At 42.4% G+C, this 71,335-nt stretch overlaps 4 protein-coding genes across 6 annotated transcripts; 3 read left to right on the forward strand and 1 right to left on the reverse strand.

Moving 5' to 3' along the window:
- The first annotated feature begins 9,212 nt into the window (after positions 1-9,212).
- LOC120027481 lies at positions 9,213-14,835 on the forward strand. 3 transcript variants are annotated; one of them, XM_038972428.1, is made up of 9 exons: positions 9,213-9,344; positions 9,424-9,552; positions 9,839-9,991; positions 10,120-10,299; positions 13,005-13,112; positions 13,254-13,403; positions 13,509-13,676; positions 13,799-13,960; positions 14,162-14,835. In XM_038972428.1, the coding sequence occupies exons 1-9, from the start codon at positions 9,326-9,328 to the stop codon at positions 14,245-14,247; spliced, it is 1,155 nt and encodes a 384-aa protein (XP_038828356.1). In that variant the 5' UTR covers positions 9,213-9,325; the 3' UTR covers positions 14,248-14,835. The 3 variants fall into 3 exon arrangements, with proteins under 3 accessions (XP_038828356.1, XP_038828357.1, XP_038828358.1); XM_038972429.1 differs by having other exon boundaries at positions 14,111-14,225; XM_038972430.1 differs by lacking the exon at positions 13,005-13,112.
- Positions 14,836-18,641: 3,806 nt separating this feature from the next.
- ccdc127b (coiled-coil domain containing 127b) lies at positions 18,642-20,633 on the reverse strand. Its single transcript, XM_038971702.1, has 3 exons — positions 20,533-20,633; positions 19,958-20,089; positions 18,642-19,603 (listed from the first exon to the last, which is right to left on the reverse strand). The coding sequence occupies exons 2-3, from the start codon at positions 20,082-20,084 to the stop codon at positions 18,918-18,920; spliced, it is 813 nt and encodes a 270-aa protein (XP_038827630.1). The 5' UTR covers positions 20,085-20,089; positions 20,533-20,633; the 3' UTR covers positions 18,642-18,917.
- Positions 20,634-20,799: 166 nt separating this feature from the next.
- Positions 20,800-31,551, forward strand: LOC120026929 (succinate dehydrogenase [ubiquinone] flavoprotein subunit, mitochondrial-like). The gene is made up of 15 exons (XM_038971701.1): positions 20,800-20,909; positions 23,575-23,652; positions 23,850-24,011; positions 25,666-25,809; positions 27,004-27,168; positions 27,358-27,506; positions 27,712-27,836; positions 28,219-28,387; positions 28,939-29,134; positions 29,382-29,556; positions 29,700-29,818; positions 29,984-30,095; positions 30,255-30,385; positions 30,675-30,788; positions 30,991-31,551. Exons 1-15 carry the CDS (start codon positions 20,850-20,852, stop codon positions 31,075-31,077), a joined length of 1,986 nt encoding a protein of 661 aa, XP_038827629.1. The 5' UTR covers positions 20,800-20,849; the 3' UTR covers positions 31,078-31,551.
- Positions 31,552-34,204: 2,653 nt separating this feature from the next.
- On the forward strand, positions 34,205-42,169 carry LOC120026997 (proteasome subunit alpha type-2-like). Its single transcript, XM_038971831.1, has 8 exons — positions 34,205-34,319; positions 34,871-34,947; positions 35,242-35,374; positions 35,613-35,735; positions 41,327-41,408; positions 41,506-41,579; positions 41,688-41,745; positions 41,887-42,169. The coding sequence occupies exons 1-8, from the start codon at positions 34,219-34,221 to the stop codon at positions 42,001-42,003; spliced, it is 765 nt and encodes a 254-aa protein (XP_038827759.1). The 5' UTR covers positions 34,205-34,218; the 3' UTR covers positions 42,004-42,169.
- The last annotated feature ends 29,166 nt before the right edge of the window (positions 42,170-71,335 follow it).

Below are 71,335 nucleotides of genomic sequence, written 5' to 3' on the forward strand. Positions count from 1 at the left end.
GCCGCCAACCAGACAGGATCTGCCAGAGCCGTCAGCTAGCCATGAGCGTCCAGAGCCGTCAGCGAGCCATGAGCGTCCAGAGCCGTCAGCGAGCCATGAGCGTCCAGAGCCGTCAGCGAGCCATGAGCGTCCAGAGCCGTCAGCGAGCCATGAGCGTCCAGAGCCGTCAGCCAGCCATGAGCGTCCAGAGCCGTCAGCCAGCCATGAGCGTCCAGAGCTGCCATTAATCCTGAACTGCCCCTCAGTCCAGAGCTGTCTCTCTGTCCGGAGCTGCCCTTCAGCCCGGAGTTGCCCCTCTATCCTGAGCTACCTCTCTATCCTGAGCTACCTTATCCCGGTGTTGCCCCTTGTCCCGGTGCTGCCCCTTATTTTGATGTTATCCTGTAAATTAAGTGGGTGTAATAGGAGGGTGGTCAGTCGGAGGGGGAGACGTAAGCTGGGATTGACTATGGTGGGGTGGGGACCTCGCCCAGAGCCTGAGCCACCACCGTGGTCAGATGCCCACCCAGACCCTCCCCTAGACTTTGTGCTGGTGCGCCCGGAGTTCGCACCTTAAGGGGGGGGGTTATGTCACGTTCCTGACCTGTTTTCTGTTAGTTTTGTATGTGTTAGTTGGTCAGGACGTGAGTTTGGGTGGGCAGTCTATGTTTTGTGTTTCTATGTTGGTTTAATGGGTACCTGATATGGTTCTCAATTAGAGGCAGGTGGTTTTCATCTCCTCTGATTGAGAATCATATTAAGGTAGGTGGTGTCACATTGTTTGTTTGTGGGTGGTTGTCTCCTGTGTCAGTGTCTGTATGTTACGCCACACGGGACTGTTTCGGTATCGTTCGTTCGTTCGTTTTGTATGTAGTCTGTTTCCTGTTCATGCGTTCTTCACGTTATATGTAAGTTCGTGTCCAGGTCTGTCTACATCGTTTATTTGTTTTGTAGTTTATCAAGTGTATTTCGTTTCGTCTTCGTCTTGTTTAATAAATCATTATGTCACAACCACGCTGCATTTTGGTCGAATCACTACTCCTCCTCTTCGTATGAAGAGGAGGAGGAATTCCGTTACACACTGTAATAAGAAATTAAATGATTGGCAGCGCAAGTATGCTTCTAAACAATTAATTTTGATGTACAAATGGACATACAGTATTTCTATTATATATGGATTGTTTGTCAATAACTATTTAGTGAGGTGCATGCCAATGTTGTGCACACATCATCAATGGCTTTCAAAGTTCCAATGTGTTGGTACAATGAGCGCTTAACTGTTGAAGTAATAAAAGTTGATAACTTAAATGGATAAATTAGTAGTTTTTGCATTAGCACTTTTGTGTTTTATAATGATGAATTAATTAATTATAATTTCTGTTTTCAGAACAAAACTGGGCCTGAAAATACTTTAAATTACCAAGATAGAACTGCCAAAGGGGGATGAGTTGCAATCTACTGCAGAGTTCTGTCATACTTCCAGGTCTATGCCCAAACAGTTCGAGCTTCTAATTTAAAAAATGAATCTCTCCAGAAATAAGTCTCTCACTGTTGCCGCCTGTTATAGACCCCCCTCAGCTCCCAGCTGTGCCCTGGACACCTGTGGGGGATGAATCAGAATTAGTTGGGTAACATAGATAAATAAGATGTTTTATTGACATAATATGCTTATGTGAGATACTTGTCATTAGAATGTCTCCCTTTGGACTATACTGTTGGCAGTTGCACTTTTCCCTTCTCATCTAGGGAAAAGTCACTTGGGGCCCAGAGAGGGGAGAGGTCAGGCTTGTCTTTTACATGTCTCTGGTAATATGCAGAATATCAGAGAGGTGAGAGGTCAGAATGGAACATTGTCTTCATATGTGAATGTATCTGTTAAACCATGTGAAGGGATGGCGTGATTAAGGGGGAACCAATTATCTCTTGGCTCCATAATGTCTGTCCGCAAGTCACTCCCCTCAGTGAACGTCAAATATCACAACTTCTATATATAAGTGAGATCTAATGTGATCGCATTAGATCTCACTTATATATAGAAGTTGTGATATTTGACGTTCACTGAGGGGAGTGACTTTAGATCTCACTTATATATAGAAGTTGTGATATTTGACGTTCACTGAGGGGAGTGACTTTCTCCCCAGGAGTGGGGAGAAGAGGGGATGTACTTGAGATGGGAGTATCTAGAGTTGACAATTGATATATGCCATTGGATGAGTTGGTGTTTTTGTACTATGAAGTACCAGGAACGAGATTAGAACCTCCTCTTAGAGACCAAACTGAACGATAATTTATAGCTAATGCTATCTGGCTATGGGATACTCCTTTCTCAAGTAAAAGGCCCTTCGTGAAGTTTTACTAAGATCTGTGGTTCGTCATGTATGTTGAGAGAGGTGTATCTTGGCTATAAAAGATCTTGGTATTCTTTTGTACGGACTCTCAGAATTCATTATAGACACTGAATTGATCTGAGAGTCAAAGGGCTATGGTGAAGCTCATATAATTAAAGATGAGGTTTAAGTATAACGCTGACTGGTGTGTAGTTTGTAACTCTCCTCATTTGGTAATACAAGAAATTGCCACGACACACCATATGTGAATTGATTGCCCCCCATCTATCTTCAGAGTTCGTTCTATTGGGTGACCTAAACTGGGATATGCTTAACACCCCGGCCGTCCTACAATCTAAACTAGATGCCCTCAATCTCAAACAAATTATCAAGGAACCCACCAGGTACAACTCTAAATCCGTAAACATAGGCAACCTCATAGATATTATCCTGACCAACTTGCCCTCCAAATACACCTCTGCTGTTTTCTACCAGGATCTCAGCGAACACTGCCTCATTGCATGCATCCGTTATGGGTCCGCGGTCAAACGACCACCCCTCATCACTGTCAAACACTCCCTAAAACACTTCTGCGAGCAAGCCTTTCTAATCGACCCAGCCCGGGCATCCTGGAAGGATATTGACCTCATCCTGTCAGTAGAGGAAGCCTGGTTGTTCTTTAAAAGTAATTTCCTCAACATCTTAAATAAGCATGCCCCTTTCAAAAAATGTAGAACTAAGAACAGATATAGCACTTGGTTCACTCCAGACCTGACTGCCCTTGACCAGCACAAAAACAACCTGTGGCGTGCTGCACTAGCATCAAATACAGTGGGGCAAAAAAGTATTTAGTCAGCCACCAATTGTGCAAGTTCTCCCACTTAAAAAGATGAGAGAGGCCTGTAATTGTCATCATAGGTACACTTCAACTATGACAGACAAAATGAGAAAAAAAAATCCAGAAAATCACATTGTAGGATTTTTAATGAATTTATTTGCAAATTATGGTGGAAAATAAGTATTTGGTCACCTACAAACAAGCAAGATTTCTGGCTCTCACAGACCTGTAACTTCTTCTTTAAGAGGCTCCTCTGTCCTCCACTCGTTACCTGTATTAATGGCACCTGTTTGAACTTGTTATCAGTATAAAAGACACCTGTCCACAACCTCAAACAGTCACACTCCAAACTCCACTATGGCCAAGACCAAAGAGCTGTCAAAGGACACCAGAAACAAAATTGTAGACCTGCACCAGGCTGGGAAGACTGAATCTGCAATAGGTAAGCAGCTTGGTTTGAAGAAATCAACTGTGGGAGCAATTATTAGGAAATGGAAGACATACAAGACCACTGGTAATCTCCCTCGATCTGGGGCTCCACGCAAGATCTCACCCCGTGGGGTCAACATGATCACAAGAACGGTGAGCAAAAATCCCAGAACCACACGGGGGGACCTAGTGAATGACCTGCAGAGAGCTGGGATCAAAGTAACAAAGCCTACCATCAGTAACACACTACGCCGCCAGGGACTCAAATCCTGCAGTGCCAGACGTGTCCCCCTGCTAAAGCCAGTACATGTCCAGGCCCGTCTGAAGTTTGCTAGAGAGCATTTGGATGATCCAGAAGAAGATTGGGAGAATGTCATATGATCAGATGAAACCAAAATAGAACTTTTTGGTAAAAACTCAACTCGTCGTGTTTGGAGGACAAAGAATGCTGAGTTGCATCCAAAGAACACCATACCTACTGTGAAGCATGGGGGTGGAAACATCATGCTTTGGGGCTGTTTTTCTGCAAAGGGACCAGGACAACTGATCCGTGTAAAGGAAAGAATGAATGGGGCCATGTATCGTGAGATTTTGAGTGAAAACCTCCTTCCATCAGCAAGGGCATTGAAGATGAAATGTGGCTGGGTCTTTCAGCATGACAATCATCCCAAACACACCGCCCGGGCAACGGAGTGGCTTCGTAAGAAGCATTTCAAGGTCCTGGAGTGGCCTAGCCAGTCTCCAGATCTCAACCCCATAGAAAATCTTTGGAGGGAGTTGAAAGTCCATGTTGCCCAGCAACAGCCCCAAAACATCACTGCTCTAGAGGAGATCTGCATGGAGGAATGGGCCAAAATACCAGCAACAGTGTGTGAAAACCTTGTGAAGACTTACAGAAAACGTTTGACCTCTGTCATTGCCAACAAAGGGTATATAACAAAGTATTGAGAAACTTTTGTTATTGACCAAATACTTATTTTCCACCATAATTTGCAAATAAATTCATTAAAAATCCTACAATGTGATTTTCTGGATTTTTTTTCTCATTTTGTCTGTCATAGTTGAAGTGTACCTATGATGACAATTACAGGCCTCTCTCATCTTTTTAAGTGGGAGAACTTGCACAATTGGTGGCTGACTAAATACTTTTTTGCCCCACTGTAGTCCCCGCGATATGCAACTTTTCAGGGAAGTCAGGAACCAATACACACACTCAGTTAGGAAAGCAAAGGCTAGCTTTTTCAAACAGAAATTTGCAACCTGTAGCTCTAACTCCAAAAGGTTTGGGACACTGTAAAGTCCATGGAGAATAAGAGCACCTCCTCCCTTCTGCCCACTGCACTGAGGCTAGGAAACACTGTCACCACCAAGTCCACGATAATCGAGAATTTCAATAACCATTTCTCTACGGCTGGCCATGCTTTCCTCCTGGCTACCCCAACCCCGGCCAACAGCTCTGCACCCCCCGCAGCTACTTGCCCAAGCCTCCCCTGCTTCTCCTTCACCCAAATCCAGATAGCAGATGTTCTGAAAGAGCTGCAAAACCTAGACCTGTACAAATCAGCTGGGCTAGACAATCTGGACCCTCTCTTTCTAAAATTATCCGCCACCATTGTCGCAACCCCTATTACTAGTCTGTTCAACCTCTCTTTCGTATCGTCCGAGATTCCTAAAGATTGGAAAGCTGCCGCGGTCATCCCCCTCTTCAAAGGGGGTGACACTCTTGACCCAAACTGTTACAGACCTATATCCATCCTGCCCTGTCTTTCTAAAGTCTTCGAAAGCCAAGTTAACAAACAGATCACTGACCATTTCGAATCCCACCGTACCCTTTCCACTGTGCACTCCGGTTTCCGAGCTGGTCACGGGTGCACCTCAGCCACGCTCAAGATACTAAACGATATTATAACTGCTGTCGATAAAAGACAGTACTGTGCAGCCATCTTCATCAACCTGGCAAAGGCTTTCAACTCTGTCAATCACCGTAATTCTTATTGGCAGACTCAACAGCCTTGGTTTCTCAAATGACGGCCTCGCCAGGTTCTCCAACTACTTCTCAGATAGAGTTCAGTGTGTCAAATCGGAGGGCCTGTTGTCCGGACCTCTGGCAGTCTCTATGGGGGTACCACAGGGTTCAATTCTCGGACCGACTCTTTTCTCTGTATATATCAATGATGTCGCTCTTGCTGCGGGTGATTCCTTGATCCACCTCTATGCAGACGACACCATTCTGCATACATCTGGCCCTTCTTTGGACACTGTGTTAACAAACCTCCAAACGAGCAATGCCATACAACACTCCTTCCGTGGCCTCCAACTGCTTTTAAATGCTGGTAAAACTAAGTGCATGCTCTTCAACCAATTGCTGACTAGCATCATTACTCTGGACGGTTCTGATTTAGAATATGTGGACAACTACAAATACCTAGGTGTCTGGTTAGACTGTAAACTCTCCTTCCAGACTCACATTAAGCATCTTCAATACAAAATTAAATCTAGAATCGGCTTCCTACTTCGCAACAAAGCCTTCTTCACTAACGCTGCCAAACATACCCTCGTAAAACGGACTATTCTACCGATCCTCGACTTCGGCGATGTCATTTACAAAATAGCCTCCAACACTCTACTCAGCAAATTGGATGCAGTCTATCACAGTGCCATCCGTTTTGTCACCAAAGCCCCATATACCATCCACCACTGCGACCTGTATGCTCTCGTCGGCTGGCCCTCGCTACATATTCGTCGCCAGACCCACTGGCTCCAGGTCATCTATAAGTCTATGCTAAGTAAAGCTCCGCCTTATCTCTGCTCACTGGTCACCATAGCAGCACCCACCCATAGCACGCGCTTCAGCAGGTATATTTCACTGGTCATCCCCAAAGCCAACACCTTCTTTGGTCACCTTTCCTTCCAGTTCTCTGCTGCCAATGACTGGAACGAATTGCAAAAATCGCTGAAGTTGGAGACTTATATCTCCATCACTAACTTTAAGCATCAGCTATCTGAGCAGTTTACTGATCGCTGCAGCTGTACACAGCCCATCTGTAAATGGCCCATCCAACTACCTACCTACCTCATCTCCATATTGTTTTTATTTACTTTTTTTTGCTCTTTTGCACACCAGTATTTCTACTTGCATATCATCATCTGCACATCTATCACTCCAGTGTTACTTTGCTAAATTGTAATTACTTCGCTACTATGGCCTATTTATTGCCTTACATCTTTACTCCATTCGCACACACTGTATATAGATTTTTCTATTGTGTTATTCACTGTACTTTTGTTTATCCCATGTGTAACTGTGTTGTTGTTTATTGTCGCACTGCTTTACTTTATCTTGGCCAGGTCGCAGTTGTAAATGAGAACTTGTTCTCAACTGGCATACCTGGTTAAATAAAGGTGAAATAAAAAATACATTTAAAAATGTTAAAAATAAGGATGGTCCATTTGGTTTTAATCAGTGACTGGTTCGTGTAAAGACAGTTGTGTATTGGTTGTACTTGCATTGTTTTAGCAAGTAAGTTGGACTAATGTCTCTGTATGAAAGGGATTTAATATCCTTTTCATACACAGACCAGATTCCCACAAATTTACCATGGCTGCTTTTTTTATGTGTGTTTTTTCGTATATCTGATACCAGTACCCATTTCAGACAGAATACGTGGTATATTACCTTTCAAAAATATAAGGCAATGTTTATATGACCCCCTTTCAAACAGCCCCTTATTTACCACTTTCTTGCAGGTATATCTCTTTTAGGGTTGTTAAACCATAGGGCTGTTTACATTTCAAATTAGGGAGATGTTTTTTTAGCAACAAAACCGACAAGGTTCTCTCAGATTGTTGACAACATATAAAGTATACATATAAAAAACACCCAGTTTAAACATTCCTACATTTGCACAATGAGCACTTGTCTCTCAAATACATCGTTACAGTTGTTGGTTTGCTAGCTAAAGAATTGTTGCCATATTAGCATATACGTCAAAACAAGACATGGTATCAAGAACAAGATAAAACGAGCCACCTACGATTCTCCACATTGCAGCTCCTTGTCACTAGGCGGGTAGCCTAGTGGATAGAGAGTTGGGCCAGTAACCCGAATGGTTGGTGGAACGAATCCCCGAGTTGACTAGGTAAAATCTGTTGTGCTACCCCTGAACAACGTTCCCCGGTAGGCCGTCATTGTAAATAAGAATTTGTTCATAACTGACTTGCCTAGTAAAATAAAGAATGTGAGAACGTTTACATGCACCGTAATAATTCGATATTAAACTGATTATGGAAGTAGGGAGATTATGCAGTGGACACTTCACTCTGCTGATCTTAATCAAAGTAAACATGCACTTATTAAAACACCTGGTTTTCTGAGCAATCTTTCAAATTATTAGAACATGTAAACCCCTTAATCGGCGTTCCAGCAGTGTATTTGATCTGTGCGAGTGAAGTGATTTGGGAACAACTGAATGTATGCGTTCTAGTAGTTTTATATGTCCGAACTCGGAATCAAATATGCTTAACAAAAATAACATGCTTGCTGTGGTATAACGTTTATTTTGATTGTCTGCATTTATTAGAGTAGCCAGATTTCAGATGTGTCCATGTAAACAGGATTATTAGCGATATCGTTTTTCCTAAAACGTGCAATGCCTGTAAACATTTTAATCTAACTACTAATCTGTCTATTCACAATAATCGCATTATTGTGTGCAAGTACTACTTCCGTTCCTCTCCTCGCCCCTACCTGGGCTCGAACCAGGGACACTCTGCACACATAGCCACCCTCGAAGCATCGTTACCCATCGCTCCATAAAAGCCGCAGCCCTGGCAGAGCAAGGGGAACAACTACTTCAAGGTATCAGAGTGAGTGAAGTTACCGATTGAAACGTTATTAGCGCGCACCCCGCTAACTAGCTAGCCATTTCACATCGGTTACACATGTAACCATACTCATTGTTGCTGGCTATCCAGAATCACAACAACACACATATTTCTGCCACATTGAAGTGTGTGCATTGTTTTAATGATATTGTCAGCTAACCCTTCTAATGGAAGTGTTAATGAATTTACCTGCAAAAAAAGCAGAGAACCATTCACACAGACCCGATACCTGTATTTTGGTTACATGGTCCGTGAAAATAAACACTCGTGATTATGTATTTTACTTGTCCATGTCCATGTTTTTACCTCCTATTCTTACTCTCTCCAAGTAATTGAGGCTTTTTTGGTAGGCTACCACACTTTGTTTGTAACACAACATGGGTTTGTTGTTTTGTTTTCTATCAGGTTCCTCCATATTCTGTCAGATGTTACCACGTTTGAACATGTCATTCATGAAACGTGTAGCTTAATAAATAAGCCAAACTGCTCTAAATGACGACTGCCTTACTTAATTGAGACTGAAGGTCGACTGCAATCAATTCTCATTATCTGCACACTACATGGGTGTAATGATTAGTCGAAAGAGTTTCTATTGTACAATGATAGTTTTTATTGGACAAATTCAGGTAGGTCCCTCCCCGTTTCGTTCTGTTTGCTTCATATTTAAGAAACGTTTTTGCAACAAAATCGGCGTTTTGAATACGTCCCACCAAACGCTGGACCATGACGTCATCAAAAAAGGACAGCGGGCTATCTCGCAATCGTAAACAAAAGGACATTTTATCTCGCAGTTTTTCTACTCCTGGAAAAGTCTCTCCGCACATAGACCTTTGCGTAAACAGCTGTCATAATATTACAAGGCGAAAACATGGTGGATATACGCACAGGTGAATATACCTCTTGAATCTATACAATGACCGATATTGGTTTTATTCTTTGTGTTCACATCTAACATGTTTTTTTTAGCTGTACCGTCAGAGTCCTTAAATATAAGATCATCCGATGATGAACCCTTAATTACATTAATAAACAAGAAGCACCAGCCCAATGAGACCCAGGGTAAAAAAAGCCGGAATATCACTAGACAAGATTCAGGTGAGAGAACATGTGAAATGAAAACCTTTATAAACACCTATTAAATAAAGTAACCCTTACAAAAAATATTGCAATTTTCAAACTGCAGTAGAAGTGCAGTTAACTGGTATTTTGGACGCAATAATTGTAGAATATACTGCAGTTATGCTGCACAATTACTGCAGTAACAAAAACTTATTTTGGATGCAGTATTTGCAGCATACGGCAGTTATACTGCAATCTTTTTTCGTAAGGGAAATTACCTTATTTCGAGTAATATGTTGATATTTGCTGCTTGTGTGATTAGGGTTAGATGACACTTCAGATGATGAACCCTTGACCAAGTTGGAGAGACTTCCCAGACCTAAAAAAGCCACTGTACAAGCGAAGGGGCAAGGGACTACTTATATCAAAAGAGGAACAGGTAATGGCATCCAGAAGACAAACAACAAGATCGCAGGTGAGAACCTCTCTCAAGCTCCTCTAAATGTATGTCCTGAATACTGTAAAATACACACACACTACTACTATTCTGAATGGATGAATGGAAGGAGGCATCAATTTGTTTGGTCTTTGTTGTAATTATAGGTTCAACCCAGGATGAGCACTCCTATGACAGCTCAGACGAGGAACCCTTGATAAAGATGGTTAAAAAGCTCCCTAAACAGACATTATTGCCATTCAAAAAGAGACCCTTCAACACAGCCAGAGAGGTGAACGATGTGAAGGGCAGAAATAACATCCAGAACACTCATAACATATGCACAGGTGAGACTAGTTACTCAATTCTTGTATCAAGGCTATATTTCTAAGCTACAGGACAGGTATTGAGGAGTTTACCACATCAGTCACCGGCTTCATTAATAAGTGCATCGACGACGTTGTCGCTACAGTGTCCTTACGTACATATCCCAACCACAAGCCATGGATTACAGGCAACTTCTGCCCTGAGCTAAAGGCTAGAGCTGCCGCTTTCAAGGAGCAGGACACTAATCCGGACACATAAGAAATCCTGCTACGCCCTCCGACGAACAATCAAACAGACAAAGTGTCAATACAGGACTAAGCTTGAATCCTACTACACCGGCTTGTCGGATGTGGTAGGGCTTGCAAACTGTCATAAATTACAAAAGGAAAACCCAGCCGAGACCTGCCCAGTGACGCAATCCTACCAGACGAGCTGCTGAGGAAGGACGGCTCATAATAATGGCCGGAACGGAGCGAATGGAATGGCATCAAACACATGTTTGATGTACAGTGCCTCCGGAAAGTATTCAGACCCCTTGACTTATTCCACATTTTGTTACGTTACAGCCTTATTCTACAATTGATTAAATTGTTTTGTCTTCAATCTACACACAATAGACACAATAGAACCCCATAATGACAAATAAAACCCGGAAATATTACATTTACATAAGTATTCAGACCCTTTACTCAATACTTTGTTGACGCGCCTTTGGCAGCGATTACAGTGTCGAGTCTCTTGGGTATGACGCTACAAGCTTGGCACACCTGTATTTCGGAAGTTTCTCCCATTCTCTGCAGATCCTCTCAAGCTCTGTCAGGTTGGATGGGGAGGGTTGCGACACAGCTATTTTTAAGTCCGGGCACTGGCTGGGCCACTCAAGGACATTCAGCGACTTGTCCCAAAGCCACTCCAGCGTTGTCTTGGCTGTGTGCTTCGAGTCGTTGACCTGTTGGAAGGTGAACTTTCGCCCCAGTCTGAGGTCCTGAGCACTCTGGAGCAGGTTTTTAATCAAGAATAACTGTGTACTTTGGTCCGTTCATCTTTGCCTTGATCCTGACTAGTCTCCCTGTCCCTGCCACTGAAAAACATCCCCACAACATGATGCTGCCACCAGCATGCTTCACCGTAGGGATGGTGCTGGGTTTCCTCCAGATGTGACACTTGGCATTCAGGCAAAATAGTTAAATCTTGGTTTCATCAGACCAGAGAATCTTGTTTCTCATGGTCTGAGAATCTTTAGGTGCCTTTTGGAAAACTCCAAGCGGCGTGCCATGTGTGTTTTACTGAGGAGTGGCTTCTGTCTGGCCACTCTTAACCATAAAAACATGATTGGGGAAGTGAGGCAGAGATGGGAGAACCTTCCAGAAGGACAACCATCTCCACAGAGGAACTCTGGAGCTCTGTCAGAGTGACCATCGGGTTCTTGGTCACCTCCCTGACCAAAGCCCTTCTCCCCCGATTGCTCAGTTTGGCCGGGCAGGCCAGCTCTAGGAAGAGTCTTGGTGGTTCAAAACTTCTTCCATTTTAAGAATGATGGAGGCCACTGTGTTCTTGGACCTTCAATGCTGTAGATGTTTTTTGGTACCCTTCCCCAGATCTGTGCCTCGACACAGTCCTGTCTCTGAGCTCTACTGACAATTCCTTCAACCTCATGGCTTGGTTTTTGATCTGACATGCAGTCAACTGTGAGACCTTATATAGACAGGTGTGGGCCTTTCCAAATCATGTCCAATCAATTGAATTTACCCCGGGTGGACTCCAATCAAGTTGCAGAAACATCCCAAGGATGATCAATGGAAACAGGATGCACCTGCGCTCAATGTCAAGTCTCATAGCAAAGGTTCTGAAAACTAAATGGAAATAAGGTGTATATATATTTTTTGTAATACAATTGAAAACATGCTAAAAACTTGTTTTCGCTTGGTATTGTGTGTAGATTGCTGAGGATTTTTTATTTATTTAATCCATAACATAACAAATTGTGGAAAAAGTCAAAGGGTGTGAATACTTTCCGAAGGCACTGTATTTGATACCATTCCACTCATTCTGCTCCCTTGGTGTCCCTATCACTAAGAACAATGGACAACGCCTTGTCCCCCTGGCTGATCTTAAAAGATTTGTCATGGGCCCTCAAATCCTCAAAAACTTATACAGCTGCACCATTGAGAGCATTTTAACTGGCCGCATCACTGCTTGGTGTGGCAACTGCTTGGCATCCGACCGCAAGGCGCTACAGACGGTAGTGGGTACGGCCCAGTACATCATTGGGACCGAACTCCCTGCCTTCCAGGACTTCCTATACCAGGGGGTGTCAGAGGAAGGCTCTAAAAATTGTCAGACTCCAGCCATCCAAGTCGTAGACTGTTCTCTCTGCTACCGCACGGCAATGAGTATTGGAGTGCCAAGTCTTGGACCAACAGGCACCTGAACAGCTTCTACCCCATGCCATAAGACTGTTAGGTTAATAAAATGGCCAACCGGAGTATTTACATTGACACCCTTTTATTTATCTTTTATTTAGTAAATAATTGTCTTACTTTTTTAACTCTGCATTGTTGGGAATGGGCTCGTAAGTAAGCATTTCACTGTGAAGTCTACACCTGTTGTATGCAACGCATTATACCAATAAAATTGGATTTGATTCATATACAGAAATGTACTAAATGGCTTTAGCGGGGAATAAACTTGCTTTTCCTGTTCATCTTATTGTCTATTTAACCAGACTCATCAGGTGACAGCTCCGATAATGTGCCACTGATCAAGATGGTAGACAAGCTGAAGACACAAACCCGAACAAAGACACTCCCTACAACAGCCAGAAAAACACCCAGTAAAGTTCTTAAACACAACAGGAGTATAGTTGAGAACACACAGCATCTCTTGTCTCTATACTTTCACTATGGCATAATATGTCTGACAGTTGTATCATTGATTCTAATCCAATAGTCTTGTTTTCTGATTACATGGTCAGAATCCTCCGATGACAGCTCAGATGATGAACCATTGATTAATCTAACCAGGTCTCCATCTAAAGACACTGTGAGGACAATACTGAAGAGCTGTGTCGCTAAAGAATCCAACGGCAACAACTGTAGTCAAAGAAAAGGCAAAACCAGCAGAGGTAATTTATCCTATAGAGCACATTTTTATAAATATTGCTGAGTATGCTGACAGATCATTTTTTTGATGGGTCTCTGTTTTTCCTTTATCCTGTTTGAATTGTCAGAGGAAGAGGGGAATTCTGATTCTGATGACGAGCCCTTAATTAGCCTAGTTAAAAAGCCTCTTAAAGCTGTAAAGAAGACCACGACACCAGCGAAGAAGAGTGTGCCAGGAAAGACAAACAAAGCAGTCAACAGATGGAGCACCAACATTGTTCAAAGCACGAGTGAAGGTGAGAATACTTTTTCAGCACTTGTCGAAGCATGGATTTAAAACAATCCAAAATACACCCTAGCATAGATTAGGTTAGGTTGAGTCTTGTTATGCAACTGTTGATTTGTATTGCTTTTTTAGGGTCTTTGGATGATAGATTAGATGATGAGCTGTTGATTAAGAAGATGGTGAGGAATCCATCAATGAAGACCCTGATGGTTATTCTGGAGAGGTGTGAAACTAAAGAAGCCTTGGCAGATTACTATAGAGCCAATGTGGGAAATGCTGGCGAAAGAAGTGCAGGTAAGAATTCCACTTATTGTATATTTCCCTTCCCATTTAGATTATCTTTGACATAGTCGAGAGCTTCACTCTTTGATAAATCACATTGAAATCTGTCAGTGTCTACCTATTATGCAGTACTCATAGGTTTTTTGTGTATTTATTTGGAAGAGGATTAACTCTTGTGAAAGATGGTCACGAATCCCCCTCATTCTTCAACAGAAGCTATGGCAGAGAAGAGAAATCGGTCACAAGACTGCTCTGACGATGAACCTTTGATAAAGATGGTTGGAAACCCAGAGTCATGATTATGGACTAGTATAGATACCGGAATAGTACTTCATTTTAGGACGACAGCATTCAGTAACAAACTTGTTGAAGATGGCACAATAGTTACTGACACAACCACTTTTTTTCTTGCTTGAGTTGACTGTTTTATGGTGAAAAGAAATGTGTGTTGTCTAACTATTAGGTGATTTGGGATAACTATTTTCATTTTTTAATTTGTGTTTTTATAACTTATTTATTTTTGTATCATGTTTACCACATGGATGCTCGTGGTAGCATGTTTTATAGTATATTTATGGCCATGCAAAAGTTGACTCATTCAACAATAGGCCTGATTATTTTTAATTGTTGCCAATTATGGGTCTCCAGCTTAATGAATTAGAGTACATTTTTGTGATTAATAGGGGGGAGTCAGGTACTCCATTTATTTTGACTGGTATGTACCATCAAATAGGGAGCAGTACTATTCATTTTCAAACACTGAAACTGTAGATGTGCTTGTTACAGTCCACGCATGTAATGGATTGCCATTCAATTGTGTGATATTACATTATAAAAAAATTATTCATTAATTGTTTTCACAATTTTAATTAAAGAACAGAAGTTTCCCATTTGTCTTAGTCATTAACAAAAAACACACCTTCACTTTAATGGGAGATATTAAATCGGCGAAGGATTCCAGCTTCTAAACTGAGACATCTGTAAAATGAGAGGCTTTTTTTTGCAACTCTGCCTAGAAGGCCAGCATTCCGGGGGTCGCCTCTTCACTGTTGATGTTGAGACTGGTGTTTTGCGGGTACTATTTAATGAAGCTGCCAGTTGAGGACTTGAGGAGTCTTTCTCAAACTAGACACTCTAATGTACTTGTCCTCTTGCTCAGTTGTGCACCGGGGCCTCCCACTCCTCTTTCTATTCTGGTTAGAGCCAGTTAGCGCTGTTCTGTGAAGGGAGAAGTACACAGCGTTGTACGAGATCTTAAGTTTCTTGGCAATTTCTCGCATGGAATAGCCTTCATTTCTCAGAACAAGAATAGACTGATGAGCTTCAGAAGAAATGTCTTTGTTTCAGGCCATTTTGAGCCTGTAATTGAACCCACAAATGCTTATGCTCCAGATTAGATGCCGACCGATTATGATTTTTCAACGCCGATATCGATTATTGGAGGACAAAAAAAGCCGATACGATTAATCGGCCGATTAATTTTTTAATAATAAAAATATATATATTAATAATAAAAAAATAAAAAAAATACATATAAAAAATAATAATCATAATAATAAAAAATAAAAAAATTATTTGTAATAATGACAATTACAACAATACTGAATGAACACTTATTTTAACTTAATATAATACATCAATAAAATCAATTTAGCCTCAAATAAATAATGAAACATGTTCAATTTGGTTTAAATAATGCAAAAACAAAGTGTTGGAGAAGAAAGTAAGTGCAATATGTGCCATGTAAGAAAGCTAACGTTTAAGTTCCTTGCTCAGAACATGAGAACATATGAAAGCTGGTGGTTCCTTTTAACATGAGTCTTCAATATTCCCAGGTAAGAAGTTTTAGGTTGTAGTTATTATAGGAATTATAGGACTAGTTTAAAAATGTATACTTCTGTGTATTGATTTTAAGAAAGGCATTGATGTTTATGGTTAGGTACAAGTTGGAGCAACGACAGTCCTTTTTCGCGAATGCGCACCGCATCGATTATATGCAATGCAGGACACGCTAGATAAACTAGTAATATCATCAACCATGTGTAGTTATAACTAGATTTTGCCAAATTTGGCAATTTCCAAATGCCTGAAGGTACCACGTTCATCTGTACAAACAATAGTTTGTCTTAATAGCTTCTACCCCCCAAGCCATAAGAGAGCTAATCAAATGGCTACTGGGACTATTTGCATTGACCCCCCCCCACCCCTTTTTTTTCACGCTCCTGCTACTTGCTGTTTATTATCTATTATCCATGCATAATTACTTTACCCCTACCTACATGTACATATTACCTCAGTTACCTCGACTAACCTGTACCCCCGCACATCGACTCAGAATCGGTACCCATGTATATAGCCTCGTTATTGTATTGTTGCTCATATTCTTTTTACTTTAGTCTATTTAGTAAATATTTTTCTTAACTGCATTGTTGATTTAAAGGGCTTGTAAGTAAGCATTTCACAGTAAGGTCTACACTTGTTGTATTCTGTGCATGTGACAAATAAAATTTGATTTGATATCAAGGCTTCAAAATTCTTTTGACATCAATAAGGGATCTTAGCTTTCACCTGGATTCACCTAGTCAGTTTCATGGCTAGAGACGGTGATCCTAATATTTTGTACTCAGCACAGGAGGTTGGTGGCACCTTAATTGGGGAGAATGGAATCCTGGTAATGGCTGGGGTGGAATGGTATTAAATACAGCAAACACATGACATTCCATCACTTCGTTCCATCCATTATTATGAGCCGTCCTCCCCTCAGCAGCTTCCACTGACACTCATTGTATGTCAGGTGTGGATTCGCCATGCCAGAAGGGTTTTCCCCAGGTGAATGAACAATGAGGATATTTATTGCAATTTTTTGTGAGAACCTATGTCCAAATGCTCCAGACAGGCTTGATGCAAACTAGTGCCTGCTAAACATGGTTTCTTTCATTTATTTTCATTTGATTACATTGTGAAAGATATCTTCAATGATCACACCTTTGATCACACATGGGATAGAAATGTAATGTTCAGTCAATTTTAATGGGTTGTGCAAGTTTATTACCTAATGTGAAATCAGTGTAATGTACTGTAGCATACTATATTCAAAGGCAATTTTGAAACATGTATATTACATTTTTTTGCTATTGGAGTAACTGGTTGTTAAAATAACTAAATTGAGAATATCATTATTTTGTGTTAAACTCATATTTCACAAATCAATTGTTCTGTGGTGAAAGATGTCTACAAACAAAATGAATGCTCAATGAAAGCTTTTGAATGTAAGACTGGCTGTGTTACCAGTTTGGAGTTTTGTACTAAGAGTTTTGAAAATTCATCACAAAATTGTGAAAATAGGATCAAAGCGATATAAAAACATGTTCAAACAGTTTGTTTGCTCCTCAACGTAGCTCCCCAGCAAATGTTCAATCCATACACTGTGTCGTGTCTCTGACTTCTTTAATGTGATGACGAGCTATTTTGTTTGATTACGTGATTGAATTAAAAATTGCAACAATTAACTCGTTAATAACCTGGAGCACCACGGAAGAGTTAGTTTATATAGAGCGACTATCTCCCAAATCCACTCTTAAAGATCCCTAGATATTTTATATCAATAGCAGTCAATCAGTCATTAATTATTCTTGACCTAATATCAGTCTCATCTGAACGTCGTACGAACCCAGCCTTTACTATGAATGATACATACACAAATTGGCTGAATTATTTATTTACTAACTAATTAAGCAATTACAGAATATACATTATACAGTAAATACCGTCCCCAATGGACTAAACAAAAACAGTTTGGTTATAACACGATAGATTCAGAGTGTGGGGGGGTTGGAAGGAAGACTAAGGAATGGGTCTCTATCGGACATGGGAAGCTATTCTCACATAAATACATATGCCACTAACGATCGCTCGTTAGGTCGCCATTGTTCTTGTAGATTCTTCCGGGTCGTCTTAGAGTGAGATGTTGTGATTTTCTGCATCGGTCAATGTTCTTACTAGATTTGCTACCTTTGCAGTCTGTTAGGCTGTAATCTTGGACTCACTTCTTCTTGAGTGATCAATATTTCAGAGTTCATACCATTTCACGTGTGGAGCAAGCTCTCACGTTTTCTGGCCTGTAGAGTTGAAATTAGAATTAGCCCTTTTTAAACAGGTGATTTTTCGTCACGGGGGCTTTTATTCTAGAGTGGAAAAGGGGTTGGTTCATTATTTCCAACCAATTTCTACTCACTTGGGCGGGGCCACTGACTGGGCACACATTACCATAAAACAAACACTTTTCATTTTAGAAGACTAAATCACATTATCTTTTCAAAAGTATTCTTCTACTTCGTCAAACATTTTATCCAACATTCAGATGCAAGCTTCAACTGAAGAACCTGTATAAACAGAGTTAGGGTAACGTGCCTGTATTGTCTTTCATTAGATCACAAACATGAAACAAAACGGACCGGGTCTTAGCTGGCTCCTCCACCAACCGTTTCCACTTTCTCTAAATTAGGAACTATGTTTAATTAGGAGTATTTGGCGGGAGAGTTCCTTTGTTCTACTGTGACCCTCACAGTAGGGGGTTGTTCACATCTCTGCTAGCCGATTCATTGAAAGGGCTAGCGTCATGACAACTGATATACACAGTGCCAGTGCGGTACTTTATTTGCATACCCCACAAACACAGGTTTGAGATGAGATGTACTGTATGATGGAAACATTTAGTTTAATAAAAAATAAAACACTATAGGATTCTATGATTAGGATATTGGTCATGCAAATAACATTTTAGGTTCAATAAGTGCTTTACAGGGTTAACCATATTGTTTACAGTTTTTATTTTTACTTTGTCTTTCAGATACACATTTTTAGATTATCAACAATAATTTTCTGTACTCATTTCAAATGCTTGTCCTTCCTCATAGAACATATTACACATCATTAATAAATATCACTTTGGCTCATAATCCCAGCGATATCATAGATTGCTAGACTGTGTTCCCAACAACGTGGCCTCTGCTCTCCTGTGTTTCTGTAGTGTGACCTGCAGCTGCCAGTATCTGAGGTAGATCCACATGAGACTACCGTTCTTGCGCTTGTCAGTGTTCAGGTACTGTGCACAGTGGCGGTCATTTTTAAAGATGTCCTTGAGGCCGGCCTCCATATCCAGCTGGGCGAGAGCCCGTTCTCTGACAGCTCTGACCAGCAAGTCCTTCTCCATTTCCAGCCTCTTCTCCCGGGGCACCAGGATGCTGCAGAAGGCCCCCTGCCTCTCCACCAGACCCTCCTCCACCTCCCTCAGAGCGGCTATGGCTCCCCGGTGCCACTCGCTCTCCCTCTCCAGAGCCGTGTGGAGGAGGGCCCCAGCTCCGCCAGCCTGCAGCAGTCGGATCTTCTCCCCAGTCAGGGCCTCCCGCTCCTGGCTAAGCCTCCTGCGATCCTCCATCAGCTGCTGGCTCTGGGAGGCTATGGCCTGGCGGTAGCCCTGCACGCGGTTCTTCTCCTTCTCCAGTTCCAGCTCCAGGTGGACCGTCTCCCGTCGGTTCTCTCTCAGCGTGTCCTTGTACTTCAGCTCCATGTCATCACGGATGGCCTGCATGCTCTTGTCAAACTTTTCTTTCACCTCCAACACTTCCCTCTGTGACTCTCTGGACCATATCCACCCTGAAAGATGTTTGCATTTAGCTTGCTATCTACCTGTGCCTTACAAGTTGTGGATGCACAATGTTGCCACTTACTCAGACCTTATCTTACCAAATGAAAGTAAGGAAAGTTTGTCATCAGACATGCCAATCTTGGATTTCAGGATGTGCATTGAGAGTTAATGCATATGGTAAGACATCAACAATACAGTACATTTTCACTGGCCTAAAATTGATGTATGTAAACTGAGCACAGTGGCCCTCTGATTGCCCAGTAATGCAGTCAGTAACATTGTTATTATGTCTAGTCATAACAGGCAACCTGCTCTGTGCTTCTGAAGTCTTGAGCAGGCAACTTGTGTAATACAGTACTTACGGAAGGCAGCGAGACCGATCATGGGCACCAGTAGGGCATAGTTCCACTTGTTCCCATCGTTGCCCCCACCACCCCCTCTCTGCTCTGGCCTGATGTTCCATTCCTGGGGGTCATTCAGGTTGTTCATCTGGCCTGCAGAGGTAGCATAAATTGAATGAGTGACATCTCTGCATATTAATAATGTGCATGAACTGCTCACAATCTGGGGTAAACTGCACTGGTGAAAACACAACCAATAAATGATTTATTGACGCAAAAGCATTTAAATATGGGGTATTACAAATGACCATATTCGTCATGATTCTGAAGGGTGCGTTTCTACTGTTCCTACTTACTATCTACATGAACTACAAGTTGACAGAAATGGCTCGATGGTTGACTGTCAAACTGGAGTTTTTCATAAGCTTGAATCAGAGCTAGTTTGTTAGCTAACTAGCTTTATTTACTGATCTTGGATCGATGCATTCTGAATTCAGTTCCGTTCAAACCAACTTAGTTAATAGGACCTGATCCATAACCTGCAGAAAGTGTTAGCTACCAAAAGGAAAGCATGGCTTAAGTAATATTGCAGATACCTTCTGTTCAAGAATGATAATGTCTCTTCAATCGAACTGCATTCGTCTCTCTTCCGGGTTAAACATAGCGTAATTTCCCAACTAAACTTTGCAGAGGGGAGTTACATTTGAGTCAATTTAGATATTGTCAATATAATGACGTAACCCGAATTATGAGTTGTGAAATATCAAAACAGTAATATAGAAAGTTAACGTACTTGATGATTTAATAAATATATAAACGAGGACTATTTATTTTCCTTTTGAGATGGTATGCTCCGGCACGTGTCGGAGCAGTTTGGGGACGTTGATTTCCCCAGACGAAGTGAGCACCCATCATGGCCGCGGTGTGCACTGCCTCCTGTGTCCTCACCAAAAAGATCCTGTCAGCTAAGGCGGTAAGTATTTGGAGATAAACTGTTTCTATAGAATATCGCTATGAACTAATTTATCTTTTGGACTCATGAATGTGTTCATATGAGCTGGTATTCGCAGAGAATTTAACTTTAACACACCCTGTTTTGTAACATCAGCTGGTCAATGATATCTCACCATAGACGGAGTTTCGTAGCTAGTTACCTAACTAGAATTTGCTATGCAATACTGGGAGCTAGCTTAATTTGTCACAGCTTAAATAGTTTTCATAATAAATATCCATGGCAATTCGATTCTGACGAATAGCTTAATAAATATAATTTGTATTGCTCGTGTATGACGAGTGAATTAAACCTTGCAGTAGCCATTAACATCAGTGCATTGAAGGTCAACCAAGGCATGTTAGCTAAGAAGCTGTTAACGATGTGGCTGACCAAGCAGTAGGCTAGTTCCCAGTGTTGGCTGAATCTGTGATGAGTTGGTTTGTGTTGTCTGTCAGTCATTGATTTATGTTTGATGACAAATAATGTCTCTCGGCTACCTTTCTTTTGAATGTGTGCTGTGTTTCAAGACGGGATGTTGAGACTAAGGCAAATTGGTTACTTTGATAGCTTATGTTAGCTAGCTGGAGTTGGCCAGCTCTTAATTGTAATAGTGTGCAACTGCAGCCCGGAATTTGGGGCGTTCCCCCCCGAGCACCCCATTGGTTCCTGCATGAACGAGTACAACATCGTCATGCTTGTGTGACGCCTTTGGATGTGGGTCAAAAGGGAAATAATACTTATCTGAGGTTTTTCGCCCCCGACTGCTGTGTACCAGAGCCATCCTTATGACTTGCTACATAAGCTAGCACAGTGTCTTTCGTTCCCGCCTGCCAAACACCTTCCCTCGCCATCGTTAACAGAACTGCGGTATAACAGTACTCGACGGGCAGGGGCGAAAGACACTAGTTACCGTTTTCCGCCCGGCTCTGTGGGGTTTATTGACGGTTGGCACCCAACATTATGGTGCATTACAGCCATCGACTGTACTGGAGCGCCCCTGCTTCCCGCCAATGGACCGGAGTTATAGCTTAAAAATGTACCAACAAAAAGTATGAAGATGGGTTCCTCGAGATGCTGAAATGCGGGCTGCTTTGCACCCTTCTCCTGAATTTGGGACTGGGTGTGTTTTGAGGATGTTTGCTGAATAAATAAGCAGGGAAGTTATTTGTTTATATTGGAGGAAGTGAGAGAAAATATGTTTCTAGAGAGCATTTACCTAGTTATGATTTAAAATCAATCTTTCTCGCAAAATATGTAAATGTTTAACACTTTATACACCCACACGTGTATCTCTCCTATCAGAAATATTGGTTGGGATGCTGCTAAGCACTTATGCATGTTGTGAAATTATTTTTAACACAATTACACGGAACCCAAACCGGCTGCGCGCGTGCGCCATCGTACATACATTTATTTTGTCCCCCCACACCAAACGCGATCACGACAGCAGGTTAAAATATCAAAACAAACTCTGAACCTATTACATTAATTTGGGGACAGGTCGAAAAGCACTAAACATGTATGGCAATTTAGCTAGCTAGCTTGCACTTGCTAGCTAATTTGTCCTATTTAGCTAGCTTGCTGTTGCTAGCTAATTTGTCCTGGGATATAAACATTGAGTTGTGCATTTCAGGTAAAATAACAAGGTCCTCTACTCCGCCAATTAATCCACACATAAAATGGTCAACCGAATCTTTTCTAGTCATCTCTCCTCCTTCCAGGCTTTTTCATCTTTTGATTTATATGGTGATTGGCATCTAAACTTTCATAGTATTACCAAGACGACCGGCAACAAAGTTAGTCTTTCAATCACCCACGTGGGTACCTGCTTCTATAAACCAATGAGGAGATGGGAGAGGCAGGACTTGCAGCGCGATCTGTGTCAGAAATAGGAATTACTTCTATTTTAGCCCTTGACAACACAGATGCTCGTTGACCTGCGTGAGCAGTGTGGGTGCAATAATTGAATAACATAGATTACTAAATTTATTTTGCGACTTGAGCGGTGTAATCAAGGTGTTATAGGCAGACCACACTGCTCGGTGCGCAAGGGTTGGATGAAAAAGCTTGGAAGGAGGAGAGATGACTAGAAATGATTCGGTTGACCGTTTTATGTGTGGATTAATTGTCAGAGTAGAGGACCTTGTGCATTTCAGGTAAAATAACAACCTAATGTTTATATCCCAGGACAAATGAGCTAGCAACAGCAAGCTAGCTAAATAGGACAAATTAGCTAGCAAGCTAGCTAGCTAAATTGCCATAAATGTTGAATGCTTTTTGACCTGTCCCCAAATTAATGTAATTAGTTCAGAGTTTGTTTTGATATTTTAACCTGCATTTTGGTGTAGGGGGACAAAATCAATTTATGCACGATGGCGCACGCGTGCAGCCGGTTTGGGTTCCGTGTTAGGGTACATGTTGCTGCAGCAGTCTCACCTTAATTAATTATGTAACCATCAGCTGGCTGTGTTTTCACTATTTTAAAACATTGAGCAAACTACACTAATGTTAGAGGCCCACAGACAAGTCATAAATTGACTTGACATTTTGTGGATAAGTCTAGTTCTTGCAATTGAGAACATTCATCAATAGCCATGCATAGCCTATGATATATGTCTATGTTCTATATTCTGTCTCCATTTAGCTTCAGACAGTATCCCAGAGCTCCAGGAAGCTCCACTTCTCCATCTACGGGAAGAACAAGGCTAAAGTGTCAGATGGCGTAAGTCTGCATACTCCATGTTCATCTTTGACATTACTGTATGAATGGATTCAATAGGTTTGCACAAAATATATTGTCTTTTAGATTCATTTAATTTGTCTCAGTGCTTGTAGAGACAATTTCTATTATACAACTCTAGCTAGAGAAAATACTGAAATGTTAATGTTTTGTGCTTGTGTTTTTGCTGGTCTCTACAGATCTCCACACAGTACCCCGTGGTAGACCATGAGTTTGATGCCGTGGTTGTGGGTGCCGGTGGGGCAGGACTACGTGCTGCTTTTGGCCTGTCTGAGGCTGGCTTCAACACAGCTTGTGTCACAAAGCTGTTCCCCACCAGGTCGCACACGGTGGCTGCACAGGTATATGAAGTTATATTCTACAAGATTCAATGGGAAATGACCATGTAACAGCAGGAAATATCCCAGATTGTCCCCTTAAAAACTTCTTAGGGATAGCCCCCTTTTTTAATTTTATTTTAGCCTAAATTGACATACCCAAAACTAACTGCCTATAGCTCAGGCCCTGAAACAACGATATGCATATTCTTGGTACCATTTGAATGGGAACACTTTGAAGTTGTGGAAATGTGAATTGAATGTAGGAGAATATAACACAATAGATCTGGTAGAAGAAAATACAAATATATATATATATACTTTTTTTTCTACCACCATCTTTGAAATGCAACAAAGGTCCCACATTTAGCCATCACTCTGTAATTCCGATGGTGTCCATAAGATGGCAGCAGTTTATGTGCAAATTTTCAGACAATTAACTTGAAGTATGAGCAAACTACATGACATTTAGTGTGAAGTCATCCAGGTACATTTGGGCAAGTCGTGAAGGAGACATTTACATTTTTCTGCAAGAATATCATCAAGTCTGTATACTTGGACTTTGACTTAGCTTTTCCAGTATTTGTAGCCATATAATAAGTTCAACATTTGCAAAACACCCAGTTTTCATAACTTCATAACTCTCCATATTCTTATAATTTTTGTCCAAAAGGAAAAGGCTTACTGTCGCACAAGGTTAGCAGCTACATTTTGCGACATACAGGGTTTCCCGATACTCCTGTAAAGCCTAGCTCATTGGCTATCTAGCTAGCTTTGTTTGACCGGGATTGGTGCTTATTTGACAAAGTTACAGTCGATCAAGTGAAGACCGCCCGCATCATCGGTGTGCCATGAAGGGGTCGCTCTCTGACCCAATTTGGTGTCCTATAGGATATACTACACCCATAATGATATAGTGAAGTCTGGTTATGTTCTAGGATCTGAGGAAAAATACGAACATGATTTGACTGGTTGAAACAACGTTTAGGGTTAGATTTTCAAAGATTCCTTTCTTTGCAAATTGAACGAGTGGAAATACAAAATCGATCGTGCATGCTATATGGACCTTGAAATATGATATGAAAAATTATTTTATCTAACGAAACGACACTTAATGTTATCTCTGGGACCCTTTGGATGACAAATCAGAGCAAGATTTCAGAATGTAATAACACATTTCACCTTCAGAGGTGAATTTATAAAACCTATCGCGGTGAAAAAAGTGTTTTGTTGTTAGGAGCTCTCAAACAATAGCATGGCATTTTTCCCCCGCAGTAATAGCTACTGTAAATTGGACAGTGCAGTTATATTAACAAGAATTTAAGCTTTCAGCTGATATAAGACACTTATATGTACCGACATTTGTTGTTACTCTAAAATGTGCGATTGTGACAAGGCGCTGCATGATTTACAACTGTCCCGTTGGCGGGACACCTATCCCCAAGAAGTTTAAGTTTTTAAAGTCCTGTGTTGCATGATAACAAGTCTCATCAACTCTGTTTGCATTATACACAGAAGGCAGCAATGCCATTTTAAATTCACAATGAATTAACCATATCCCAATGCAGTGGCTTTATTAGCCAACTTAATGTTTTACACTTGTATTAGACCTACATCCATGCAATATCTACAAAAAAAGTCCATAGTTCAAGTCCTGAACAGTTGTTTTTGCATTTAGGGCGGGATCAACGCAGCTCTTGGAAACATGGAGGGAGATGATTGGAGGTGGCATTTCTACGACACAGTGAAGGGATCTGATTGGCTGGGAGACCAGGACGCCATACACTACATGACAGAGCAGGCCCCACATGCCGTTGTGGAGGTGAAACACACACACACAGCTTTTTAGATATGTCAAAGAAAACAAAATAGTAAAGCAGGATATTCACTAACTTAAATTAAACTATGCCGCTGATGGTTCTTTGTGTAAAAACGAATGTATGGAAAGGTAACGAGCCTCTTGAAAGGGGAGTTGGTAGATGGGGCCAGTAGGGGAATGTGGCAAGCGTGGGGCAGCAGGTGGTTAATTAAGAAGTGGTTTTAAGAGCGTTGGGCCAGTAACCAGAGGTTTGCTGGTTTGAATCCCTGAGCCAACTACGTGAAAAATGTGTATGTGTCCTTGAGTAAGGTACTTTACCCTGATTGCTCCTCTAAGTCGCTCTGGACAAGAGCATCTGCTAAATGACAAAAATGTAATGTAAAAATACATGCTAGTGGTAGTGTAAGCAAAAGTCCCATGCTTAAAGGTGCAATATGCAGAAATTGCTCCGCCATTTCCTGGTTGCAAAAATTTTAAGTTGGCCTTCAGTTTGGGAAAAATCATTGTACCATCTAAACCGCTGGGAAATATCTTTTCAATATCCAAAAATATTGTATTTTCAGCTGTTTGAAGCTGGTATAGAGAACCGGATGTAAAAGATGCAATAACTAAAGTTTTTAGAATAGGAAGCATAGACTTATAAATAGTGTACATAGAACAGATCTACTGCTTCTTACGCTTGCTTTCAATTAGTGACAGGTCTATAACTCACATTTCTATGTGAATTTGGTTGGGTTGCTCTACATATTGCAGCTTTAAAAGCACTGCAGCAGAATTCAACGGCCCCTCCGACTTGTCATATTAATGAATTAATGCTGTGTCCTGTCCTCTTTCAGCCCTTCTGATGTACCAAAACAAGTGAAAGTGCCCTTTCAATGCCCTTATTCTTCTCTGCAATGTTGTGTAGGTGCCTTTACGTAGACTCAAACAATTTGATTTAATACATTCTGTGTAATTAAATAATTGGCTAAAGTGCAAGTGTATTAGTGTAATTATGTAGCCTATCATTATTTTGGGATTAAGTTGAACCCCCCCCTCCCAATCAGAAAGGATTGGCACAACATCAAAACAAGTGCTGATAAAATGAAAACATTCATGTATTATTTCTTGGCTAACTTACTATTTCTAGCTTCCTGTTGTGAAAATAACTGAAAGCTGGTGTGCCAGTGATTTAACAGGTCTTCTTGATGTCCCCAGCTAGAGAACTTTGGCATGCCCTTCAGCCGTACCGAGGATGGCAAGATCTACCAGAGGGCTTTTGGTGGCCAGAGTCTGAAGTTTGGCAAGGGAGGCCAGGCCCACCGGTGCTGCTGCGTAGCTGACAGAACCGGCCACTCCCTTCTGCACACACTCTACGGACGGGTACGTCACAATGTCTTGACTCAAAATTCCATAATCCACCACTTGCAATCGCGCTAAATTTCCATACCCTTTCTCCGCTGTTCCTCAATCCCATTTTACTGACAAACTCTGCTTTTAGAATCTCATGTTCTGTCCTGTTTTTGCTGGATTCACTCATCTATCACTCTTCTACGCTTCTCACCTATTTAGTCTCTGAGGTATGACACCAGCTACTTTGTGGAGTACTTTGCCCTGGACCTGCTGATGGAGGAAGGAGAGTGTAAAGGAGTAATTGCTCTGTGTATGGAGGATGGATCCATCCACCGCTTCAGGTCCAAGAACACAGTCATTGCCACAGGGTATGTAGATGTTTCTATAGTGAATAAGTTTACAGTTAGAAGACTTGTTTCAAGTAATCTGGGAGCTTTGTCTTACCTGTTATACCAGTTGTAATTTTAACTTTTTAACATCCTCACCCTGAGCAGTAGGTGCCTCCTTGATGACGATGTAAAGTTCTCATATTTTGCCCTGAGTCTTACTCCTGCCACTCTGCTCAATCTGCAGTGGTTATGGCCGTACCTACTTCAGCTGCACGTCAGCCCACACCAGCACAGGAGACGGTAATGCCATGGTGACCCGTGCAGGCCTGCCCTGCCAAGACCTGGAGTTTGTCCAGTTCCACCCCACAGGTCAGTGTTAGATTGGCAATAGAGGCCTGTCTGCTAGGGAGTGAACTTAATAACATGAAATAAACATTTATTTGAGAAGAGTTGATAAACACTCAGAATAGGCCTATCCATTAGAAATGTAACCTCGAAAGTGTTTCTGTCCTTAGTCTGAAGGTAACTGCGAATTATCATGTGTGTTTCATGACATCGTTGGTGACAATGGCTAGTATCGTTGGTGACAATTAAATCACATGGCCATAGAAGTCAGAGGGCTGGCAGACATGTCTGTTTACATACTGTGGATACATAATCATAGTATAAATATCATTGGGAGTTAAGTGAAGTCCATCGGTGCACTCAGTGCTGGCTTCATATAACATATGACGTAACGTAATCCCTCTAGGTATCTATGGAGCCGGCTGTCTGATCACAGAGGGGTGCCGTGGTGAGGGAGGAATCCTCATCAACAGTGAGGGCGAGCGCTTCATGGAACGATACGCCCCCAACGCCAAGGACCTGGCCTCCAGAGACGTCGTGTCCCGCTCCATTACCATCGAGATCCGAGAGGGCAGGTAAGATCACCACCAAGGCTCTGCCTTCCCTGAGCACCCATAGAAGTATTGTGATGATGCTGGATAACTGATGTGATACTGCATGCTCTATCGATGTCAGATTATTGATTTAATTTTGGCATGCAAATTTTTAAAACAAAGTGTCAAATAGATGGTCAATCTAGAATCCATCTTCATGCTTTGGTAAACTAAAATCGACCTCAATAATGTTACATTTTAGTCATTTAGCAGATCAAGAATGTTAAATTTTAGTCATTTAGCAGATGCTCTTATCCAGAGCGACTTACAGGAGCAATTAGGGTTGAGTGCCTTTCTCAAGGGCACATCGACAGATTTGTCACCTAGTCTGCTCAATGATTCGAACCAGCAATCTTTTGGTTACTGGTCCATCACTCTTACTCTTAACCGCTAGGCTACCTGCTGAATGACAGGAAATGGAATTCACATGGAATCTACCCACAAATTCCAATTGAGATGTTTCCACCTTGCTAAGGGTTTCAGGTGTGAAAGACAACTGTCATGCTAACAGACTTTTATCTGTGTGTTCCTAGGGGATGTGGCCCAGAGAAGGACCATGCGTACCTGCAGCTGCACCATCTCCCTCCACAGCAGCTGGCCACCCGCCTGCCAGGCATCTCTGAGACCGCCATGGTCTTCGCCGGCGTGGATGTCACCAAAGAGCCCATCCCCGTCCTGCCCACCGTCCACTACAACATGGGAGGAATCCCCACCAACTACAAGGGACAGGTAACTAGCAGCATCCGTTGAAAAGAAATGTAATACATTTGCATATTGTCTTAAAAGTCCTATGAAATAACCCTAATATAGGTAAGCAAATCTAATGAGACAGATGTAGTGAGTCTTTAAACTGGACCTCTCTTAGGTTTAATGTAATCAAACGATCTTATCATATGATATATATATTGTCAGCTGTGATGTAATATGTCTGCTGTACCGCAGATCATTTTATGATTTACTGTCCTGTTCTCCACAGGTCATCACCTACACGCCCGAGGAGGGTGACAAGGTGGTGCCAGGGCTGTTTGCCTGTGGTGAGGCTGCCTGTGCCAGTGTCCATGGTGCCAACCGCCTGGGAGCCAACTCCCTGCTGGATCTGGTGGTGTTTGGACGTGCCTGCGCCCACACAATTGCTGACATCTGCAATCCAGGTACCAATTCTCTTCTTTACCTGTATGTCAAGACAAAAGCACATACATTAATGCATTGTCCCACAACTTTTTAATGTAATGGCCAGGCCAAGGCTCCCTTGGAAAAATAGTTAGACAATCCTGGCAATGTGGTGTTTCTGCAGGAGAGAAGCTCTCCCCCCTGAAGCCCAACGCAGGAGAGGAGTCTGTGGCCAACCTGGACAAGTTGAGGTTTGCTGACGGCAGCATGAGGACCTCCGAGATCAGACTGAACATGCAGAAGGTATGGATGAAAAAAAAAATTGTGGGGGGAATGGAACTGATATGCAGCACATCCATATTAGGAATTTACCTTGGATGATCATCAAATCTACTGGTAATGAGCGTTAAATACTTGTACAGTACCATCACTTCTTTGCTAAACCTTTGTTCCTCTCTCTGTCATCAGACCATGCAGAACCACGCCGCTGTGTTCCGTACCGGCAAGGTCCTGAAGGAGGGATGTGACAAGATGGATGCCGTCTACCAGACCCTGGACGACATCAAGACCTTTGACAGAGGTCAGCATCTCATTCCCTCTGCTGATGTGATATGAATTGTCTTTCAATTGCCCCATCTCGCAAGGGCAGAAGGTCTTTGTTGTCCCATTGCTGGGCTTGATTGCAACAGTGATTATGTTCTGAAGCAGTGTTAAAGTTCCCTCTGTCTCCTCCCCTTAGGTATTGTGTGGAACACTGACCTGGTGGAGACCCTGGAGCTGCAGAACCTCATGCTGAACGCTGTGCAGACCATCAACTCTGCCGAGCAGCGCCAGGAGAGCAGGGGAGCCCACTCCAGAGAGGACTTCAAGGTAAGAACTGAAGAGACAGAAACCACTCCTATACTAGCCTGGCCTGCAATGACAATTTGTTGTCTGGCAAAGCGATATTGCTCGTATGCATACGGTTCCATTTTGTTTCATGGTAGGGGCCTCGATTTTGACATGGTTTTTTTGGAGCTGAAAGTAATGCATATGAACAGACACTGCTTTTGTCATCACACAAACATCCACCATAAACTATAGGAGCTCTCTCCAGTAGTAGTTGGACCAGTCTGTAGACTGATGTTTCATTCTGAAAGATTCCTATGTACCATTGCAGGACCGTATGGATGAGCTTGACTATGCCAAGCCTCTGGCGGGACAGGTGAGGAAGCCCATTGAAGCGCACTGGAGGAAACATACCATGTCCACTGTGGATCCTAAGACGGGAAAGGTAAGTACGCTCACAAAACCAAGTCCAATGCCTAATGATTGTGTTTTACAGATTTTCCTAATTTAATTTTTCTAGATATGAATGACAGGATTAATTGTAACCTTCTTTAATTCTTAACAACACAATAATAGCAGAGTCTGTGCTTGCCAATTTTAATTTGCTATCACTAACCCATCTCTCCCTTTTTGTGCTTCTGTTATAGGTAACTCTGAAATACAGACCGGTTATTGATAACTCGCTTGATGCAGAGGACTGTGCTGCTATCCCTCCCGCCATCCGTTCCTACTAAACTCATAACTATCTGATGCTGACTCAACTCTTATTTATGATCAGAATTTATGCTTTTGCAGTTATCCTTTATGAAGTTTCAACAGGATTCTCATATTGCTGCTAATAAATACTATAAGTGGAATATTTGATATTTTCGATAATAAACCGTACTGTAAATTGTGCAAACTTGAGTGTTTTGTGTGTATTTTAAACTTCTAACACATTTGCTATTGTTCTTTTTGGCAAATAAATACGTATTTCATATTTAAATATTGAATGATTGTAGAAATCTGTCAAAAAAATTAAGTCACGGTTTGAAAAAAATTAACCCCCATTTTTTAGATATCGACAATACAATACTCAATTTCTTCACTCAGTAGCTATCCTTGGTTAAGGAAAAACACATTTCTAATCTGTATGTCAAGTTCTGTTCAGCTTGCGTGCTTCCTGTTTTGTAGGATTTATCTTGAATAAAGATGCTGAAATAACTCAATCCCTCCTGTCTGTGTAGTATGTCAGATCTTCCAAATACTATGTCAATGTTCCATCTGAAATACAATAATCAAAGTCGCTGGAGGAAGTACCAGCACCCTGTAATTAGAAGATGTCTTTGATTACAGAAAATAACGATGGTTTAGAAACTTTGACTTGTGTATTTTAAAATGAAGGCATTGAGATTAACTTTTTTTGGAAGGGGGAATGGTATGCAACCGGCTATACACTGGTGTGGACCGGTTCATAAAACATTCTCCATTCAGGCTGCAAAGGTGTCAATTTCCTCAACACAATTTAATGGCAAGAAGGTGGGGGAAAAAACACGTGTACTTTATGAAATACCATTTTCCACTACCATGCTACAGTGGCTAGTCCTGGTCCACATTAGTGTTTTAAAACTATATGACCAGGGGTGAAAAAACGGACTGCTGCAACAAATACAGGGTCCTTGCTATCTGGGTTCCTTGGGACATTACAACTCTGACATTACCCCGTTGAAATTTTAAAAAGTTTAGGGTAGAACGCTATAGGCAACATCCGGGACTAGCATTAGCCACTGTAGCACAGATGGTTGTAAAAATCTTTGACTGTAGCATGTTGGTGGAAAATAGTGTTTAATAAAGAAAGTAGCGATGTATTTTTCCAGCCATTCGCTTTTGACAGTAAGATTAAACAACTCTATCGCCATCTGCAGGCCTTGGGCTTCGTTGGAAACATCCACAGACAGCCAAAACCCAGTACCACAAGAACAAAACAACGCAATATAAAAGCCCAATCAATTGTATTAATACTTGTAAACAAAAATAAAGTATATTCTATTAATTCAGAGGATCATCTGAAAGTTATGTGCATGTTTCGCAGAGAAATTAGTAGGTTGATAAAATGGTGTCTCTGGAGAGGGCAAGAATAATGTGTCAGAATAAGTGCAGTATTATAAGGAGACATATACTTGGAAAACGGAGGAGGAATGTAGAAAAAATGCGAGGCAGAGGAAGTTCGAGATAAGGAGGAAGAGGGTGAGCTTGAAACGGTTACAAATGGCGGGGAAAAGGGAGATGGTTTGTTAAAGAAGAATGGTAGAAAGTGTAAACGGTGAGCTGTACACCGGATCGAAGACAGGAGGAGAAATGTGATTGAGGGCGAAGTATGTAGGGGTTAGGTGTGGTGAAGTTCTCGGGAGCGCGAGGCTTGCACTGATAGTCAGGATAAAGATGAGTCTGACGGTGGGAGTGACATTTTTGGAAAAAATGAATCCTTGCCTTTTGGCTGATCCATTTGTGGTTTCAGGGTGGGTGAAAAGAAAGTTGGGTACTGTGGAATCGGTGAAGGTAACCAGAAGTGGTCTTGTGATAATTGTTTGTGTTTCTGCTGGTTAGAGGAAGCAGGCGCTCCGCGTTAAACGAATGGGGACAAGAGGTGTGAATTGTTTTACTCTCAAGAAAAGGGCGCCATTGAAAGGAGTGATTACTGGGGTAGCGGTAAATGTGAAAGTTGACCAACTGAAGGGAATGATTCCCAGTGTTTGGGATGCTAGTCGTTTGGTGCTATGCAGACAGTGGCGTGAGTGGTCAAACAGAAGAGTCGTTGCCTGTTCTTTTGAGTTTTGATGTTGAGTCTTTGCCCGCAAAAGTGGTGTTAGGATATATAGAGCATGAGTCAAAGGAATGTGTAGCTTTGGGGAAAGCAGTGGTATGTGTTAATTGTAGGGGTACCCATGAGGCTGAGGATCAGAAATCTCCGGTGCGAGAGAGGCAGGTTGAGGTTTCCAGGGTTAGAGTAGTGCAGAAGTTGTCGTATGCTGAGGTAGTGAAGAAAGTAGAGGAAGATGGGTCGAGGGCGAGGGATCCTGAGAGGAGTGGTGTGAGTAGTAGATCTTTACCAATACAGGGGGATAGGCCAACAAGTGATATATGCTTCAGTAAGATTGAATGTGTAGGGTTTATTGCAGTGGTTATCAACTGTACTGCAGGGATGGAACGTAAGTCGCAGAAAATTGGGGTTGTGGGTTTATAAGCGCTGATATCGACTCTGCCGTTTGAGCATGCTTTTGCGGCACAGTTGATAGCGCGCTGGACTTCGGGATAGAAGGTCTAGGGTTCGAGACCTGCTCCCTGCTGTTTCATTAAAAATGACTCAAGTAAAAGTCACCCAGTAAAATACTACTTGAGTAAAAGTATAAAAGTATTTGGTTTTAAATATAGTTAAGTATCAAAAGTAAATGGAATTGATCAAATGTACACTCCAACACGCAGACATAATTTACAAACAAAGCAATTGTGTAGGCATTAGGGATGACCATTGATGTTCTTTGATAAGTGAATTGGACCATTTTGGACCATTTTCCATTCAAAATATAACGAGTACTTTTGGGTGTCAGGGAAAATGTATGGAGTAAAAAGTACATTATTTTCTTTAGGAATGTAGTGAAGTAAAAGTTGTCAAAAATATAAATAGTAAAGTACAGATACCACAGAAAACTACATAAGTAGTACTTTAAAGTATTTTTTTTACCTTACACCACTGGGTATTTGTTTATTTTTTATTTTCAAGGAAAGTTTAAGGGAGTTATACTTCAGTCTAGTAGGTGGCGGTAATGCATTATTTATTGGATGCCAACCGCGGTTAAACCTTATCGAAGAACAAACAGCGCAATGAGCGGAACTTCATGAAGCTCATTTCCGCCATCTGGTCCGTCCAGCAAAGCTTTCCCCAAGACAGATCAACAATGGCTGAACGAGGATACAGCTTCTCCCTCACTACTTTCAGGTAACTTAAAATAACAATATATTTCTGCGTAGCAACACAAGACGTACTCAATTAACACCTTACCATGAAGCCATTTTCTGCGATAGTTGTGATCTTGCTCTTACTACATGGCCATTAAATGCACTTGAGGCAACACTACAAGAGATGCAGTGTCACGCCGATGATAGCTAATGCCTAGCTAACTATCTTCCTACCGCTAACTGTTCGAGTTGAAGCCACTGATGTATAGCTTGAGGCGGGTTAGTTAGCGTAAGCTAATTCATCTCTAAGATAGTTAACATGTCTAATGTAGGTTATCTAATGTCAGAATATGTGTACTGCAGTTGCTAACTATTTTTGGTGTTAGCAAGTTAGATACAATCCCCATAGCTTCTGTGTAACGTTAACGTTAACTGGCTGACGTTAGTTTGCTACATGGACACAACTATTCAGGTTTTGACTACACAGCTAACTAGTTAGTGAGATATTTAGCTAGCTAGTTAAGTTAGCTATATGGTTGTAACTAAGATTGACTACATACCTTAACTACATACCTTCCCTTTTTCCAACAGCCCCTCTGGGAAACTGGTCCAAATTGAATATGCTCTGGCAGCTGTAGCCGCAGGTGCTCCCGCTGTGGGAATCAAAGGTAAGTACCTAGCTAGTAAAAACAGCAGTTTGATGCAGGTAGTTTACATCCACCCTGTCTATTTATTCGTGTAACACTTTTAAAGCCACTTTGATACCGAAGTGACTTTCGTAGCAGTTTAGTGAAAACGTGTCCCCTGTTTATTCAGTGTTTCATTCATCAGTACCCACCCAATTAAACACATCAACAGGGTTGTACAAGTCACTACTCAACTTTCAATATCACCTTCTCAAGTAGCCTAATGAGAGCAGATTCCAAGCATTGAATTTTCATGTATTTTTGTTCCCCTTCCAGCCTCAAATGGAGTTGTCTTGGCAACAGAAAAGAAACAGAAGTCCATCCTGTACGACGAGACCAGTGTTCACAAAGTGGAGCCCATAACCAAACACATCGGCATGGTGTACAGTGGCATGGGACCTGACTACAGGTAATGAGACCTCCTGCTTAATGGAATTTAACTTCAACACATAGCATGTACTATTCGTATGACACACCCTAGGTACTCTAGTATACTGGCCACTTCATAGGCACAGAATAGGCCTATTTGTAAGATGTATGATCTCTTAGTGTACATGATCAAATAAGGTAAATAAACAAAGTGAACTAAAGCTATAGTCCTTGACTGTAATGAGTACTCGGAGAGATGCTTTTTGTTGTGTTGACAGGGTGCTGCTCCGAAGAGCCAGGAAGTTGGCCCAGCAGTACTTCCTGGTGTACCAGGAGCCCATCCCCACAGCTCAGCTTGTTCAGAGGGTGGCCTCTGTCATGCAGGAATACACACAATCAGGGTATGGAGTAGGCAAAAAGTCAACTGTTGTTTATTCAATGTTTGTTTTCAGACTGTTAAATAAGAATTGTAGAAAAACTCTATTAAAACCCAATTATGATAAGTGTACCATATTAGGTATTAGATCGTTAAAATACAGAAATGTTACATTACCTTGAAATGGGCTGGTGGTGACGTAGACATACTTGGTATTCATATTCCTAAAGATATAAATGAACTTACCACAACCAATTTCAATAGAAAGTTATCAAAAATAGACAAGATTCTATAACCATTTATGAAAAAATCACCTTGATTAACTCTTTAGTGCTATCAGTTTACTTACTTGTTTTGTAATTCATATGAGCAAAGAATATTTATATTAATATACTTTATTTGGCACTCTAAGCCAGAAAATGTAAACGTATCTATTTATATAATGAATATGAGTTTGGGGGACTGAAATTATTCAATTTTAAAGCATTAAACCTGTAACTAAAAGCTTCACTGATACTAAACCCGAACTGGTTCTCCAGTAGATTACTAAGAAAGGCTCATCCTTTGTTCAAAAATGTATTTTTTTGCCTTTAGATAACTTCTCATTTTCGATTACCGTAATTGCTGGACTATTAAGCGCACCTGAATATAAGCCGCACCCACTGAATTTAAAAAAAATATGTATTTTGTACATAAATAAGCCGCACATGTCTATAAGCCGCAGGTGCCTACCGGTACATTGAAACAAATGAACTTTACACAGCCTTTAAAGGAAACACGGCTTGTAACAAAAATAAATAGGCCTTTAAACGAAACACGGCTTGTAACAAAAATAAATAGGCTTTAACGAAACACGGCTTGTAACAAAAATTTAAAAAAATAGCAGTAAACAGTAGCCTACCAAGAAAGTCATTGGTCACTATCTTCCTCCTGTGCACTGAAACCACTGAAGTCATCTCCTTTGGTGTCGGAGTTGAATAGCCTCAGAATTGCTTCATCCGATGTTGGATCGTTTTCATTGTCGCTCTCGTCACTTTCATCCGGAGGCAAATTCCCCGCTGAGCTCATGCTGCCCTCTTCAATACGCAGCAGTCCAGCCTTTCGAAACCCGTTGATGATAGTGGATTTTTTTTTTTTTTTTTGACAATGCTCCACGCTGTCAGGACCCACTGGCAGACTTGACCATAAGTTGCTCTTCGCATGCGGCCCGTTTTAGTGAAGGATTTCTCCCCACTTGTCATCCAAGCCTCATTTTCTAGTTCGGGCCATCTGCTTTTCTTTCCTCTGAAAGCTTTTGTTGTCTTTTTGCACTGAGTCAGTTTCTCACGCTGCTGTTTCCAACGTCTTATCATCGACTCATTAAGGCCAAGCTCCCGTGCAGCAGCTCTATTTCCTTTTCCAACAGCCAGATCGATCGCCTTCAAATTGAAAGCTGCATCATATGCATTTCTGTAACGGTCGGCGTAATCCTCCTCCTCGGACGAGAGGCGAGAAGGATCAGACCAATATGCGGAGTGATTTGTGTCCATGATTATTTATTAACCAAATAAACGGAACACTAACGAAACAAAATGACAAAAGAGAAACGACCCGAATACAGACACGAGATACAACACGAGATACAAAAAGTATGATTCTCAATCAGGGACAACGATTTACAGCTGCCTCTGATTGAGAATCATACCCGGCCGAACACAAACAACCCGACATAGAAAAATAACACATGGACAACCCACCCCAACTCACGCCCTGACCAACCAAATAAATACAAGAAAAAGGAAAAACAGGTCAGGAACGTGACAATTTCTCCGTGTCTTTGCCATGATGAGGGTGACAAAATGACTACCGTAATCAGAATTATGGGAAGTTTGAGCGCGCTCGATTTACGTCACATTATGTGACGGTGCTCAGTTTTTTGGCGGCATGAATCTTGTGAAAGCGGGAAAAATCCATAAATTAGCCGCGTCATTGTATAAACCGCAAGGTTCAAAGCGTGGGAAAAAGTAGCGGCTTATAGTCCGGAAATTACGGTATTTGAAAATGAAACTTTGTTCAAAGTCGCTGTTTTTAAACAAGCCGTACAAAGGTAATTTCAATTTTATTCTCCAGAAAAGACAGAACAAATATTATTGTTAAACTGAAATATACTGATAAGCTTCTTTATGGAATACATTTTATTTTTATTAATGATATGAATAGGAATGGTGGAGTTATGTCATGTGCAGCTATGGAAAATATATGGTAATGTTTGCTCAATCCAAAGTTACAACCAACTGATTGAAGCATTACTGTGAAAAATGGAGGAGGAAAGTAGAAGAGGGAGAAGGTAGGGAACTTGTTGGTCTGTCATATATCAAAGACCGAAATTGGCTGAAAAAGATACTTTCGCAAGCCACTGTATGACTATTCACCCCCCTTGGCATTTTTACAATTTTGTTGCCTTACAACCTGGAATTAAAATATATTTTTGGGGGGTTTGTATCATTTGATTTACACAACATGCCTATTTTTTTTTATTGTGAAACAAACAAGGAATAAGACCCACAAAAACAACTTGAGTGTGCATAACTATTCACCCCCCCCCGCCCCAAGTCAGTACTTTGTAGAGCCAACTTTTGCAGCAATTACAGCTGCAAGTCTCCTTGGGTATGTCTCTATAAGCTTGGCACATCTAGCCACTGGGATTTTTGCCCATTCTTCAAGGCAAAACTGCTCCAGCTCCTTCAAGTTGGATGGGTTCCGCTGGTGTACAGCAATCTTTAAGTCATGCCACAGATTCTCAATTGGATTGAGGTCTGGGCTTTGACTAGGCAATTCCAAGACATTTAAATGTTTTCCCTTAAACCACTCGAGTGTTGCTTTAGCAGTATGCTTAGGATCATTGTCCTGCTGGAAGGTGAACCTCTGTCCCAGTCTCAAATCTCTGGAAGACTGAAACAGGTTTCCCTCAAGAATGTCCCTGTATTTAGCAATTCTGACCAGTTTCCCAGTCATTGCCGATGGAAAAACATACCCACAGCATGATGCTGCCACCACCATGCTTCACTATGGGGATGGTGTTCTCAAGGTGATGAGAGGTGTTGGGTTTGTGCCAGACATGGTGTTTTTCTTGATGGCCAAAAAGCTAAATTTTAGTCTCATCTAACCAGAGTATGTTCCATATGTTTGGGGAGTCTCCCACATGCCTTTTGGCAAACACCGAATGTGTTTGCTTATTTTTTTTCTTTAAGCAAATGCTTTTTCTGGCCACTCTTCTGTAAAGCCCAGCTCTGTGGAGGGTACGGCTTAAAGTGGTCCTATGGATAGATACTCCGATCTCTGCTGTGAAGCTTTGCAGCTCCTTCAGGGTTATCTTTGGTCTCTTTGTTGCCTCTCTGATTAATGCCCTCCTTGCCTGGTCTGTGAGTCTTGGTGGGTGGCCTTCTCTTGGCATGTTTGTTGTGGTACCATATTCTTTAACATTTTTAATAATGGATTTATTGGTGCTCTGTCGGATGTTCAACGTTTTTGGTATTTTTTTATAGCCCAACCCTAATCTGTACTTCTCCACAACTTTGTCCCTGACCTGTTTGGAGAGCTCCTTGGTCTTCATGGTGCATCTTACTTAGTGGTGTTGCAGACTCTGGGGCCTTTCAGAACAGGTGTGTGTATACAGTTGAAGTCGGAAGTTTACATACACTTAGGTTGGAGTCATTAAAACTCGTTTTTCAACCACTCCACAAATTTCTTGTTAACAAACTACAGTTTTCGGAAGTCGGTTAGGACATCTCTTTGTGCATGACACAAGTAATTTTTCCAACAATTGTTTAGACAGATGATTTCACTTAATTCACTGTATCACAATTCCAGTGGGTCAGAAGTTTACATACACTAAGCTGACTGTGCCTTTAAACAGCTTGGGAAATTCCAAAAAATTATGTCATGGCTTTAGAAGCTTCTGATAAGCTAATTGACATAATTTGAGTCAATTGGAGGTGTACCTGTGGATGAATTTCAAGGCCTACCTTCAAAGTCAGTGCCTCTTTGCTTGACATTGTGGGAAAATTAAAAAAAAACAGCCAAGACCTCAGAAAAAAAATTGTGGACCTCCACAAGTCTGGTTCATCATTGGGAGCAATTTCCAAATGTCTGAAGGTACCACGTTCATCTGTACAAACAATAGTACGCAAGTATAAACCATGGGACCACGCAGCCGTCATACCGCTCAGGAAGGAGACGCGTTCAGTCTCCTAGAGATGAACGTACTTTGGTGCGAAAAGTGCAAATCAATCCCAGAGCAACAGCAAAGGACCTTGTGAAGATGCTGGAGGTAACAGGTACAAAACTATTTATATCCACAGTAAAACGAGTCGTATATCGACATAACCTGAAAGGCCGCTCAGCAAGGAAGAAGCCACTGCTCCAAAACTGCCATAAAAAAAGCCAGACTACGTTTTGCAACTGCACATGGGGACAAAGATTGTACTTTTTGGAGAAATGTCCTCAGTTATATTTTTGTTCCATCAGAACAATTTGGCCATAATGACCATTGTTATGTTTGGAGGATAAAGGGGGAAGCTTGCAAGCCGAAGAACACCATCCCAACCGTGAAGCACGTTGTGGGGGCGCCCTGCTGCAGGAGGGACTGGTGCACTTCACAAAATAGATGGCATCATGAGGGAGGAAAATTATGTGGATATATTGAAGCAACATCTCAAGACATCAGTCAGGAAGTTAAAGCTTGGTCGCAAATGGGTCTTCCAAATGGACAATGACCCCAAGCATACTTCCAAAGTTGTGGCAAAATGGCTTAAGGACAAAGCCCTGACCTCTCCTATAGAACATTTGTGGGCAGAACTGAGAAAGCGTGTGCGAGCAAGGAGGCCTACAAACCTGACTCAGTTACACCAGCTCTGTCAGGAGGAATGGGCCAAAATTCCCCCAACTTATTGTGGGAAGCTTGTGGAAGGCTGGCTACCTGAAACGTTTGACCCAAGTTAAACAATTTTAAAGGCAATGATACCAAAAACTAATTGAGTGTATGTAAACTTCTGACCCACTGGGAATGTGATGAAAGAAATAAAAGCTGAAATTAATCATTCTCTCTACTATTATTCTGACATTTCACATTCTTAAAATAAAGTAGTGATCCTAACTGACCTAAGACAGGGAATTTTTACTCGGATTAAATGTCGGAATTGTGAAACTGAGTTTAAATGTATTTGGCTAAGGTGTATGTAATCTTCCGACTTCAACTGTATGTATGTATGTCTACAGTACCATTCAAAAGTTTGGACACACCTACTCATTCCAGGGTTTTTCTCAATGTTTTACTCTTTTCTACATTGTAGAATAATAGTGAAGACATCAAAACTATGAAATAACTATGAATTCATGTAGTAACCAAAAAAGTGTTAAACAAATCAAAATCAAATATATTTTAGATTTCTCAAAGTAGCCGCCCTTTGCCTTGACAGCTTTGCACACTCTTGGAATTCTCAACCAGTTTAATGAGCAATGCTTTTCCAACAGCTATTCTAATCTGATATTCAATTAATGTAAAAAATACCAACGAAGGCATTCGCGAGTTAGTCAATTTGTTTCATATAGGCTTAAATGTTTTGTCTATTTCTGCAGGGGTGTCCGTCCTTTCGGAGTATCCTTGCTGATCGCTGGTTGGGATGAGGACAGACCATACCTTTTCCAGTCTGATCCATCTGTAAGGGCTCGTTATCACATTTTGCTATCTGATAATGTTTGCCTTCTGTATTTCTTGTGAGATTACGATGACATCATGGATTGATTTCTCTACACAGGGAGCATATTTCGCCTGGAAAGCAACTGCTATGGGGAAGAACTACGTCAATGGTAAAACATTCCTTGAGAAAAGGTATTTCAATCTATTTCTCCCCCAGTCCAATTGGCACCATACTCAGAACAGTTGAGGTTAAACTGCAGCTGTTAGTAACCCTTTATGTAAATTTAATGTCTTGCTCAGATACAATGAGGACCTGGAACTGGAGGATGCCATTCACACAGCTATCTTGACTTTGAAGGTGAGTTACTCTCTTGAAAGCCTCTCCTGCTGGGCTTCTATGCGTTCCTGATGTCAGACACACGTTTATTAAGAGACCAGCCTCTTGTGATCTTACATTTGGGTCATGAGCAGAATCCCGAATGCTATATTTTATTCACAGGAAAGCTTTGAGGGTCAGATGACCGAAGACAATATTGAAGTGGGGATCTGCAATGAAGCCGGCTTCAGGCGACTGTCACCCGCAGAAGTGAAAGACTACTTGGCGGCTATCGCTTAAAACAAATGTGACTTGTGTTAGTGTGATTTGATTGTTTATCTTTGGTTATTGCAAAAATAAATTGACTCTACTGTATTTTCAACATAACAGCATTTATTTGTTTGTATTCCAGTCCCTCCCTTCTGACAAGTTCAGTAACTTTCAATAAATTCCAGAAAGTAAAGAAGCTATCATGTCTTTATTTTACATCTATAACTTGAGCTTCTCACAAAATAAAAGTAAACATTTCACACAATAGACAAAATACACTACATGGCCTTGTCAAATCTCATTACAAAATCATGGGCATTCATATTTTTGGTGTTTTATTAGGATCCCCATTAGCGGTTGCAAAAGCTCTTCCTGGGGTCCACAAAACATGAAACAATACAGAACATCATTAGACAAGAACAGCTCAATGACGGAACTTATCTCAGCAAAAAAAGAAACAGCAAACTTAACGTGTAAATATTTGTATGAACATATCAAGATTCAACAACTGAGACACAAACTAAACAAGTTCCACAGACATGTGACTAACAGAAATGGAATAATGTGTCCCTGAACAAAGGGGGGGTCAAAATCAAAAGTAACAGTATCTGGTGTGGCCACCAGCTGCATCAAGTACTGCAGTGCATCTCCTCATGGACTGAACCAGATTTGCCAGTTCATGCTGTGAGATGTTACCCCACTCTTACACCAAAGCACCTGTAAGTTCCCGGACATTTCTGTAGGTAATGGCCCTCACCCTCTGATCCGACAGGTCTTAGACGTGTTCAATGGGATTGAGATCCGGGCTCTTCGCTGGCCATGGCAGAACACTGACATTCCTGTCATGCAGGAAATCAAGCACAGAACGAGCAGTATGGCTGGTGGCATTGTCATGCTGGAGGGTCATGTCAGGATGAGCCTGCAGGAAGGGTACCACATGAGGGAGGAGGATGTCTTCCCTGTAATGCACAGCGTTGAGATTTCCTGCAATGACAACAAGCTCAGTCCGATGATGCTTGACACACCGCCCCAGACCATGACGGACCCTCCACCTCCAAATCGATCCCGCTCCAGAGTACAGGCTTTGGTGTAACGCTCATTCCTTCGACGAAAAGCATTAAACATTTATGGCAATTTAGCTAGCTAGCTTGCACTTGCTAGCTAATTTGTCCTATTTAGCTAGCTTGCTGTTGCTAGTTCATTTGTCCTGCGATATAAACATTGAGTTATTTTACCTGAAATGCACAAGGTCCTCTACTCTGACAATTAATCCACACATAAAACGGTCAACCGAATCGTTTCTAGTCAACTCTCCTTCCATGCTTTTTCATCTTTTGACTTATATGGTGATTGGCATCTAAACTTTCATACTATTACCACGACGACTGGCAACACAGTTCGTCTTTCAATCACCCACGTGGGTATAACCAATGAGGAGATGGCACGTGGGTACCTGCTTCTATAAACCAATGAGATGGGAGAGGCAGGACTTGCAGTGCGATCTGCGTCAGAAATAGAAGTGATTTCTATTTTAGCCCTTGCAATTATTGAATAACATAGATTTCTACATTTATTTTGCAACGCGCACGCGACGCGAGCGGTGTAGTCAGCCTGTAAGGCACGTTCACGCAGATGAGCAGGGACCCTGGGCATCTTTCTTTTGGTGTTTTTCAGAGTCAGTAGAAAGGCCTCTTTAGTGTCCTAAGTTTTCAGAACTGTGACCTTAATTGCCTATCGTCTGTAAGCTGTTAGTGTCTTAACGACCGTTCCACAGGTGCATGTTAATTAATTGGTTATGATTCATTGAACAAGCATGGGAAACGGTGTTAAACCCTTTACAATTTTTACGAATTATCTTTGAAAGACGGTCCTGAAAAAGGGACGTTTCTTTTTTTGCTGAGTTTACATACATTATGGAATTGGTCACCCCTTTGCTGCTATAACATTCACTCTATGGGATTGCTTTCCACTAGATGTTGGAACATTGCTGCGGGGACTTGCTTCCATTAGTGAGGTTGGGCACTGATGCTGGGCGATTAGGCCTGGCTCGCAGTCTGGGATGAATTGGAACGCAAAGGCGTTCCTTGGTTGAGGTCAGGGCTCTGTGCAGGCCAGTCAAGTTCTTCCACACCGATCTCAACAAACCATTTCTGTATGGACCTCACTTTTGCACCCTAAACTATTGCCACAAAGTTGGAAGCACAGAATCGTCATCACTCCAGAAAACACATTTCCAGAGTGGTGCCATGGCTGCTGACCATGGAAAACAATTTCATGAAGGTCACAAACAGTTCTTGTGCTGCCGTTGCTTCCAGAGGCAGTTTGGAACTCGGTAGTGAGTGTTACAATCGAGGACAGACAATTTTTATGCCTTTTCGGCTCTCGGTGGTCCCGTTCCGTGAGGTTGTGTGGCCTACCACTTCACGGCTGAGCTGTTGTTGCTCCTAGACATTTCCACTTCATAATAACAGCACTTAGTTGACCAGGGCAGAAATTTGACCAACTGACTTGTTGGAAAGGTGGCACCCTAAGAAGGGTGCCATGTTGAAAGTCACTGAGCTCTTCAGTACAGGCCATTCTACTGCCACGGTTTGTCTGTTGATTGCATGGCTGTGAGCTAAATTTTATACAGTAAGCAACTAAATGGTTGAATCCACTAATTTGAAGGGGTGTCCACATACTTTTGACAATGTAGTGCATATTAATTGCTTGAAATTACATTAGGATACATTGTAAAACTGTCCTCTCCGAACACAGTTTTTGTTGCTTCATTAAAATAGATTGTTTAAGACCCTGATCAGTCTGCAAGGCTTCTTTAGTGTAAACATGAAAATAACAGGAGAAAGGTAGGACAGTATCCAGGTCATAAATAAAGATTTGTTCCTGCTGATTCTGATGTAGTAGAATAACGTGATAATTCTACAGAGAATGATGAATCTTATATAGCGACCATTGTAATAGTTGACAGTTTACACACATTGCCATTTGGCCTTTTGATAAATCTAAAATGTCTATTTCACAATGCTAAAGGGCAAAGGTGGCTTCATCCGGTTTTCTAATTCTGGATTTCTATATCTGTGATAATGAAAGCCAAGGGACTTGATGACAGTGCCTACCCAAACAACAGGTTAATCTCCATGACTGGACTTCTGTTTTCACATAGGGATCTGAGCGGAATGGAAATTCATAAGAGTGAAGGGTTATAGATTCACATTTCACAATCACTAGGCAAGTTGATGACCTAGCAACAACTCACCATTCTTTCATTTGATATAAAGACTGCATACACATCGTCCAAAGGTGTTTTGAGTCTTGATGTGTTCACATAGTTTCCAAACATTTTCCTCACTGAAAAATCAAGATTTTTTAAAATGTAATTCATGGACCCATTGTGTGTATTTTGCTTAATTTTGATCATGCATGCATTGCTGACATTTATTTGTAGCAGCTTGTGTAAACGCATTCATCCCCGGATGGAGTTGTGTTGACATACTTTGATGAAACGTGTTCTGTATGCATATCTTCCCTGCAATTATAACAGACTGACGCTACAAAACAATTGCATTTAAAAACCTCAGACAACGAGCAGTCGATTTTGCGTCAGTCTAAATATTTTGGTGTTACATTAAGTGTCCGGCAGAGGACGAGAGTCATCTGTAAATTTCGCCCGACTGACGTCGCCACATCGTTCATGCTACAAATGTTTTTGTCGGTAGGGGGGGACATCACATTGCAAAATGTGAACTTGTCCCTTCTCCATTTCCAGAATTTGTTTAAAATTGGCTTCTTGGCGTTCATAGCCATGGTTATCAACTGTACCGCGGAAGTGGAACGTAAATCACAGAAAAAAACATTATTGTGGCAGCTGCAGAGAAGTACTTGGGTGTACGAGATTTTACTGTAAAGATGTAGATGTTTTGAACAATAGTGTCTTAGCCCCATCTTGCCTGGCAGCCTGGGAGGACAAGTAGTGGAATAGTGATGATAAATCTTTTTTAGAAATTAATGTCATTTGTATGGTAAAAATGAATGACCGTTTATTGTGACGTGTAGCAATATTGATGTTACTCATATTGATGTTACACAGGAAACGGAAACCAATTGTTACTTACAGTCTTCATGTACTTGATGTGCTGGTTAACAACATGCATAGTAAAGTTAACTATATATCTTAACTATATATCTTTCTGTCGTGACTACAACACAAAGCATATTGAAACATGGTGGCAGCGGCACTCAAACGAACCTGGATCTCATTTATGTAAAGGAAGAATACATTCCAGGCAGCAGTTTGGAAAAGTGCCACGTTTACAAGCTAACGTAAACTCAAATTCAAACGAGGCTACAAAGAAAACTAATGGGACTGTGTTGACTTCAAAATCGGGGGTGTGAACTAGGTTTCTATTCAAGCGTTGATCGACATGGTAATGGCTCTATAGTATTGGAGAAAAGTTGAAAAAACTGACCCTCCGTTACATCTTGGCGTGTCATGTCGTAACGTACAGCATGCATAAAGCAACTATTTCTGTCTTACAATCTCTCTCCACCAGGTGTAGCACTTCTCTCATCGTTTAAAAACAAGAAATGGACAGTGACGGGGTAAGGGGGGGATACCTAGTCCTTTTTTTCGTCATCATTGCATGCGATCATCATTCTCAAAGCTGCTGTTTACTTCTAAGATCACTTTAGCACCGCCCTAAAAACCCGATTCAAATTCGACACAAACCTTCAAATAGGTATGTAATGACACATTATATAAACTCTTTATAGTCTTTTATTTACATTTTAGAGGCGATAAGGTGATAAGTTGGACAGATCGAGTGAAAAAAGCAATTTTCCCACAAGACATCTGTCCTTCTCACTACCACGCATTAGTTTCGCTTCCCCACCCGCCATTTTTAAAAAGACCCGACGGGGCTCATTGCCTGCTTGAATTATGCAGAAACGGGCAGTGTTTAGGTCATGTAATCGATTTTGTTGGAAAGGGGAGAAATTGTACTTTACAATGGTATTGACATTACAGTTGATCTGGAAGTATTACGTTTTTGGGGCGCTAAAATAAGGGCAATTGCACGGACCAAGGCGATGTACGAGTTTACGTTAGTCATCGCGCCGAACATCAACGCTAGCTGGCAATCGTGAGTGACTGCTAAAATCTAACTGGCTATTGGACTCAAGCAGATTTGTGAGTAGCTAACATTCCATTTTACAACTAAATCTCCATGGAAAATGCACTGAAATCTCTGGGAAAAATAGACTTTGATGATTGGAATTTAGCACTTACCTGGAAAAGATGGAAAGAGGAATTCAATTTGTACACGACTCTTACAATGGGAGAAAAACCTGATGACTACAAAGTGAAGCTAGTGTATTATCTCATTGGAGAAAAAGGCAGAGATGTGTGAGACACTCTGTGAGACACTGTGTGGGCAGTACAAAAGACAATCTCTTTGTTGAGGAAGTAATTGCAGGAATGGATGCATTTTGTGTTCCCAAGAAAAATGTAACAATTGAGAGACAATTTTTTCATGCGCAGTCAGGGCCAAGTTGAGCGTAGTGGCCACCTGCAACTTTGGAGTAATCACAGACTCTTACCAGGGACAGGATTGTGTCACACTTAAGAGAGAGCTTACTCAGAGACTGATCTCAGTTTGGAGAAATGCATACAGATTGGAAGAGCTGCAGAACTGTCCAGACAGAGAGCTAAAGTCATAAATGTGCAGGGCCCTGTAGCATTGCATGCAGTAACACAGACAGAGGGAGAGGAGACCCAGAGGGACAGAGCATTATACCATGCAGATACTGTGGACGGACACATGAGAGAAAAAATAAATCATCCCCTGCATATGGACAAAAATGTAAGTCCTGTGGGAAAAAACAATCACTACTCGACAGTTTGCAAAAGTGCAGGGACCAGCAATGGAAAATGCATCAGCTTACTCAGAGCGGTGAGGATGATCTCTGCATCACACTAGGGCCAAAGTCAGAGAGCAACAAAATAATAAAGGAGAAAACCACAGACCCCAATGCAGCTCTCTTTGCAACCATGCTGGTCAACAAAACGTCAGTCAGATTTCAGCTAGATTGTGGTGCTAGTTGTAATGTTATCCCTGCAAACCTCCCAAAAGACAGTCACCTAGAGCCCTGCATTGTCACACCCTGGCCTTAGTTATCTTTGTTTTCATTATTATTTTAGTTAGGTCAGGGTGTGACATGGGGAAGTTTGTGTGTTTTTGTATTGTCTAGGGTGTTGTATGGTTTAGGGGGTTTAGTAGAGTAGATGGTTTAGTGTTCAGTGTAGGTGTCTAGGAAAGTCTATGGTTGCCTGAATTGGGTCTCAATTAGAGACAGCTGGTTATGGTTGTCTCTGATTGGGAGCCATATTTAAGGCAACCATAGGCTTTAGCTGTTTTGTGGGTAATTGTCTATGTCAGTGTGTAATGGTCAGTGTTAGCACCATTTTGTATTTATAGCTTCACGGTCGTCTGTTTGTTGTTTTGTTTCGTTTACCTTCTTATAATAAAGAGAAGATGTATTTTTCACGCGCTGCGCCTTGGTCCTCTCTCTCACCCAAAGACGATCGTGACAGAATTACCCACCAATCTAGGACCAAGCGGCGTGTCAAGCGGCAACAGGACCCACCTACACAGGATTCATGGACATGGGAGGAGATACTGGATGGTAAGGGACCTTGGGCACAACCGGGAGAATATCGCCTCCCTCGTGAAGAGCTGGAGGCAGCTAAAGCCGAGAGGAGGCGATATGAGGAGGCAGCACGGAAGCAAGGCTGGAAGCCCGTGAGTACAACCCAAAAATTTCTTGGGGGGGGCCTTAAAGGGAGTGTGGCGAAGTCAGGTAGGAGACCTGCGCCTACTCCCTGTACTTACCGTGGAGAGCGAGAGTACGGGCAGACACCGTGTTACGCAGTAGAGCGCATGGTGTCTCCTGTACGCGTGCATAGCCCGGTTCGGTACATTCCAGTTCCACGTATCGGCCGGGCTAGATTGAGCGTTGAGCCGGATGTCATGAAGCCGGCCCAACGCATCTGGTCACCAGTGCGTCTCCTCGGGCCGGCTTACATGGCACCAGCCTTACGCATGGTGTCCCCGGTTCGCCTACATAGCCCGGTGCGGGTTATTCCACCTCCCCGCACTGGTCGGGCGACAGGGAGCATACAACCAGGTAAGGTTGGGCAGGCTCAGTGCTCAAGGGAGCCAGTACGCCTGCACGGTCCGGTATTTCCGGCGCCACCTCCCCGCCCCAACCCAGTACCACCAGTGCCTCCTCCACGCACTAGCCCTATGGTGCGTGTCTCCAGCCCTTTACCACCAGTGCCTAAACCACGCACCAAGCCTCCTGTGTGTCCCCAGAGTCCTGTGCGTCCTGTTGCTGCTCCCCGCACTAGCCCTGAGATGCGTGTCCCCAGTCCGGTACCACCAGTTCCGGCACCACGCACTAGGCCTAATGTGCGCTCCCAGGGTCCAGTATGCCCTGTTCCTTCTCCCCGCACTAGCCTGAAGGTGCGTGTCCTTAGCCCGGTGCCTCCAGTTCCGGCACCACGCACCAGGCCTACAGTGCGCCTCATCCGGCCAGAGCCATCCGTCTGCCCAGCGCCATCTGAGCCATCCGGCTGCCCAGCGCCATCTGAGCCATCCGTCTCCCCAGCGCCATCTGAGCCATCCGTCTCCCCAGCGCCATCTGAGCCATCCGTCTCCCCAGCGCCATCTGAGCCATCCGTCTCCCCAGCGCCATCTGAGCCATCCGTCTCCCCAGCGCCGTCTGAGCCATCCGTCTGTCCAGAGCCATTAGAGCCGCCCGTCTGTCCCGAGCCGTCAGAGCCGTTAGTCAGTCAGGAGCCGCTAGAGCCATTCGTCAGTCAGGATCTGCCAGAGCCGCCAACCAGACAGGATCTGCCAGAGCCGCCAACCAGACAGGATCTGCCAGAGCCGCCAACCAGACAGGATCTGCCAGAGCCGCCAACCAGACAGGATCTGCCAGATCCGTCAGCCAGCCATGAGCAGCCAGATCCGTCAGCCAGCCATGAGCAGCCAGATCCGTCAGCCAGCCATGAGCAGCCAGATCCGTCAGCCAGCCATGAGCAGCCAGATCCGTCAGCCAGCCATGAGCAGCCAGATCCGTCAGCCAGCCATGAGCAGCCAGATCCGTCAGCCAGCCATGAGCAGCCAGATCCGTCAGCCAGCCATGAGCCGTCCAGCCAGGATCCGCCAGAGCCGTCCAGCCAGGATCCGCCAGAGCCGTCATCCAGCCAGGATCCGTCCCTCAGTCCGGAGCTGCCGTCCCTCAGTCCGGAGCTGCCCCTTATCCTGGTGCTGCCCCTTATCCTGGTACTGCCCCTTATCCTGGTGCTGCCCCTTATCCTGGTGCTGCCCCTTATCCTGGTGCTGCCCCTTATCCTGGTACTGCCCCTTAGTACGGTGCTGCCCCTTAGTACGGTGCTGCCCCTTAGTCCGGTGCTGCCCCTTAGTCCGGTGCTGCCACTTAGTCCGGTGCTGTCCCTTATTCCAGTGGGGTTAAGAAAGCGGGTAGTGACTATGGTGGGGTGGGGACCACGACCAGTGCCAGAGCCGCCACCGTGGACAGACGCCCACCCAGACCCTCCCCTAGACTTTATGCTGGTGCGCCCGGAGTTCGCACCTTAAGGGGGGGGTTATGTCACACCCTGGCCTTAGTTATCTTTGTTTTCATTATTATTTTAGTTAGGTCAGGGTGTGACATGGGGAAGTTTGTGTGTTTTTGTATTGTCTAGGGTGTTGTATGGTTTAGGGGGTTTAGTAGAGTAGATGGTTTAGTGTTCAGTGTAGGTGTCTAGGAAAGTCTATGGTTGCCTGAATTGGGTCTCAATTAGAGACAGCTGGTTATGGTTGTCTCTGATTGGGAGCCATATTTAAGGCAACCATAGGCTTTAGCTGTTTTGTGGGTAATTGTCTATGTCAGTGTGTAATGGTCAGTGTCAGCACCATTTTGTATTTATAGCTTCACGGTCGTCTGTTTGTTGTTTTGTTTCGTTTACCTTCTTATAATAAAGAGAAGATGTATTTTTCACGCGCTGCGCCTTGGTCCTCTCTCTCACCCAAAGACGATCGTGACATGCATTCAGGTATTGGTGATGTATAACAAGAGTACTCTGACGCCACTGGGGAAGTGCACACTTAAAGTGATCAATCCACGCAATAAGAAAACCTACAGAGTTGAGTTCATCGTTGTCAACAACAAAGTGCACAGGCCCATTCTAGGCAGTAGGCAGTACTGTGCAGCATCACAATATCCTGGCCATCGAGAAAACAACAGGATCCTGGACTAAAGAGCAAATAAAGTACGCTGATGTATTCCAGGGAGACTGATGCTTACCCTGCAAACTAAAGCTGGAAGTGGATGAGCAAGTGGAGCCTGTCCAGCTGCCAAAGAGAAGAGTGCCAGTAGCGCTATATAAACCACTCAAAGAGGAGCTTGTGGAGAAAAGAAGGATGATAAAAGCAGTTGAGAAAAGCACAGATTGGATTAGCAGCCTGATCGTAGTGCGGAAACCGACTGGAAAACTAAGAGTGTGTATTGATCCAAAACCTCTCAAGGCGCTCAAGAGGAGCCATTACCCACTTCCCACTATTGAAGACGTGCTGCCAGACCTGAACAGAGCATGTGTGTTCTCTGTTTGTGATGTAAAAATGGATTTTGGCATGTGGAACTGGACAAGGAATCGAGCCACGTTCTCTGCTCCGATGGGAAGCTAAAGGTGGCCGCGCATACCGATGGGAATCAGTCAAACCCAGAGATCTTTCAGAGGAAGTTGAACCAGGCAATGGAAGGTCTTCCAGGAGTCCAAATCATTGCATATGACATCCTGATTGTGGGAAAAGGAGACAACAATGAAGCAGCGACTCTGGACCATGACAAGAACCTTAATGCTCCTGGACCGATGAAGGAAGCTCAATATCAAGCTGAATCCGGAGAAGCTGCAGCTCAGGCTGAAGGAAGTGCCTTACATTGGCCACCTGCTAACATCAGAGGGGTTGAAAGTGGACCCAGGAAAAGTGACAGCCATCAGACAGATGCATAGGCCTACAGATGTGCAGGGGGTGCAGCGCTTCCTGGGCATGGTAAACTACCTAGCCAAGTTCTGCAGCCTACGCCACGGAGCTCTGCGAGTCACTACGACAGCTAACACAAAAGGACTCACTATGGAAGTGGTCAGAGAGACATGATCTGGCTTTCAAGAAAATCAGGAATACTATTGCACAGACCCCTGTGCTGAAATACTACAACCCAACAGAGCAGATTGTACTACAGTGTGATGCTTCAAAATGTGAGTTAGGAGCAGCCTTGATGCAGGGTGACAAATTATCACGGTTATCAGTATTATCGTGGTATTGTTAAAATGTGCTGGACATGTCTAAAAGGTACTGATAAACACACTGAAATCATTTCACCAAGTTTTATATTGAAAAACAACAAACAACAAATACAATTAGCAGCACTATGCACTTTTTGTGTGCATAAACATTAAAATAATAACATTAACATTAAAGATGGCACCATGTGGCCATGAGAGGTAAAAGTTCCCCTGGTGCAGGTTTAAATGAACACAACCTCAAGTAAGCAAATCAAATGTGCATATAAAAGCAACACAAGTAAAGCAATGTACAATTAATAACAATACAACCATATGTAAACACATCCAATGTGCAGGTGTTGACATTAAAATAACAACACAAAATATGTAAACCAATCAATTGAACAGCACTGATTGTATGTCCGTTCTCTCCTTCATAAAGAAATAAGGTTCTGCTGGCCTAACATCCTGTATGTATGCATCTTCGTTCACTTGAGATTGAAATGTGAAAATGTCAGCAAATTTACTTTGTCCGGTTTAAGTAGTGATCTGCGAGGGTAGACAATGTGCCCGCTGGCACTGAACCCCTCTGGTGGCATGCTGGTTGCTGGGATGTACAAAAGCTTCCTGGTAACCCTGGCAAGGTGAGGCAGCTCTGATGCCTCACCTCCACCACACCAGTGGATCCTCTTCTGCTGGAATGGGTGGCAGAGACAGGTAGACCTTGATCTCTTCTTTCACTCTGTCTTCTGGGGTGGTCAGAATCTGACCCTCTTCACCTCTCTGCTGATTGTTGAGGTAATCTTTCTCAGCAACCCAGCCAGGCCTTTCCCCTCCGATGCCGCTATGGGGGTGGTGGAGGTGCTGCTGGTGCTTTGTGGTTCATCCCTGACTTGTGTAGCTGTCAGCTTCGAGGCTTCCTGGACACAGCTGTCAGTGTCAACTTTTGCAGCTTAGGCTCATCTAAAAAGCTCCTTTTGAAGCGGGGGTCAATGAAACAAGCCATGTGCATGACTCTCTTTGCCTTCTCTGTGTATCTGTTGTTAAGGTCTTCTCTCATTACTCTTTATCTCCTTGGTCAGGGATGGCTCTGTATCCTTTTCCACCAGAACATCACGGGTGATGTGGTGCAGGACAGGCTTGATGGCTGACAGTGTCACTCGTGTCTGAGGCAAGTGCATCTGTAAACTTGCTCAGAGGTTCAAGGAGCTGGCACAGTTGCTCCATGACACTTATGTCGGCATCCTTGGGCATCAGATGCCATGTTCCTCTTTCTCCAGCCAGTGTCGCACAGACTGGCTGCTGTTGGCTGAGGAAACGCTCAAGCATCTTGTGTGTAGATCCCCATCGGGTCACCACATCATGGATCAGAGCCTTCTGTGGCATGTTGAGGGCAGATTTATTTTCTCTGTGCTCTCCTTCTCTTCCAGCTCCGTGAGAAGCCTTGGACCAGATGACAGCAGGCCTTGACTGCTGTGTCAACTCTCTGAATTTTCAGAGCCTTTGAGATGTCCAAGTTCAAATTACGGCCAAAGCACCCAAGCCACAGATCTGGGAACTCTTCAAAAGCCTTGATCATGTTTGTTGCGTTGTCTGTGGTTATGCAGACCAGGTCTTTCTTGTTGATTCCCCCACTCTTCCAGCATATTCTCAAAAAACTCTGATGTTGTGAGCCGAGTGATCTTCTGGGAAGAACTGAGTTTCCAGGCAGTTTGATTCCAGTTGCCAGTCTGGGGTGAGGTAATGGATAGTGAAGCTGATGTAGGGTTGACCACCCCCGCTTTCACTGGTCCAGAGGTCAGTAGTTGCAGCAAACTATGTGCCTTTGAGCCAAACTTTTTCCAACATCAGCTTTAACCTGGTTGTACAGGTTTGGGATTTCAGTCTTGTAAAATAATGTTGGTGATGGCACTTTGTAGTGAGGCACGGCAACCTTCATCAACCTCAAAGTCTGGCCTCTCAACAATTTGAAATGGCATCATGTCCTTTGCAATGTATTATGAAAGGGCTGCAGTGAGGTCTTGAGCATTTTTTTGATGTGGGTGCATAAGCAGCCTGCCTTTTTTTAAATGCTTACTTGAGTGTCTGTGTCACAACTGTAGATGAGGAGGGACCAGTAGCATCACTGGGTTTGCCTGCTGCTCGCCCACTCTGTAAACAAGGAAACAGCAAATGTATTATTATTATTATTATTATTGGTGTTACATTATAATTATTATTATTCACACACACACACACACACACACACACACACACACACACACACACACACACACACACACACACACACACACACACACACGGTCTATCTTCTGTGTTGCATTTGAGTATATGCAATGACCCCATGCACAATTTACATAAATACAAATGAGTCTTAAGAAGACTGATAGTAATTGCAATGAGCCCAACAATTTATATAAATACAGGAGTCTTGTATAGGACTCTATAGTGTTTCTCCTGTTGGAACACTTTTACAACCAAGTAGACGACTGCCGGATTTTAAATGAACAAAATATGTTGGTCGGGTGACTAAACTAGATGGCGTGTTATCGTGTGCAATGGGCAAATAGAGTCTGCAGACACACGACACATACAGCAGCAGAACAACATGTAGTGTTTTTACAAGAGTAGGTAACACTGAAAGCTTCAGTTTACATTATTGACAAGCTATTAGCAAGTTAGACAGACAAACCATGACATTTTCCCCCATTCCGAAGTCCCCACATCATGCATTGAGCTAAAAGTTAACTTACCTTGCATTCGCTAAAAAGTTGTGGGTGGTGGTCACGAAGATGACTCAAGAGATTTGAAGTGTTGCCCCCTTTGGTCCTCTTAGAGGGCTGAAAAATCTCCCGAGCAATGTCGCTGCCTTCCCCCATGTTTTCACACAAAACAAAACCCACATTGCATGCTGCGCCTGCGTCAGACTGTTGCTAACTTTGGTTGATGCTGGACAGTATTTACCTTGAGTTTTTCAATCTGTGGTAATCAAACACGGTTTTAATGATAATAAACATTTGAAACGGTAATAGGCAATGAAGACTACCCTATGGCAAGGCACTACAAGTCCTTACACCATGGCAACCCTGCCTCCCTACAAGCTATGGGTATTGATCATATTCCGGCCTCTATTAGAAAAGGGGACCGTCTTAAACAGTTAAACCAAAGGGAAGGTTTTTGGATTTACAAACTACAGGCCACTAAATACCCTGGTTTAAATGAAGATATGGATTTCTCACCCTTCCTGTAGGGTCGTGATAGGTCCATTTGCTGTCATCTAGTGGACATTTTGCTCAATTGCCCTCAGCTATGTTTACACTGTTGTTGTTCATGTTTTGCTGTGGTCTAGTGTACTATGGAATATATTGCTTTATTATTCTTGACACTTCTCCCAGTCATATTTAAGGTTAGAACTATCTTTCTAAGTGTTCTGATACTTCTAGCTTGGAGTTGTATTTTTATGATAACATAGCTACAGTATTTCACTTTTTAATGTGTATAGTATTGCTTACTAGGTGTGTCTAATCAATTTTGTAACCACTCCCTTTTCCAATTAGGGCTAATTGGAAAAGCTGTTTAAAAGAGGACATTGTACTCTTTTTTTGTACTCCCTGACGAAGGCCATGCAGCCGAAACGCGTCGGTATTAAAAAAAACTTTGTTTCTATTGAACATGCCATACTAATAAAGGCATTTTAATTAATTATATGAAGAGTGCCTTGGTCCTCCTTTCTTTTTGATGACCAATTTACCCCTTTTACCAAAGAGCACCTTCTATCTACCAAAATGTACTATTGTGTACCTTAGTAGCGCTTCCCTTCCTCCTCTTTCTACTAGGTAATACTAACTGTCGGGGATTTTACCGTGGTTTATCGTGAAACCGGTAACCGTTTAATCCCTACTCCAAAACTACGAGGTCAGTCTCCGACACGTTCCTGGAAAACATGTGGTGCTGGCCGACACCCTGAGCAGGGCGTACCTCACAGAACAAGAAAACAGAGGCCCTGTGGAGGTCGAAGTGGAATCAATCAACATGATACACTACCTGCCTGTGTCAAGCGAGAGACTAAAGGCCATCCAGAGAGCCACTGAGCTGGACCGGGAGCTCCAGACACTGAAAAATGTGATCCTGCAGGGATGGCCTGAAGTGAAAGAACATGTACCCTTGAAAGTAGCCATGTATTTTCACAACAGAGATGAGCTGAGTGTGCAAAATGGAGTTATCTTCAGAGGTGAGCGAATCCTCGGGTCCTCGGGTCAGATAATGCAAAGAATCCATTCCTCACACATAGGAATCGAGGGATGTCTGAGAAGAGTTTGCGAGTGTATCTACTGGCCAGGCATGAATGCACAGCTGAGAACATACATGGAACAATGTAGCACCTGCACTGCATGTGGTGTGAAGCAGCAGATAGAGATGCTGAGGCCACACGAAGCACCAAAGTGTCTCAGGGAAAAAATTAGGGATTGACCTGTTTCAGTTCAACGACAGAGACTACATAGTCACAGGCGATTACATTTCAAACTTCTGGGAAGTGGAGAACACACCATTTGGAGAACACAGAGTCGAAAACGTTAATTCGAAAAATAAAGACACACTTTGCACGCTACGGGATACCTGACATCCTGTACTCAGACAATGGTCCCCAGTACTCTTCAGACGATTTCCGAAGTTTCAGCAAGGCTTTAAACGCAAAACATTGTCTCTAGGATACCCGCAAAGTAATGGGAAAGTAGAATCAGCAGTGAAAACAGCCAAAATACTAATGGCAAAAGCAAAGAGAGTAGGTCCTGACCCATACCTGTCCATGCTGGATTACAGAAATACCCTTCACAAGGAACATACAGCAGCCCTGCAATGGTGCTCATGGGAAGATGTACAAAGACACTACTGCTAATGAGTGAACATCTGCTGAGACCGGTGATGACAAACTGTCAGCAGGAGAAGTTCAACGAAAGACAGTAGAGACAGGCAAAGTACTATGTTACCTCCGATAAGGATCTCACAGAGCTGCAACGAGATGACAGGGTGAGAGTTCAGCCACTCACAGGACAGAAACCGAGGTGGCAGAGGGCCACAGTAGTCAGACCCGTGGAGCAAAGGTCCTACGAGGTGAAGACAGAACAGGGACAAGTCTTCAGGAGGTACAGGAGACACCTGAGGAAGAGCAGAGAAATAGACAAGGATTTCCCCACTGTTGAGGAGCCTGGCACAGAGCCAGTAAACAGAGCACCAGCTGATGCCCAGCAGGGTGCGGAACACAAGCTAGAGGTGGACGCTGCACATCAACAAGAAGATCCAAACATCTCAGGTCAAGCACCTCCTGATGTAATCAACACTCCCCACACAAGGCCTGGTAGGGCCATCCGAAGACCTATACACCTGAAAGACACTGTGTGAATGTACATTTTAAAATAACAATGTAATGAACAATCCGAGACATTAAACACAAATTCAGTTCACATTTAAGTTTATTACAGACATGGACTACAAGCCAAAGTTGGGTGGAGTCTGCCTTTGTTAAAAAAAAAAGAACATTTAGAAATATTGATGTTACACAGGAAACGGAAACCAATTGTTACTTAATGTCTTCATGTACATGATGTGCTGGTTAACAACATGCATAGTAAAGTTTGCTTAACTATATATCTCTGTGTCTCGTGACCACAACACAAAGCATATTGAAACAACATGAACACAACCGGTCATGATATTTTCATCAAACAAATCACTTCAAATAGTAGGCTACCTGTACATGTTTGTCCACTCCAAAATAATTCCAGCATCCAAACTGCATGTATTTTGGCGCCATTTGATGAATGGAAAAAGACATCTGTTACAAAACACCATAAAGTGTTCCTAATGGCATTCAGTGATTGTCATTGATTAGGCCTACATTAATTGATGCGTCTTGCTGACAAATCTACCTTTTTATAGCTTGAAAAGTAAGGACACAGCTGAAATGGGGCTGAAAATGTCCTGGAAAAACGGGATGGTCACCCTAACACACATGATAAATTTACTAGATTAGGCTGCAATGTGTATTACCAATAATGTAGGCCTATGCCATTGCAAAATCGAATGCTTCTAACCCAACGTTAAAACCACCTCTAACAGAAAGAGTCACCTTATAGGCCTACTGTCATTAACTATAGCCTACTTATTGGATGCGTATTGGTGTCTAGCATGTCGGCTAGTTGTCGAGTGATATTGTCGACCATAATCAGGAAAGACCAAATATTGATAGAAAATAAAGCTAAATAAATGGTCTACTACCCTCAAACTCAACTCTGGACCTGGAAGTCAGTTTCACTGCATTTTGTCATTGTTCCACTGTAATCAGGCACTAATTTAGACCTTTGACACCCATAGCTGTGGGAAGTAGGGGTGCTGAGAGTGCTGTAGCACCCCCTGAAAAAAGTAATGCACTGGGCCTTTACTAGTCCTGTATTATCAGACTGATATAGCCATCTGTAACGCAGGGAATTTGTTTTCTTCATTCGGGTAAATCAAGTCTGAAATTTAAATGTGGAAATTCCAAAAACATTAATTCAAGGCTTTTTTAAAACTCATAGACTACAAGTTTGCATTTCCTGATTCGCAGGAAAATGATGCGCAACAAAAGAGTGATCCTACATCTGCACAACGCTGTTTTTATTCAACTGTTTTAGAAATCATGAAAAACGCTTTTCCACTTCGACTCGCACTCTCCCTTATTTCAATTTATGCTCTGATGTGCCGCGCAAGTAGTAGGCTACAACAACTGACCTCTGACCAGTGTTATCATATAGCCTAGATACAACATTTACATTTAACATTTACATTTAAGTCATTTAGCAGACGCTCTTATCCAGAGCGACTTACAAATTGGAAAGTTCATACATATTCATCCTGGTCCCCCCGTGGGGAATGAACCCACAACCCTGGCGTTGCAAGCGCCATGCTCTACCAACTGAGCCACACGGGACCACTGACCTCTGACCAGTGTTATCATATAGCCTAGATACAACAACGGACCTCTGACCAGTGTTATCATATAGCCTAGATACAACAACGGACCTCTGACCAGTGTTATCATATAGCCTAGATACAACAACTGACCTCTGACCAGTGTTATCATATAGCCTAGATACAACAACGGACCTCTGACCAGTGTTATCATATAGCCTAGATACAACAACGGACCTCTGACCAGTGTTATCATATAGCCTAGATACAACAACTGACCTCTGACCAGTGTTATCATATAGCCTAGATACAACAACGGACCTCTGACCAGTGTTATCATATAGCCTAGATACAACAACGGACCTCTGACCAGTGTTATCATATAGCCTAGATACAACAACGGACCTCTGACCAGTGTTATCATATAGCCTAGATACAACAACGGACCTCTGACCAGTGTTATCATATAGCCTAGCTTGAGACTTGAGTTTTGAAATATAAGGGTCTCTACGTTATTTATAATAAAGGGTAGGCCTACATGGAGAAAATCAGACCTCTCTTATATATTAAAAGAGACAAATGAGTGAAACGATTTATTTCCATTTAATGTAAATAGCCTATCATTTTTAGGAATTAAAATGAATTGGAAATGTATATTTTCTGTGCTTCTCCATCCATTCACTATACTTAGGCCCTAGAGGCTACTGATCATTTAATTGCTATCACAGAATAAATTGTAGGGACACTTGATCTCCAGCGCCCAGCAGAGAATTACACTAAGCTTGCAATTTGATTTCGTAAAGTGATCTCGTCTAAGAAAAGGTTGGTGACCAGTGTTCTAGCCTATATAAGCTATGGCTGCCTATTGTGAATATTACTGTTATTTTAATTTTTTATTTCATGTTTTATTTCACCTTTATTTAACTTCTAGTTCCTCCCAAACCCGGATCCGGGAGCACCCCCATCAGTAAAAAAGCTGACTAGCATAGCCTAGCATAGCGTCACAAGTAAATACTAGCATCTAAATATCATTAAATCACAAGTCCAAGACACCAGATGAAAGATACACATCTTGTGAATCCAGCCATCATTTCTGATTTTTAAAATGTTTTACAGGGAAGACACAATATGTAAATCTATTAGCTAACCACGTTAGCAAAAGACACCACTTTTTTACTCCACCATTTTTTTACTGCATCAGTAGCTATCACAAATTCGACCAAATAAAGATATAAATAGCCACTAACCAAGAAACAACTTCATCAGATGACAGTCTGATAACATACTTATTGTATAGCATATGTTTTGTTAGAAAAATGTGCATATTTCAGGTATAAATCATAGTTTGCCATTGCAGCCACCATCACAACTCTCACCAAAGCAACTAGAATAACTACAGAGACCATCGTGTATTACCTAATTACTCATCATGAAACATTTCTTAAAAATACACAGCGTACAGCAAATGAAAGACACAGATCTTGTGAATCCAGCCAATGTTTCAGATTTTCTAAGTGTTTTACAGCGAAAACACAATATAGCATTATATTAGCTTACCACAATAGCCAGAAACACAACACCATTTACCAGCAGCAAAGGTTAGCGATCGTAACAAACAGGCAAAAGATATATAATTTTTGACTAACCTTGATATTCTTCATCAGATGACAGTCCTGTAACATCATATTACACAATGCATATAGGGTTTGTTCGAAAATGTGCATATTTAGCGGCACAAATCGTGGTTATACAATGTGATTAGTGGCCAAAACTTCAAGCAATCTGTCCGGCGCCATCTTGGAGAGGCACCTATTCTAATCGATAAGTAATCATAAACTTGACTAAAAAAATACAGGTTGGACAGCAAATGAAAGATACATTAGTTCTTAATGCAACCGCTGTGTTAGATTTTTAAAATTAACGTTACTGCGCAATACAGCGTGCGCTAAAGCGAGACCGCACCGAAATTCATGGCGGAATTATTATTTGACATTTGTCAACATAAATACGAATTAACAGCATAAAGACTGCTTACTATTTGCTGAGCTTCCATCAGAATCTTGGGCAAGGTGTCCTTTCTCCAGAACAATCGTCTTTTGGTTGAAAGATGTCCTCTTCTCCTGTAGAAATAGCAGCTAACGATAGCCACCCACTGGAGAGGTGTCCAACTTGTGAAAGCGCGTCACAAAGAAATCCCAGAAAATCGCAATAAACTGATATAAACTGCTATAAGTCGGTTTAAATTAACTACCTTATGATGTCTTTAACACCTATAACGAATAAAAACATGACCGGAGATATAGAACTGCTAAAACGAAAGCTTTTGCAGGACGCCATTGTGATGTCCCTCTTGCGCCAGGCGCCCCGTTGAAAAGAACGGTACTTCCGTTCCATGAGCTTTTATAGTCCCCCAGATGGTGCAATCCACTCCATTCAAATTCTCACCGCTTACTGACATCTAGAGGAAGGCGTATGCAGTGCATGTAGCCCCATAGCTTACATGGGACTTATAAACTGACCTCAGAACAGGGACCTCGATTTCAGAAATCTCACTTCCTGACAGGAAATGTGCTGCAGAATGAGTTCTGTTTCACTCAGAGAAATAATTCAAACGGTTTTAGAAACTAGAGAGTGTTTTCTATCCAATAGTAATAATAATATGCATATTGTACGAGCAAGAATTGAGTACGAGGCAGTTTAATTTGGGAACGAAATTATTACAAAGTGCAAATAGCACCCCCTATTGACAAAAGGTTAACCAGGTAGGCCAGTTGAGAACAAGTTCTCATTTACAACTGCGACCTGGCCAAGATAAAGCAAAGCAGTGCGACACAAACAACAACACAGAGTTACACATGAAATGAACAAACATACAGTCAATAATACAATAGAAAAAGTCAATATACAGTGTGTGCAAATGAAGTAAGATTAGGGAAGTAAGGCAATAAATAGGCCATAGTGGCGAAATAATGACAATTTAGCAATTAAACACTGGAGTGATAGATGTGCAGAAGATGAATGTGCAAGTAGAGATACTGGGGTGCAAAGGAGCAATATAGGAGCATATATTTAACAATATGGGCATGAGGTAGTTGGGTGAGCTATTCACAGATGGGCTATGTACAGGTGCAATGATCTGTAAGCTGCTCTGACAGCTGATGCTTAAAGTTAGTGAGGGAGATATAAGTCTCCAGTTTCAGTGATTTTTGCAATTTGTTCCAGTCATTGGTAGCAGAGAACTGAAAGGAAAGGCGGCCAAAGGAGGAGTTGGCTTTGGGGGTGACCAGTGAAATATATCTGCTGGAGCGCGTGCTACGGGTGGGTGCTGCTATGGTGACCAGTGAGCTGAGATAAGGCGGGACTTTACCTAGAAAATACTTATAGATGACCTGGAGCCAGTGGGTTTGGCGCCGAATATGAAGCGAGGGCCAGCCAACGAGAGCATACAGGTTGCAGTGGTGGGTAGTATATGGGTCTTTGGTGACAAAACGGATGGCACTGTGATAGACTGCATCCAATTTCCTGAGTAGAGTGTTGGAGGCTATTTTGTAAATGACATTGCCGAAGTCAAGGATCGGTAGTATAGTCAGTTTTACGAGGGTATGTTTGGCAGCATGAGTGAAGGATGTTTTGTTGTGAAATAGGAAGCCGATTCTAGATTTAATTTTGGATTGGAAATGCTTAATGTGAGTCTGGAAGCAGAGTTTACAGTCTAACCAGACACCTAGGTATTTGTAGTTGTCCACATATTCTAAGTCAGAACCGTCCAGAGTAGTGATGCTTGACAGGAAGGCGGGTGCGGGCAGCGATCAGTTGAAGAGCATGCATTCAGTTTTACTTGCATTTAAGAGCAGTTGGAGGCCACGGAAGGAGAGTTGTATGGCATTGAAGCTCGTCTGGAGGTTTGTTAACACAGTGTCCAAAGAAGGGCCAGATGTATACAGAATGGTGTCATCTGCGTAGAGGTGGATCAGAGAATCACCAGCAGCAAGAGCGAAGTCATTGATGTATACAGAGAAAAGAGTCGGCCCGAGAGTTGAACCCTGTGGCACCCACATAGAGACTGCCAGAGGTCCGGACAACAGGCCCTCTGATTTGACACACTGAACTGTGTCTGAGAAGTAGTTGGTGAACCAAGCGAGGCAGTCATTTGAGAAACCAAGGCTGTTGAGTCTGCCGATAAGAATGCGGTGATTGACAGTCGAAAGCCTTGGCCAGGTCGATGCACAGTATTGCCTTTTATCGGGGCATTATGTTTTAGTTTCATAGTCTATTAATTATAGACCTATAGTTTATTATGTGTAGGTCTATGAGAGTTGCATGTTGAATGCAAGAGTCATGGATTTACGTAGGCCTATAAGACTATTTGGTCTGTAATGCGAAATTACACGTTAGATGGTTTGTTGTGTGTGTGATTGATTACAGTAGGGTATAGGGTAGGCTATGATAATTTAATAATGATTTGAGTGCACATTTTGGCACACCTACATTTTTGCTGGCCCTGTCATCAACGGATGTCTGCCTACACCACTGACACATACGGACACAAGTAAGTCAGCCTGTCTGTCAGTCCATTGTAGCTGAAACAATGTTGAAACCGCAAAAATACTCTTAAAAGTCATGTTGTAATCCTTCATGTTCTAATGTAGCCTATAGGTTGCCTCCAGGGGTCATATTCCCCTTTAATCAAATCATTATGATGCAAAACCAGGATGTCCTGGGAAATGGAGTTTGAGTAAATAATGCAATATGTTAATGATGATTGCCAATGTCGGTCTGCATGTTCACCCCATACAGAGATCTCTAATCACACTACAGAGAATGAAATGCAGACTGAGTGTGAGAGAGAGACAATAGAGAAAGCCCTTTGAAATAAAATAAAATTGAATTGAGAGCGAGAGAGGGGGGAGGTTGAGAAAGAGAGATAAAAAAACAAGACAGAGTGAACGAGAGAGCGAGAGAGACCTCTCTGCATTATTTCGTTGTTGGGGGTCTGGAGGGGAGTGGAGAAAACAGCTGCAGGCGAAAGGAGCCCCACATGACTGTGATGAGCATGGTACCAAGTCAAGCAACTCCAAAGCCTGCCAGAGTCTTACAGGAAAATTGTATTCATCCCAGGCTTATAGTTGGAGCAGGGACGCGATTCTGTCAACAAAGCACTATTGATTTCTATGCCCAGAAAAGTGTTAATTTCATAAACAATAACTAAGACGAAAAATATTAAAAATCTATTTTTCCAGACCAAAACAAATGATGATAACGAAACGCCATAAAAAAAACGATTACTGTAACAAATTAGTTTTAATTTTAGTTGAAGAAAATGTGATGAGACGAGAATTCCAAGTGAGACTAATGGACATTTAATTTGACACGAAGCTCCTTTTCATCTGCTTTGTACAATCATAAGCAAGCATGGCTTTTGCAGAATATGTAATACAATCCTCTAATTGGAAGAATGAATGTCTTTCAGTTGTGCAGTCTGATTGAGCTGATCTGCCTGGCTCTCCCACACACCTCCTGGGCAGTCACTTCAGTCACTCTTCAGTCTTTTAAACGGATGCCCAGCCAGCAAGCCAAGACATTTACATTGTAACTAACCTTAACTAGAAACAATAATGTTTACTCTCTCTTACTTCATGTAGGCTATTTTTTCTTTGATCAAATGCGAGTCCAGTAGTTTTTTCTGATTGGAAATATTAATGCTATTTGTTGAATATTAGGAGTACAGTATTAATTCTGGAATTGTTGTAAAGCTCAGATTCTCCCCTTTTCAAGGGAAGCCCTGTCATAGGCGCGGGAAGTATGGGTGCTGAGGGTGCTGCAGCACCCACTGAAAAATATTTTTTAAAATTCTCTCACCAACGTAGTGCGCTGGGCCTTTACTAATCCTGTATTAGTGGAACTACATAGCCGTCTGTAGCATGAGCATTAGTATGACACATTTTTACCCCTTTTACATTTTTCTTCCGTTTTCACCTTTCTTTTCCGCTCCCCTGTTTGGATAGTAGCCTCACACTCCAGTATTGTAGGTGGCGGTCTATGCACCTCTTAGTTGGATGCGATCCGCTAAAACAATTTAAAGAAGTCCAGGGGACAAATTAGGTCTTTTAGAGTTGAACGATCGATCCAAAGAATTGGTTGCATTTCCATGACAATATTTAACAACTTCCCACTGAAGCCACGGAAATAAGATTCATCCAAAAAACAACAACACATGGCTCTAGAGGTAGCCCTCTCTGAGCTCTGTTACAAGTCTGTGGATGTCATCATTCCAATATATGTGAGAGAGAGACAATTTTTACTTTGCAGCTTGGCAATACATTGTGAACTCACTACCATGTAGGCCTACATTCTCAGAGTCTCCCCGAGCATCAGATAATTCTCGCTCTCTCTCTCTCTCTCATACATAGACATCATTATCTCCCTCCTGTTCCCAGAGAGTACCCTATAAACTAAATCCCTCCTTATTTGTAGAATAAGCATCTCTGCCCTGCTATCATAAACTGAGTATGACTCAACAGCATCCATTCTTCAGATGCTTCCTTCTTCTGCTGCCCTGGGTGCAAAGTAGGCCGAGCTCGTTGTTAGGGCCGACATAGACTTGTTTTGTTTTGTTCTCAGCTCACTCAAAAAGCCGGTAGGTACTTTGCTCAGTAAGCATTAAAAAGTGGGCTCCTCACTGTTCCTGCTCCAAGCAAAAGCTGCTATTGTTAGTCTCATAGATTTTTATTTGGGCTCTCACTGCTTGCAGCGCACCGTGTTTTCACTCTCATATAAGGATTTTTCTTTGTGTTTGCCTTTATCATTGTGGGTAAAGATTGTATTTCCCATAGTTTTATAAAAAATGTCCCACCTCAAGTTTGACATACTGTAGGTGTTTGTTTATCACAGTTTGTAAGCCTTGTAGAATCAGCTCTTTCCATCAGGGGTGGTGTCACGACTTCCGCCGAAGTTGGTCCCTCTCCTTGTTCGGGCGGTGTTCGGCGGTCGACGTCACCGACCTTCTAGCCATCGCTGATCCATTTTTCATTTTCCATTGGTTTTGTTTTGTCTTCCTTCACACTTGGTTCCAATCCCATCAATTACATGTTGTGTATTTAACCCTGTTTCCCCTCATGTCCTTGTCGGAGATTGTTTGATTGTATGTTATGTGCAAGTCATGTGTCGGTGTGCGACGGGTTTTGTACCCACTTTTATTATTTTTTGTATATTTTGGTTTTTGGAGTGCGCCTGACTTCCCTGCCACCAACACGCACCCATTACAGGTGGTTAAAACAACATACCCAGGTGGGGTCCTTGCTCTGTAGAATACGTATCAGCCTAGAAGGCCTTCAGAATTCCAGTGGGTTCTTAATCAAAGGCAACCTCCTCAAGGGTAAGAAATACCATTGTTTCACCTAAATGACTTACTTTGTCTTTTTTGTGGGGTGTGAAGGAGGGGACTGGAGAGGACAGGAGAGGACTGGAGAGGACAGGAGAGGACAGGAGAGGACTGGAGAGGACAGGAGAGGACAGGAGAGGACAGGAGAGCAGGAAGACAGTTTCTAACTTTTTTATCCCCCTCATCCTGACTGTCTTTTTCTCCTCTCGAATAGCTGCAGATTTTTAATCAATAATTTTACTCCAGATTCCACAGTCAGAACAGGCTGTTAAGAGAACCACGGACAGAATAAGAACAGGCTGTTCAGAGAACCACGGACAGAATAAGAACAGGCTGTTCAGAGAACCACAGACAGAATAAGAACAGGCTGTTCAGAGAACCACGGACAGAATAAGAACAGGCTGTTCAGAGAACCACGGACAGAATAAGAACAGGCTGTTCAGAGAACCACGGACAGAATAAGAACAGGCTGTTCAGAGAACCACAGATAGGCACTGGATAACAATGGAGCTTCCACTCAGTGTAAATGATCTTTCTCTCTCTCCTTCTATCTGGTTGCTGAATGATCCTACTTCATACAACCACTACTAATCCTCTTCAGCACGTCTTCCTATTCTCTGCCACACTGGTTGTATGATATTGAGATTCATCTACAAGCCGGTGATGCCCAAGCCAGTAAACTTGAAGTGGTTGGCATATTCAGAGCACCACTCAAGTCTTGATCACTGCAGCAGTGGCAGTACATAGACTTTGGCGCATTGTCTCAAGTGGTTCAGCCAGGGCCGAACGCCACCACTCTGCCAGCTCCTTCAGGACTGTGTGTGGGTGCAGGACCAGCTCTCTAATCAGCTCTCTTTTCTTTGGGTTCCTAGAGAAATATAAGTGAGAGGGAGAAGACAGGTTGTCGTCTTTGGATGCTGCGGTGCTGTGTCAGGGTCACCTAGGTTGCCTCCCTCAGTAGAGCTGCGTTTATCCCCCGTGCGCGTGTTCTTGTGTGTGATTTTTATCCCCGCTCTGTGGCCATCTATCCCCCCGGCAGTCACTCCTAATTGGTTGCTCCTCTGAAGTGCCAGTGCCGTTATCTTTCAATATCACAGAACAGTTCATTAGAGAGAGGTAACATCTCGGCAAGGATGAACTTTCCCCATATTTCTTAGATTAGATTAAAACATATGACTGGACTGGTTCTGGCATGGGTGTTGATATAGTATACAGAATATTGTTATAGTTGTAACATTACATAGAAGTAGTAATATGGTTACTTATAGGGTTTTTCTATAGGCCTATTAGTGTCTGATATAGTGTATGGTTAGTACAGTGTGCAGGGCAGTGTTTCCCAAACTCGGTCCTCGGGACCCCAAGGGGTGCACGTTTTGGTTTTTGCCCTACCACTACACAGCTGATTCAAATGATCAAAATTTGATGATTAGTTGATTACTTGAAGCGAAAAGAGCACCCCTTGGGGTCCCGAGGACCAAGTTTGGGAAAGGCTGGTGTAGTATATGGTATTGTGTTAGTGTTGTCTTATATTAGGGTCTGGTAAAGTGTAGGCCGGTTCGCTCAAAGACATCAATTATGTTGAGTCATTTTGTACTAACAGCATTCACAATGTTTTCTTGTTGGATCAGAGATTAGTTCTTAGGCTCTGTTGCTTTGTGTGTGTAAAATAAAACCATGGGGAGACGAGCCATTTATTGTTGGATTAGGATTTAGGATTTTATTAGGATCCCCATTAGCTGTTGTGAAAGCAGCAGCTACTCTTCCTGGGGTCCACACAAAACATGAAACATGACATAATACAGAACAATAACAGACAATAACAGCTCAAGGACAGAGCTACATACATTTAAAATGTATATATAAATACAAAAGGTTCTGTACTGACAAAACACTGAGAAGACAGAGATACATATACACTCTTAGGGAAAAAAGGTGCTATCTAGAATCTAAAAGGGTTCTTCGGCTGTCCCCATAGGAGAACCCTTTTGGTTCCAGGTAATACCCCTTTGGGTTCAACGTAGAACCTTTTCCACAGCTTGTTTCATTTGAACAGACACCCACCCGCTGGTTTCATCTGAAGTTTCAGAGTTCAACTTCCTCATCCATTGTTGTTGCTCTTTAAGCCGACGAGGGCAGCCGCGGCGGCACAGCTAAACATTTGTGTCTGTTTAATGAATACATATTGTAAATAAACATACAAAACAGGTGGACGGTGGATTAGGAGTGCCTGGCTGCTTTGGGTTGCTTAAGCTGCTTAAACGAAGAGCTCTCTCTCTAGAAATGCTTGCATGGTAGGCTATAATATGTATCACAAGTAAATACTAACCCTCTCTTTTTGCCTCTTGGTACTTTTCCTCTCTGCTACTGCAATGTGAAGCTTTTAATTCTTCGACCTCTGTGGAAGAGACCCAATGCTTCCCATTGCATTTCACACATTATTTGGATTTCACACATTAAGTTTTCTGTAAAGCTGGATGCTGTTTTTGATGTTTTGTTGCTCAGATGTTTGTTTACATGTCACATATGAGAAACACTTATTTCACAGAAGATGTAATTTCTCTTAGAGATATTTAGTGAGGTCACAGACTAGGTTTGAATGCACGCACTCTTGCCTCCCCACCCTTCAGACTTAAACTTTTAGCAGCATCTTTCTTTAGAGGGTAAATTGAATGAAACCACAGCCAAGTAAATGAGCCATAGATCTGAACTCTGCTTGGTACAGCAAAAAAGTGTGTACTAGTCAATTAAACTCCAATTACTCTAGCCAAATAGATTTCGGTTCAATTGACGGCACATTATGTGACCAACGTGCTGATCATTTGGGCATGGTTTGCCCTTTTCCCACTCAAAGTTACCAAGAATAAAAGGGAGACAAGTTGGTATAGCACTGCAATAGCCCGTTCCATTAGAACTAGGTCCGTGTACTTTGTACTTTGTGTAGTACTTTGTGTAGACCAAAAGGGGGCATAAGTGGTCCACTCAAAAGGGTATTTAACAGTACAAGTCTTTGCATGTAATGAATGTAGGGGTTCTAGTTTAAACATAGCCATGCACTGCAAGTGGTTCAGGTCATAGCCTGGAGGGCTGTAGAAGAGAAGGAGGAACCTACAGAGAGGAGAGGTCCCTCTTTCATTCATCAGGTTTCAAGGGTTGGTTCAGGCAAAAAATACAATTAAAGCCAGACAGACTCTAGAGTTCTCCTATTGACTTTTTCCCTCAATTGTTTTACATTGGAGGCTGATGGAGCTGCTGCTTGAGTATGTGCTATCCATCGCCATATGTTTCTACCATTAAAGATCTGCCTAAACATACACTACTGCTTGAGTATGTTCTATCCATGCTTCCACGAGCTTTACTGTAGGCCAAAAGCTGAATATGCATGATAGATTAGCCTCTATCAAGAGCTAATGGGTTGTGATTGGTAATGAACAGACATGCTTGGTGAGAGAGAGAGGAGACCCAACCCCCACTATTACACCCGCCCAAGCCCCATCCTGCGACCTAAGAGGTATGTATCAGATGTTCAGAAATGCTCTGCTCACACCTACTGATGGTGCTGGCCTAAACCACACAAAAACAACACTAGACACTATGAAACACAAACTTTTACTATCTCATCCTGGAATATACAAGGTTTGAGGTCATCTGCCTTTGGCCTAAAGAGCAGGAACACAGACTTTTTCAAAGAAACATGGTTATAAAGGAGATGGGCCCTCTGGTTGCCCTCTAGGTTACAGAGAGCTGGTAGCCCCATCCACCAAACTACCAGGTGTGAAACAGGGAAGAGACTCTGGGGGTATGCTAATTTGGTATAGAGCAGACCTAACCCACTCTATTAAATTAGTCAGAATAGGAACATTTTACATCTGGCTAGAAATTAATAAAGAATTGATCTCAACAGAGAAAAATTTCCTCATGTGTGCTACCTATATCCCCCCACTAGAATCCCCATACTTTAACAATGACAGCTTCTTCAGGGGGAGATCAACAATTTCCAGGCCCAGGGACATGTACTGGTCTGTGGCAACCTAAATGCCAGAACTGGACAAGAACCTGACATCCTCAACACACAGCGGGACACACACCTACCTGGATGTGACAGAATTCCCTCCCCCATATGCCTCCCAAGACACAACTACGACTACATAACCAACAAAAATGGGTCACAACTCCTGGAGCTCTGTCGGATGCTGGGTACGTACATAATCAATGGTAGGCTTCGAGGGGACTCCTATGGTAGGTAAACCTATACCTCATCTCTTGGCAGTAGTACTGTAGACTACCTTTTCACTGACCTCAACCCAGTGTCTCTTAGAGCGTTCACAGTCAGTCCACTGACATCTCTATCAGATGATAGCAAAATTTCACTCCACTTGAACAGAGCTAGGCTCAATCATGAGGCATCAAAGCCAAAAGAACTGAATAATATTAAGAAATGCTATAGATGGAAGGAAAGTAGTGTGGAAATCTACCAGAAAACAATTAGGCAACAGTATATTTGACCTCAACTTTCCTATCAAATTTCAAGCAGACAACCTAAGAAAATTAACAACAATGACAAATGGTTTGATAAAGAATGCAAAAATCTAAGAAGAAATTGAGAATCCTATCCAACCAAAAACATAGAGACCCAGAAAACCTGAACCTACGCTTTCAATATGGTGAATCAATTTTTTTTTTTACAG

The sequence above is a fragment of the Salvelinus namaycush genome, chromosome 32 (assembly GCF_016432855.1).
Source record: "Salvelinus namaycush isolate Seneca chromosome 32, SaNama_1.0, whole genome shotgun sequence".
NCBI classification, from domain to species: domain Eukaryota; kingdom Metazoa; phylum Chordata; class Actinopteri; order Salmoniformes; family Salmonidae; genus Salvelinus; species Salvelinus namaycush.

What these genes read in the sequence shown, in the direction of transcription:
- LOC120026929 (XM_038971701.1), top strand. Translation starts at nt 20,850, where the DNA reads ATGGCCGCGGTGTGCACTGCCTCCTGTGTCCTCACCAAAAAGATCCTG. An exon ending in CCACCAACTACAAGGGACAG is followed by an intron (nt 29,135 to 29,381) that starts GTAACTAGCAGC and finishes TGTTCTCCACAG; the next exon opens with GTCATCACCTACACGCCCGA. An exon ending in TGCTGACATCTGCAATCCAG is followed by an intron (nt 29,557 to 29,699) that starts GTACCAATTCTC and finishes GTGTTTCTGCAG; the next exon opens with GAGAGAAGCTCTCCCCCCTG.
- LOC120027481 (XM_038972428.1), top strand. An exon ending in CACTCATAACATATGCACAG is followed by an intron (nt 10,300 to 13,004) that starts GTGAGACTAGTT and finishes CTATTTAACCAG; the next exon opens with ACTCATCAGGTGACAGCTCC. An exon ending in AAAAGGCAAAACCAGCAGAG is followed by an intron (nt 13,404 to 13,508) that starts GTAATTTATCCT and finishes TTGAATTGTCAG; the next exon opens with AGGAAGAGGGGAATTCTGAT.
- LOC120026997 (XM_038971831.1), top strand. Translation starts at nt 34,219, where the DNA reads ATGAAGCTCATTTCCGCCATCTGGTCCGTCCAGCAAAGCTTTCCCCAA. An exon ending in GGCATGGGACCTGACTACAG is followed by an intron (nt 35,375 to 35,612) that starts GTAATGAGACCT and finishes TTGTGTTGACAG; the next exon opens with GGTGCTGCTCCGAAGAGCCA. An exon ending in CAGGAATACACACAATCAGG is followed by an intron (nt 35,736 to 41,326) that starts GTATGGAGTAGG and finishes CTATTTCTGCAG; the next exon opens with GGGTGTCCGTCCTTTCGGAG.
- ccdc127b (XM_038971702.1), bottom strand. Translation starts at nt 20,084, where the DNA reads ATGAACAACCTGAATGACCCCCAGGAATGGAACATCAGGCCAGAGCAG. An exon ending in GATCGGTCTCGCTGCCTTCC is followed by an intron (nt 19,604 to 19,957) that starts GTAAGTACTGTA and finishes AACATCTTTCAG; the next exon opens with GGTGGATATGGTCCAGAGAG.